Genomic DNA, 72089 nt, shown 5'->3' with positions numbered 1-72089 from the left:
CATAAAACATTTTTTATGGGTAAATTGTTTTATTGTTTGGAAGAATATGTCGAAATAGACTGCCTATATTTTTATGTTTTTATTTTTTGTGACTGGTCTGTTCAAATATCATTAATATAGCTGATTATCAGATTTGAGTTCGAATATCGAGAATACACTTGTAAGTTCAGTTGACGGCAATAGTTTCGCCCGATTACAAATGCTACTGAGAATAGACTCAATTATAAATTACAAACATATTTTTTAACTATATTCTAAACTACAGTATCTTTACTAAACATTCGATTCTTGCTGAAGATTATCTTCAATTTACCAAACAAAGTCACTTGGGAAAATGTCTATTACGCCTCCTCATCAATTCACAAAAGGCACTAATATAAAATATTACGTATAAAAAAAAAGATAAATATCTGGAAAATAGATACAAAAAATACATTTCCTTAGCTGTAAAGCCACGGTATAGAAAGGCGACATAAGAGGCATAGAGAAAAAAGTTCCCACTCTAAGCCTAAAATAATGCCGTGAAAGTAGAAACATTCCCTCGGGAAGCGAATCCAACCCTGTTTATACACAAAAAACGAACTCGCATTTGTTGCTGTATCTTCTTTCAAACGTAACGAAAATGTATCCGTAATGGGTACGTAGTAAGAAGGTATAATAATAAATATAACTATGTATGGTATAACATAGATAAGTATAGTTTACGGAGGTACATAAAGAAGCAACAACTTTGCTTTTGCGCACTTCAATCTTTACGCGTCTTTAATTTAGGAAATACTACATCAAATTCACGAGTTTTATAACATGGCCACAACCATTGTATCATATATTTATCAATATTTAAATTTTTGATTGTATAAGTATAACAGTGTTCTAATGTTCTAAAAAACGTATTTAAAAAAAAAAAACGTTGTTAATGGAGTAAACAATTTTTAACATTGCACGTGAATGATATTTCCGACAACGTGTTGTCAGTAAACCTTATCTAAGTACATTATTACGTCAACCCTAATCAACACAAAAAAGAGGACTCATTTAAATCCTTTCATATTTTTAAATACCCAGAAACCAGTATAAATGATCCTGATAAGATACTTAATAAAATTGCTTCACAAAAAAAATATAATTATGTTTTCAAAGGTTAGATACGTCAGTGATTAATTCGAACGCCAAATATTATTATAGATGCGTATATAGGTAATAAGGTAGGTAGGTATGTAGATGATAATTACTGGAACGTCAAAAATAACACATTTTAAATTAAATATTTTTATCCATCTAGGTGTCTGTAAACAGTTATAAAGTGTAACAAGTACTTTTAGCATATGTGTTTATTTATTTTGAGGTTTGGGATAAAGACAAACCATACAAGAATCAACAATACTTTTGCAGCTTGTTTTCCGAAAATAGAATCCTCTTATTATCCTTATTCATACTAGATGAAATGTAATAAACATGAAATGCGAAATAAGAAAACTTAGAGCGCGCGCACACTACAAACTTTTAGTCGACCGACTGTCGCCCCGTTGGTAGTTTTTTTTCGAAAATCGTGTATTCGATCAAAGTTTTTAGCCAGTCTGATACCGACCAAATACCGGTTCGTTGTTAGGTGTGTACTTCCATTTACCTTCATACGCATTTATGAGCCCAAATCAACTATCGGCCGACTAAAAGTTTGTAGCGTGCACGCGTTTAATAAGGAAAGTGAGAAAACTAAAGTGATTGATTTAGAAAAGTTTGTGAACGATCGCAGTTACAAGCTGTCAGGGAACAGTGATACAGAACGCTTTATTACATCGTTAGTCAACCGGGTAAATCTCGAACAAGTTAACAAGACAGTAAACTCATTGTCGTACGTAAATACCTCATTTTTTGTGTCGGGAAAAAGGATAATGTTTGTTATTGATCATCGCTCAGTAGAAACATTATTCTATAACAACGAATTAAAAAGTTTTTTTAGATGAATACACTGAAGTGAAAATAAATTAATGTTTAACTAAATGTAAAAATCGTATGAATCTAACAACAGTCAATTTCAAGATATGTTCCACGTACACGAAATAGAGACAAAATTCGGGGCAAAAGCCTGTGTGAAATAATAAAAACACTTGTACCCAACAACAACACACACGCAAAACTCATTTTACGTATCTAACAATTATTTGTCCTAAACGTGATAACAACTAGCATCAACTAAAATTCTCAGTACTGACTGCTACTAACTCCTCATAAAGTAAGACGAAACAATCAAGTTGAAAACAATTTATATTAAACGAACTAAATTAAAGACAAACTTAAAGCTACTACACCGTGCAAACACTGTTCAGAGTTCATAAATAGCATAAGAACTTGTCGGAAATTAGATCGGCTAAAACTGCCTTAATACAAAGCGAACTTGCTTAAGTGGCGTCAAGATCTTCGCCTTTAGAAAGGAGTTAAGGTACGTTTTCGAAGCGAGCCGGCGACTGCAACTGCTGAACACACATGCCGCTGCTGCACCACTGGTGGTTTTAAGCTATTGCATAGCTTCTATCGCAGGCCTTGAGCGCGGGGACCAAATCCAGAAATTCCGTAACAAAAAAACCTCACGCTCCCCACTCCGACGGGCACGGAGGTGTGGCTTGAAGGCCGTGCATCGTCTAACGTCGTGTTAGTTCGGCAGTCTTCGACACGGCGCTGTGTGTCGTGCGATTAGACGTATTGTACGACTTTACGGAACTCGCCCGAATCGAGACGAGCTGCTCCGAAATCGGACGAATACAATACAGAATGCTATGCAATAGCTTTACCGCGGCAGTCCCCGAGTGCCACACGTATTTTTTTTTATATATAAAATTGCTGATTGACTGACGTTTGACCTGGTACTCAGCTACATCCGGTTAGACTGGAAGCCGATCCCAACATAGTTGCGAAAAGGCTCGGAGGATGATGATGAATCGCGTTTGACCTATATCTCACCTGGCAGTAAACGACGATATAGTAGAAAATGGAGCACACTTGCCTAGAAAAATCCTATTCACTATTATTGTCACGAAGACTCCAGGTTTGTATGTATTTACATAAAATGTTTTTGGATCGAAGCAGCAGCAACACATACAATCGCCCTCAGTCACGACCAATATCATGACGTCGCGGTCGACACTTGCAGTTGGCAGCTCGTTTCCAAATCGTACCTTAAAACTGAATATTATACTCAGAACTCCTTTTAAGATTCTCTTGTCAGGCTGTGTTTGTAAAAAAAATCATTAAGATTTTTTTTAAAGAAGATTGAAATTGGGATTTATAGCTTATTAGCTTTATAGCTGTGCAGAATTCAGGGACAGACAGGAGCGCTGAGTGTCTCCATGGCACCTATGCTTATTGATATACTTAAACGAGCTGGTGATGATAATAGCAAAAGGATTGCATTATTATACAATGGAAAGTAAACTTTAATGGCCTAGTGCCCTTGTGCCTACCTCAAGTAAAATCTACCTAATATTATTTTAACTTTAAATTATCACTACATAATATGCTTATTAATGTACGGAATGATCCCTATTACGAACATATAACGCAATAGTATGTAGCTGTTTTTTTTAGCATATTCGATACTGCTTTAATTATCTTCAATCAAGCAGGCTAGACGCAATCTGTTACTCTCCAAAATAAAATAAAATTCAATTAATATTTCGTGGCCTTAACGACCTTTTTAGTGATAAATAATTTTAGAAAATGAATAAAAAATGTCCCCTATTAATCCCGCAAGCTGACGTTAATCGCTTACTTATGTTTATTTTGTAAAATATTTTAGAGATCAGTTTGAGTATCGATTCAAAAATAGACTATGTTTGTTTGGCGCTTTTCATTTATAAACCATCTCTCGTACCCTTTTAACGGTCTAATAAATAATTGTCATCCCAGATTTAGTCGCAGTAAAGCGAGTAAAACCTTGTAGTTATTTATTTTGTGGCAATATCTCTTTCTCCGGCCCGAATTCATTTTAGTGACTAATCCAATATTCTGGATAAAACCGCAGGATACGGCGTATCTATACGGATATTGTTTGTCGAAACTTCTCGTAATAAATAGTCTCAACGAAGTTTGTTAATCTACGGACTTTGTCAATTACCTTAAAACGTTGTCTTTGAAATTAAGTTGGCGAATATCGGCACTAAAAATAAATAACTAAGAATGGAATAGGTACGTACTGTACACCTTTAGTAAAAATTATCATGACGTTAGCTCATTGGCGTAAACGAGGTTTACGTAACCGCAACCATTTTCATACTTGTAATTTAAGAAACCGATTTATCACCAAAATTCAATTTAAAAAAAATTATCAGAAAAGTCGATTACATTAAAAAAACATTGGTAATGAGCTAGCTTATCTTGAGTCTTGGAGCTATAAAAATTGATGAAGCCTCCACAAGCGACCCTCTAACTTCCTTTAATGTGAACGAAAATTGAAAACTTCAGTTTAATCTGAGAGTCTTGCGTAAATTGAAACTTGGTGAAGCAGAAGAGAGATAATTACATGGAATTATGAGAAACCACTGATTTGTTAACTTCTTTGAGCACTGAAACTGATCATTGGATAAAACTAGAAGAGATAATGTAAGATTAAAAGTGTTTAAGCATCGAATAAGGTACTGCGCTCGATATAATAACAGGTATTACTTTAAAAATCGGTTCGCTGTGGCCTATACTTTAATCATTGTATTTTTTGAAACTGTGGATAATGCGGTAAATAGTTTAGTTGGTTTTAAAATACACTCTAATCGAGTTTTAACAAAATATGAAAGAAACTTATCAAAGGTATCCTTGAAAATTTATTAAGTAGAAAAACCACCTCCTCCTCTTCGTTGATTGTCTGAGATAGCTATTACTAAGAAACTTTTTCCATTATTCGAACAGACAACGATGTTAAAACGAACGCTTGTGGTCATTTGTACAAAACTCCTCTCTTAAATTTAAGATCCCGAATAATTTGATTAAAGATTCGAGTCTGGAAACCAGAATTTCTTATTTGGTCCCGTTCGTCAATCCGTCAGATTTACGAGCCGGATTCACGAAAATAAAACACCTTCACTAGATTGTTGAAACTTTCGTCGCAGGTTTTATGTAAATATTGGAATAAAATTCGCCATTCCTTTCTCTCACGACATTTGAGTTAAGATTATTTCTGTTAAAATATAACGAAGTGACGCTAACAAATGAAAAATTTTAAGTGACTTTTGATAAAGCAAGAGTGAACATTGACTACGTTTTTCTATAAAAATATGACATAATAGACCATAAATTCTCTCTACAGGTACATGGCAGCAGCTCTTAAAATGTCCTTGATTAATGTTCAGAAAGAGTAATGAATTGTTCAAGGAAAGCGCACTCGTGCTAGGAATAAAAAGAATTTGCCATCTATTGAATATAATATTCTAGGAACTTGTCGTGCACTGAAACTAAGCTTCTACATTGTCATTGTTGGTTTTTCTAGCCACAATAAATTCACAAAGTCTCAAGATTTCATTCATTGATATAATATCTATATAGAACTGAATCTCTCTGAACTAATTTAAGGTTCCGTGGTGAAATAGTAAAATAGTTTTTCTTTCATCGATTTAGCTAAATATGTTATGGTATCAGGATCGTAAATTAACTCAAGAGAAAACCGAAAATTATCTCTAGTAATCTAATAAAATCGTGTTATTAACCCGAACTCCTTGTCCGCTGAGAATGTCTAAGTATTTTAATTAAGCTTCACCCCAGGACAAATATTTCGTTTGGCCACACCATCAATATTAAATCTTGTTAGGATAGAAATAAAGTTTGCGCCATAAAATATACCAAAGAGGTCGATTATTTAACACTGTTTGTTTATTCTTCTTTTGTAACAAAGGAATGTCTTTGAATTTGTTCATAAATATTTGAATTAAAATTCTTTGTGTCTTTGCTTGAGTTGTTCGTTTTATTCTAATTACATTAAAACTTATCGTCCAGTTTAAATAATGTGTCTGTTATTAGAAAATGAACACAATAATCAGCAGATTTACGAGCTTGTAAAATATACGGTAGGTATATATGAAAAAAACTGAAGTGTAATAATTTAAGTACTTCCCTATTCTTAAGTTTTGGCGTGTAGCCTGGAAACAATTTTATCGATGGAATTACAGGTATAAAAAATAAAAAACGAAAACTTTCCACAAAAAGGTATTACTTCCATTTGGTTTCGACTACCTACATAACAACTCCAGTTAGAAACCTGAGGCCAAAATCCTTTCGGTGCTAAGGCGGTTGAACGTTTATTTAATGATATGAAAGAAAAACTTAGATCCGTAGAGATCCTACGAAATTTTGCGTAATTTTCTATCTGAAACGAGATAAAAGAATAGAACCCGTTTTATTTTACTTTTTCTTTCTTAGACTACGAATAATATTACATACATACCTACCAAAATTACCTATAGGAAGTATCAATATGTTACTATGGGAAGATTCAATTGAATAGCAATGATAAAGCCAATTTCGAATAAGCTGAAGCAAATAAAGAACATATTTCTAAAGAAATAATCATTCACGTGTAGGAAACAGTGAATGGCCTTAATCTCTTATCTTATTCAAAAACTAACTGCCTCGTGCGGTTTCTGGAAGATTCTACTTTATTTTTCTTACGTGTGTAAACTATATCCTTCCTTCTATGCTCCTTAGGGTTTTATCTATCTGCGTACTTATGAAGTTCATTTTGTAACAGAAATACAGAGTAACTTTTCTATTATGATGACTAGTAGATACTGCTCCTTACTTCATACATAACATCCAAGGACACAGTCTATATTGAAATTTGAATCAAAAAGTGGAAAGCCTACATTCCTATTGCAGTGATTAACTACGAACGATTAGACATTATGAGATCAAATTCAAAAGTTGTGATGCTTTCATTTTCTACGCATGTCTGAGAGAGCCTAGTCTACGTACCCCTTTTATATAACACTGTATTAGACACAAAAAGTAACTTGTCTATTATGACTAGTATAATGTCGGGACAATATATAATAATATAATGTCGGGACATCTTTTCACACACGGTCGGTTAGCCCCATGGTAAGTTATTAATTAACTTGTGTTATGGGTGCTAACACAACTGATAAACTACATATAGCTACATATATACATATTTATAAATACATATTGTAACACCCAGACCACGGTCAACAAGCATGCTCATCACACAAATGTCGACCGAGCCGGGAATCGAACCCGGGACCTCAGGTTCGGCAGTCCGGCATGGTGACCATTGCGCCATCGAGGTCGTCAAACGTAAACGTAACGACTAGTAGTAGTATTGCTTAGGATTTACCTCCATTCCTTACTTCATACAGAGCATCCAAATGTGTCTTTGCACTTATTGGAATTCAATTCAAAAATGGAACGCCTAGGTTCCTATAGCAGTGATTATCTACGCATGAATAGACACGGGATCAAATGCAAAAGATGTGAAGTTATGCTTTCATCAAGCATCAACGCATGTCTAAAGAGAGCCTAGTCTACCTACCCCTCCATATGACGCATGTATTAGAAGTTTCACGGGAGATACCAACAAACGTATTCAATTACGTGTTTTTGCTCTGTCTTTTTATGGCCTCGTTTTCCTGAACTCGGATGGCCTAATTAAAAAAGTTTGTTTTTTGTTCCTAAAGGATTAGATGCCATCGTTTATGGAACTCTTTTCAGTGCATTTTATAAGAACAAGTCAGGTAGACGTAATTGATTTAGGATGTTCCTGAATCAAACTTTTATGGTCGGTTTTTTGTTCATATCTAGGATAATTATTTCTGAGTACATACAACTATGTATATCAACAATATTATAAAAGTCTAAATTGCTTTTAAAAAAATCCTGGCACGTGACAAGAAAATATTATACTTTGTAGTTATTTCAACAAAAAGAGTCTGACCACACTTCTATCGACCTAGGCGCTGACCAGCACAATGGTTGACCCACAACAATGAAAATACTTGGAAGCTGCTCCTTAAAAAGTCAGACAAAAGTTCCAGCTCGACTGGTCAAGCGTGATGAGGTCAATCTTTTGAGGGGTATCGGTCATTTGTTATCGATTTTCATATTATATCGATATAAATACTTCAAATTGTAATTGTTGTGTTAACATCTCTCACACAAATATACACTCAACCGTCCCATAACCGCAAAATCTAAGATGTATATCTTACGGCTTGGTAAAATTAGTAATTCAAATGATAAGTACTGTTATATCATTTATAGCGCAGGTGTATTACTCATGAATACAAAATAAAGAAATCTTTGCTGTTTTATAGCGTCCACGTGGACGAAGTTGCGGGCAGCAGCTAGTATAATTATATGTGTCTGATCAATAACGTCATCCGAGTAATGTATCAAAAAGCCTGTAAGTATTAATGAATTTTTAAATATCTTATGGCACTATCCAGATTACGATGGCGCATATCTACTTAACTCTTAAAATACGGGTACTACCATGCTTAGACCACCTCGTGTTGCTATGCAGTACTGCATTGTGAATGACGTCGTTTATGCAACAAATGTGGTGACTGTCTTAGTCCTTAAACTCTTATATTACTCCGTCTTTTCTAACTTGGTCTTTAGTCTTTGAAATTATTATTACATGCTCCAGTATGTCTAAGTAGGTATGAATATGTCTCTATCTATAGAATAGAATAGAATCTATCTATAATAATGAACCCTGAGCGCGATTACCCTGATCTCTAAGAATAACATACCTACCGCTATCTCGAATCATTTTGCTCAGCCTGTTATTTCATCAATCAAAGATAATAGCTTAACGAGCAAGATAAGTATCGATATCTTGTCTAAACATCGGATACCAAACCGAGGATTCGATTACGATCAGATGGCAAGATGTATCGATACTTTATCAACGCTTCTACAGCTTCTTGCTTGTAGTTAATATCCTTCTATGTGCAACAAAACCCTCAGGATCGTTACCTCTCGTTTCTAGACGCCGTCTCCATGCGATGCAACATATCCTCCTTAATCAATGAGATAAGGCGGTGACAATTTCTCTCGGCAGTCTTGGGAGACAAAGGGGTGGATTAAATAGGAGAAGACATTTTTTAAATAAAGAATGTAGTTCTTTTTAAGGCAATGCGGTCACCCGGATTTATTATAAACTTTTCTGCAATATAAATCAAAATATCGCAAAGAAAGGTCCGGTATTTTGCAGTTATTTCACCCACCCAATCATCAGAAATCTTAACACCCTGTCGAGAATTCCGCATTCTGGCAAACAATAAACACAACACAAGAAAGACAGTTTTAAGGGTTCGATCTGCTTTTAGATAACCTCAACAATTCGAGCCGTACCTTCGTCAAACTAAGGACGCCGCAATAACGCTGACATCGGAATTTATGTCGACCCCAGGCACCCCCTTATCCTGCTGAAATGGTCACTTTGACTAAAGTATCTGTCATTCGGAATAATACTAAGGACTAGAAACAGCAAAGGCATACTAATTCAGATCAGCACGTCATACACATAATCCGTTTAGTGTACTGTAACTGACGGGGGTTCATTAAATCTATTCAGACAGCATCCTTGAATCATAATCTTAATTAGAAGTACCAATAGGTGGGTTTTAAGACAATAAAGTCTTTAGCTCACACATGGCGTGACGCGTGATCTTAACGTCTGAGTCAAGGTATGTACTCATGTCTAATGAGCCTCCATTTTGTCTTCTCTAAACACTAATATCACAAAGACAGGCTATGTCGTGTCGTGCTTCGGCTTCTATTTGAGGCGATAATTATCTAGAATGCGAGTAAATAATGTTCGTAGCCCACATTTCAGAACAGAGCAAAGCAAAACAAATGATGAATGATGTAGAAGTAAATGTCTCTTTTACCTTCGTGTACGCGAATGGTCCGTCAGTCAAAGTTAAAAGGCCATGTCGGAGGTTTCACCAGTAATCACTTATGCTCGTCTGATCTTGTCTGTTCGACCTTGACCTTGAGAAAAAGCAGAAATAAATAATGAGATTAGATTAAGTGTTAATTGAGTTAGTATAATTTATTTTCCTTTTTAGTGAAGGCGGCTTTTAATATTAATGGTGACTTAGAAGTAGGAAATTAGTTTCTGTTTTAGGTCCTTTTTAGGTATAAATTGTATAGGTACTCAGGTACCTATTCTTATAAAAAATGTGATCCATTCGCACTTAGCTTCGGTAATGGGGCAACTTGATTAGATCGTTTTTAAACGAACTTTTTACAAAGACTGAAGACACAAATAAGATTATTAGCATAAATAGGTATACTTTCAACATATGAAATGAAAGTTCCTTGTATGAGTAACATTACTAAGACAATTCGATTATTGTTTTTGGACTAACAGCAAGTACATTTAAACGGGGAGGGAATAGTATTCAATTTCGCAAAGTCATTTGGCATTAGACCAAATTGAGACTTACAGAGTCAGTTGGTTCCGTAAAGACCATAAGTGCTCTCTAACCCATTGAAGATACGTGAACATGGGGTGGAACAATGTTTCGATGTTTTTAGAGAATAAAACGTATTTGTATTTGTCTGATTTTCTCGTAGGTACGTTGAATAAAAAAGTTTGTTTTTATGCTTAAATGCTAATGAATCTTTTTAAATATGAGACGATTTTTAAAATATAATCAAAGTTTGAAATTGCCCATTAAGTGAAGAAGGAGGTCGTACACTAATCCTTTTCTGAAATATAGAAACTATTATTCCAATGTCGGTTACCTACTAAATGTTTGTAGCCTAATCGTTGAGTCTATATTTAAACAAAATCTCCCTACATATTTTAAGGATTAAGATTCCCTTAACCTATTTAGGTTATGTCGTATTTGATACAAACTGTCCCCGCATTAACGGCGGCGCGTGTGGTTTTCCAATTGCGTTGGAACTGGCTGTACAGTAAACTGAACGGTCTAGGCTCGCGGCCAAGCGACGGGGGTTGTTTCATAAAAGCCTGCTTTGTTTGAACGCTTGAGTGTGAATCTGTTCTACAGCGTGTGCACGTTCGGCCAATTAATCGATGTTGGTCGCACGGGGAAGATTTATTTTTGATTTGTTTTTTTTTTTATAAAATAATAATGTTTTTTTTTTATTTATTTGCAAATTCGAGGCCAAAGCTCCTGCCCGTGCAAATTGACTTTCAGATTAACAAAGATTACAAAGTATTTACACAAACACCCAATCACGTTATCACCCGGAAGCCATAAAGAAATAAAAAAGATAATTTATATATTTTTTCATAGATAACCAAATAATGTTAATAAAATTCCCTTACCGTCCAAAAGAGGCACTCACATTCGCAATAAACCAGATATTTCCACGATAACATTAACGAATAATACATTGAAAGGCTTCATAATCTCGACACGATTTAGTCGCGAACTTTTTGCCGGAATTCAGGATATATAGCCTGAGGCGAACCGCGATGTCAACACGAAGAAGGAAATAGAACAAACTCGGGAATGGTGAGAGAAACAATTGTATTGTGTAAACGCACATCTGCGCCCGAACCTTTCTCAAGTGATATTCTTAAAGGCGCACGCTACTCGAAACAGTTTCGGTATTAGTGGAAACACATTACGTATCCGTAGAGCGGGCTGACTCGCGTCACTAGTCTTCAATACAAAGCAGCTTTCTCGAACACAAGTCTAACAAATAAAATTTCCAGAATAGCTGAGTGGATAACTTCTTGGAGCTTCGAGATATTTTATCATATTACCATTGTCTGGTAATACGCTTCTGTATTTGTTTTCCATTCACATTTCTTGCTTGTATATGTAGCATTTTGTATTTAATTTATTTTCTTGGATTAAGTTCAATGAATGTTTTGATTATTCATCTATTTACATAATACGTATAGCGTATATACTCTTTTACTTTTTTGTCACAGACACAGGGCAGTCTACGGTGAGTAAACAAATATGTTTATTACGTTTATGCTGACTGTTACGTATCAGGCGTTCGTTGTATTTTTACTTAATAATGTTACAATTGGAGCACTTTGAGACTGACTGACCGACTGACTTTGACTTTTGAGCTTTGTAGCTTTGAGATGAGAAAGATGGAAATGAACAACTACTACTTAAAAGCAGAGGGGTATTTCAGCAAGCTACTTTAACGTATTAAACATTTTTGCATTTCATAATCCGGCTAACAGGTACAAAACCACAAAACAAGTTCCGCGTCATGAACATTCGGCTTCACCACTGCGTGTGGTCGCTTTTTACGGGATTGGCTTTTTAAACCACAACCGTAAGCGCATAAATGTACAGAAATATTATTATTTTTGGAAAAGACCAGGGGCCAGGGATATCATGTGCTTGGGCAAATCATTACAGGATTTTTAAATTAAGAACTATACCCAAATTAAAATCCTTTTTCTAGTTTTAAACTAATATATTTTCTGTCAGTCGCTTATCAAATTATTATACAAGGCTCTCATGGCACAGCCCCGAGGACACGGTGGACCACACAGTCCAGGTGTGCCCCGCATGGGAGGGGCACCGCCGGGTCCTCGTCGAGGCTTTGGGCGGCGGCGACCTCTCGCGTCCGGCCCTGGTTCAGGCCATAGTCCGGGGCGAGAGGGAATGGGATGCCGTCGCCTCCTTCTGCGAAGCGGTCATGCTCGAGAAGGAGGAGGCGGAACGCCAGAGAGTTCGCACCTCTCATCTCGGCCGCCGCGCTGGACCAGGTAGACACCATGGGCGCCGGGTGTCGCGAGATGACTCCCGGCCACCGTAGGCGTGGGTCTGTGGGCGGTGAGTTCGGGTGGCTCATCGTCCCTCTGTCTTTCTAGACGACAGACCCGTGTCGACGGCGCGCGTTGTTCCACGCGCTCCTCAAAGAGATGTCAGCAACCCCAGCGGGGCCCAGCAGGGCCAAGGCCTGCCGGGGCTGCGGGTTGTTCGAAAGAGATACCGCGGCCCTGGTACATAAAAGGCCTATGACGGAACACGACGATTTTAGTCAGTAAAAGTCTGACACTCCCTCACCGCTGCTAACCCACAGCGGGAGGGGTCATTTGATGATTTTACGTCGCTAAAAAAAAAAAAAAAAAAAAAAGGCTCTCATGGCACTGTCCCCAGTAACCGTACTGGGGTAACTGGTAACTGGGAATTCACGTTTCTCTACAGATTTTTCCTCTACATGTGTTTGTCACTAGCTTCCACCCGAGTCCCTTGGGAACTACTTCGCGCACCCAGATAAAAAACCTATAGCCTTCCTCAATAAATGAGCTCTCTAACACTAAAATATTCTAACAAATAGCCAGTAGTTTCTGAGATAATCTCGTTCAAACGTACAAACAAACCCCAGCTTTATAAAATTTGTACTGGTATAGATTTTTTGCCTCCATTAAGCTCACTTAAGTACATCAATCTCATAAGTTACGAATATATTCTATGTTCGAGAGCTCTTTTGTTAATAAGTACTCCTTTTCCTTAGACTGAAGTTTGAAACTTGCTAATGTAGGTTAGTACTGAAGGGATTGTATGCAAAGTTTACGGTCATTTAATTGTGCGTCTTTCATTGTTCAGTAGTGCTTGTTTTGAATTGTGTTGAATAGTTTGGTAGGTTGAACCTATTTAAACATAGCTATTTGAGCTGAGCTTTCTATTTCCTACACTGTAATAGCTAAATCAGTTTTGATTTCGTAGAATAACAATTAGATAATGTCTAGATGCTAAGGTCAGCAACGAAAAAATACTGCTGAAAATAATCTTCGATGAGAAAATCATTAATATCAAAAACAAACTCTAAGGACACATGGATACTGGAACTAAAGGGGCATTTATTTATTGAAATTGATTATATCGTTGAATATAGAATTTATTGGAATCTCTACTAGTAACTATTATAGTAATCTGTGTCTCTACTATCCATCGGACTCTATAAAATCTGGATATCTTTAGTTAAAAATTAAAGTCTGGATTTAAATAGTAAACCTTGGTTCGTTATTCCAATCCGGAATCGAAAACCAGAATAGTTACGAAAATTCAACATTTTCACTCCCCAGGTTACAGAATCAATCAAAACCTCGTACCCGTGTTGAAACTAGCTAACCCATTTCCACAGATAAACCACTAGTCGACAACTAACATTGGAATTTAAATAAAAAATGTAACAGACTCATATGGCTGTGCAGTTCCTGTACGATTGGCATCGGGCCTCTATATTGTTTCCGGAGGGAGGGTAGCCATGAATATGGAACTCGACACGGTTCTAGCATAAACTACTATTTCGTAGCCCGCCTTCTATGTAAAATGTAGGCTGCGCTTAGACGGATTACAGAGTTCCATTTTGGTAGATGTGTTGAAAGAGATGTGAACGTTTTGCAAAACATTTTGGATGTTTGTCGCGTGAGCGGGATTTGGTGCATTCTTCTGTGGTAATTATATTTTCACGAACGTTTAACGTGTAGAAAAAAACCTACTTCAGGTATGCTTAATATTTATCTGTCCAATAAACGTTGCGTTTAATACGTCGATCAAAAATAAACTTTTGGCCGACGACTAATGTATTTTTGGAATTTATATTAACGTATATGCACATTGATCAATGATTCAGATAATCCTACGTTAAATAGATTATTCTGGGATTATCGTATCATAACAAATATAAAATTAAAATCTGGAATCAGTGAACCATAGTCCGATGGTAAATATACACTAGTGTGTTTACAAAATGAAATTCGGATATAAAAAATATATAGAATATATTTCATTACTTGACTCTTCTCACTACAGTCAATGACAACGAAATGTAAATAAATTCTGTCCATTACTTCAGTTTCAAAGTTCGTTTTTCTGAATTGAGCCCTCAACCCTTACGACCTAGGAGTCGTAGCTTAGAAACTTATTGTAATTTAATTCTATTTGCAGTATTCTTCTAATAATAGCAAATCTCCATATGAACCTACAGTCATCAGTTACTTAACATACCTTCTTTTCTGTAATAATTTTGAAAGTATGAACTTTCTAACTTCATTCCTTCAAAGAACTTTCTTGATAAAATAAATATTTCAACAAATGATGCAAGTATATTGTCTGTCTATGTAAATAAATTTTAATAGTATTAAAACGCTCAATAAACTGTCTCGCTGACCGATACAATATTTTTTACCATAATAGGTGCTACTATAGTTATGCTAAATCTTAACCGTCCAGTCCTGGCTACGTTATGTAATAGGGCGTCGCATCGTCTATCCGCTATTTATAGTCAGGGTTGCATCAGTCCCGTATTTATAGTGCAGACTAAGCTGCCTCTAATATATTTGTGCGTACTGCGGGACTTGCAGTGGATTATACGTACTAACATTATTTTAGCTGAGGTATATATATTTATTACTGGTTTTATCCCCAGGGTATGGCCATTTTGTGGAAACTACAGTTTTGAGATCAAAATCTATGGCAAAATTCGAGTATGAAGCCAATTGGTCCCTTAATATTACTATGATGTGCCTACCTACATGAATTAAACAGTATTCGAAACAATAAAGCCATGAATGAAAAACTATATGAAAAACGAAATCACCGCAAAACACGCTTAGTGTCCAACAAAACTCAATATTTATTCAACAAGTTTAATACAATCATTCAAAACAAAATAAATATTTTCACTCACCACTCACATTTCGAATTATCCAATAATACTTATTTCCAGGTCACAAAAATCTAGAACCATACATTCTGGCTCAAATGCTTGAATTTTATCGTTCACTTAAAAGAAACCAACCTCAGGTGGACTATTAAGCAAATTGAAAGGGACTGAGGATTCTTTAGGGCTGCGAATGAAATATAGGCCACACGGTACCTAGGAATGTAAGGTAAGGTAATAGCGCCAATTTCAACAAGCCAAACGCTCATATGTTGACCCTAGGATGAAAGGCTTTTAGTATGCGCAACGAATTACTACTGAGTGATAGCAGTTCTGTTATATAGCTAATCTAACGATCTATTAACAAACAGGGGAGACAGGGATATTTTTTTCTTTAAATTAAGGTTAAGATTGTTCAGATGTACCTACTTACATATTATCAAAAAATAATCATAACAACGTGTTTTGCGTAACAGCCCCATTTTACGTATTTCAGACGCATGGCAATCGTTGAGACATTCAAAAGAGTTATTGCCTTCATTCAGTATTTTTTATTGAATTTCTGTAACGATATTTTGGAGACTATTCTGAGTAATATAAATTCAGTGGGCACCTACGACGTATCGTTACAGCAATATGTTTCCCTTTTTCCGACGATGGAGCAAAATCAAGGGATGCTTAGTATCAGGAACGATCCACATAAAACATTTTACTCCCCAAACATTTCACCATCAACGTGAAATAAATCAAAGTTGTTTTTCAAACTTGACACTTCCGAAACTTTGTAATAGATTAACATAATTTATCTACTCATTTGAATCACAAAATTTTAAGACAATTGGTAACAAAGTTCCGCTCATGAATTGTTCATAGTGTCCTTCCTTTGTCCGTTCCGAACCTTCATTCGATCAAATATTTTGTTCGTAGTTTATAATCAAAGCAGAAATGTGAACATGAATCATTCAGATTTTCATTGTTATTTTGCTTTTTAAAGTAGACCGATTTTATGCGTTTTTTATTGTACTTCCAAAAAATGGATCAAAAAATCCAAACTGATATGCTTTATCCATTTAAAGCTCAATTTCGACGAATTTTGTACATGGTATATTTTATAACATATCCAAATACTCACTTTGTTATTACATAGAACCACTTCGATATTAACTATAAAACTGAAACATGAAACGCTTCATCCAACTTATTGACAAAGTAAGTTATCAACTAGTATTAAAACAATTTTCAGTGACCGCATTTCAAATGGTCTCTCTCATAAATCTTCAAGGCCGGACACCTTACACCTAGCTGGATCTATTTCAGTCTTCGGTCCGTTTTCCTGATTTTACGCCTTGACATTGTCTTGAACAAGATTAACGTCTAGCTTAGTTAAGTTACCACTAGTTGCTCGAAATTGAGAAGTAAAAATCTATGATCGATAAGCGTATGCTAGCATTCACAACAATTCTTTGCATTTTTTTGCAAATTTGTATTGCATTCTCCAAAAAAATGTGGATGTATACGTAGATACGCAAAACGGTTTACAAAAGTGCTCCCAATTTCAATACTCTTGTTGATTACTTTCTTATCAAAAAAGACATTAGACCAGACTGCAAGAAAAAAAGTTTTTCTAAAGACTACAAAATAACTTTGGTCAATATTTTCGATAAGCAATCTGGCAACAACACCTCTCGAACGTGTACCGTGCTTTGCTTGTATTTGGTCGCTTGTGAAACGCAACGGGCAAACGGGTGCCAACTCTTAGGAATATACCTATACAAACTTTATTTATGAAAGCAAAGGCATGACACAGTACGATGCGTGTTAATGGCTTTAGATGTAAAATTGTTGCATTTTGTATTGTTGTTGCTAAGCCTTTCATTGAACAGGATACTGCATTAGCATTTTCGCTAACAATGTATTTTTTTCTAATCTTATAGAGATTAGCCGGAATTTATGTTTTTTGCATTTTTTTGTATTATGTGAGTGTTTGAATTGATGTTGTGATATCAAGACATTCATCTTTATAGGCCGTATGTTTCACTCATATATCGTAGAAAGCAGACGTAACTCCCATTTAACTCAATTTCCAAGCAATAAAAGAAAACATCGCAGAGGCTGTACTGATGTCGACACAAAGAATATCTTATTCAAATTCTATTTACAATGTATTTTACAAAAAAGCTGTCGTTTGTCATCTGAACAGCAATTTTACGAATACACGCTCTTTATGTTGTTTTCTTTGAATTATTGTCTGAAATAAAACAAAAAACGGTTGCTGCGAGCGTGTATCGTCCTTTCAGAATTACTATCGAGTACATTGAGGGCATACCTACGTTGCTATCAGACTTGCCTAAATAGAATAGATTTTTTAATGCACTAACTTAACATATTTTTTGACTTTCTTTACTATCGATTGATTGATCCTGGCCGATTTCGGCCACAGCGACTTGGATCTGCACTTAATTTTGAGAGCTTCGCTGGTGTGCTCTCCAGTGACTGACAAAGCCAATTTTTGCAGTGAATGTTCGTCCACATTCACTGCAAGTCAGCACTCCTCCGATATAGGTGTATTGGATGGCCGCGGGTGGTCGGGCCTTTAGCTCATCTCGCTTAGCGTCGAGCTGTTCTCTTCGCCGGCTCTCAAACTCGCACACCTTGTCCTTAATAGTCCGCCTCCATTTGGTCCTATCTGCCGCCATAGCCTCCCAGTGTGACGGATCTAAGTCACATCTCTTCATGTGGCGTTTCGGCACATCTTTGTACCGCAGACGTTGACCACCCTGCTTACGCTTGCCAGTCTCCAGTTCTGAGTAGAAGACGCGCTTTGCTACTCTGGCATCTGACATCCGGGAGACATGACCAGCCCAGCGCAGCTGTCGACGCATTAGATAGGCCTCAATACTGCTGACATTAGCGCGTCTAAGTACTTCCGTGTTACGAACACGGTCCAACCACTGGATGCACATAATGTCACGTAGGCATTTTAGATGGAATCTATCTAATGTCCGAATATGCTCGCGGTATAGACACCAAGTCTCAGAGGCATATAGGAGATTTGGCAGAACTATTGCCATGTACACAGCTACTTTTGTAGAGAGCTTTATGTCATGTGAGCGGAACACCTTGGCACGAAGTCTACCAAAAGCTGCAGCAGCTGCTCCTATTCGGCTGTTGACTTCGTTATCAAGGAGACACCTGGATGTTATGGTGCTGCCAAGATATTTGAATTGGTTTACTTGCTTAAGCGAGACATCTCCGAGTCTAATGTCAACTGGGGCACTGTTCACAGTATCAAGTGCCATGACTTCGGTTTTCTTGACATTTATCTTCAGGCCAAATCTGCTGCATGCCTGCAGTAGTGTCGACATAAGCCTCTGCAGCCCATCTGGGGAATCCGCCACAAAACATAAGTCATCTCCATACATCATCTCAGTGATAGTCGCGTGAGACACTCTTGTGCGAGCCTTGAGTCTATTTAGGTTGAAGACACCACCGCCATCGGTACGAAAACAAATACGGATACCTTCGGACAGAGTCTGCAAGGCTTCCCGAACGACAACTGCAAAGTACAGGGCAAAGAGAGTTGGAGCGAGCACGCAGCCCTGTTTCACACCGCAGCTCACTTTAAAGAACTCCGAGTCTTCGCCCTGCACACTGACACAACAGCGCATGTCATCATGCAGAAGTCGTATCATTCTTATAAACTTGTCCGTGCATCCAAGTTTCGCTAGTACCACCCATAAGGCTTTGCGCGGCACCGAGTCGAAAGCTTTCTCCAAGTCAACAAAGCAAAGAAACAATGGTTGACTCTGCTCACGACTCTTCTCTAGAAGTTGACGGATAGAGAAGATGGCTTCACACGTACCTCGATTCGGCCGGAAGCCAAATTGGGTTTCAGGCAGTATGTCTTCAGACAAGGGCATCAAGCGGTTCAGTAAAATTCGTGCAAAGGTTTTGCCTGGAGAGGTAAGGAGAGAGATACCTCTATAGGAGTTGCAGTCAGATTTGTCGCCTTTGTTCTTGTACAAGGAGCACACCCGAGAGACTCGAAACTCATCAGGTACTCGCTCCTCGTTCCACATATTTCAGCAACTCTCCAGGAACATTATCAATGCCGACCGCTTTTTTGTTCTGTTGTTGTTGAACGGCGACGATGACCTCACGCAGGGTCAGTGGATCGTCTAGCTGCTTGACAGTGGGCAGTGATGCCATCGAGCAGATGAACGACATGTCCACAGCTCTATCGACATTGAGCAAGTCGTTGAAATGCTCTGCCCATCTCTTCAGTACGTCCTGCTTGTTGGTCAGTAGCTGTGTGCCGTCATGAGATCTCAAGGGCACTCTTGTACGACTGGTTTTACCGACCAGTTTGCGAACCTCATCATAAAACGCACCTAGCTGTTTCGTGTCAGAGAGCCACTGCATACGTTCGGCCTTTTGACGCCACCACTTGTCTTTTATTTCCCGTACATATCTCCGCAACTCGGCTCCACTTTGCTTAACACGCTCCGCTTGTTGATCATCCCTAAATTGACGTAGTATGGAGCGGTGATTCTGGATAGCTTTTGTTAGTATTTTATCATTTTCATCAAACCAGTTTTCGTGTCTACCAGGTTTGACACCCAGTGTCTGCGAAGCACTAGCGATTAATCCGGTCGAGAGAGAGGGTATGCCAGTTAGCTACAGAATCACCATGCTCAACGTCTATTAGCTGGATCGCATCACTAATTGCCTGTATATAGTTGTCGCGTACCTCCAAACTTTGAAATTTTTCCAAATCTAGGCACTTAGGCTTCACTCCATGAGATCTGCGAGGAGGATATAAACGAAGCTTCATCTTGGTGACGACAAGACGGTGGTCCGTGGAGCACATTGCATTAGCATCACGCATAACACGTGTAATCTGTACTTGGGAAATGTCTCTTTGCCGAACGATTATGAAATCAATCAGGTGACAATGTTTCGATCTCGGATGCATCCAGGTAGTTTTATATTTAGCCGGGAGTCTGAACATGGTGTTGGTGATGGCCAGTTCGAATTCAGCACAGAGAGATAGCAGGAGTTGTCCATTACTATTTATGTTACCGACACCATGTCTTCCCAAGACCTTTGGCCAAGCTTCAAAGTCACGTCCGACTCGCGAATTAAAGTCGCCCATCAGAAGTATCTGTTCCCTTAGGGGAATTTTTGATAGGGTTTGCGTAACTTCTTCGTAAAACTTGGCCTTGGTTTCATCATCCTTGTCGAGCGTTGGTGCATAAACACTGATGATATTAAGATGATTGCCATTATCGAGGTGTAGGCGCAGCGTGGTGACGTGGTCCGAGATGTGGATAGGATACTCCTCTAATTTAGCTGCTATATGGTTGCTGATCGCGAATCCAACCCCGGATCTTCTAGGCTCTGAAGACGGAGTACCTTTCCAAAAGAAAGTATATCCGCCCAAGCGCTCCAATCTCTCCCACTCGTCTGCCAAGTGAGTCTCACTAAGAGCAGCGATGTGCACACCGTATCGTTGGAGTTCTCTCGATACGAGAGCGGTTTTACGAGGAGGACACAGGCTACTTTCGCGATCAAGGAGGGTTCGCACATTCCACGCTGCAAAGGTCATGTTATTAATTTTAACAGCTTTTCGTCTGAGATTATTATGTATCTTTCGACCACGAATTATTGATGCAGAGACAGCCGCGGTTACTCTCTCTCTTTATACAGGGTTAAGCCTTTTTTGGGACACCTTTTCTAGTCCCCTCCCCGGATTGGGGGAAGCAGGGCCTCTCTAAATAGAGCTGCTTCGTCACCCAGGAGCTGCCGAATTGCACTGTTAACCCAATGCAGTGCAAAGCGACCATCTACCCTAGGTCGCCTTTTTTTTTTTTTTTTTTTAGCGACGTAAAATCATCAAATGACCCCTCCCGCTGTGGGTTAGCAGCGGTGAGGGAGTGTCAGACTCTTACTGACTAAAATCGTCGTGTTCCGTCATAGGCCTTTTATGTACCGGGGCCGCGGTATCTCTTTCGAACAACCCGCAGCCCCGGCAGGCCTTGGCCCTGCTGGGCCCCGCTGGGGTTGCTGACATCTCTTTGAGGAGCGCGTGGAACAACGCGCGCCGTCGACACGGGTCTGTCGTCTAGAAAGACAGAGGGACGATGAGCCACCCGAACTCACCGCCCACAGACCCACGCCTACGGTGGCCGGGAGTCATCTCGCGACACCCGGCGCCCATGGTGTCTACCTGGTCCAGCGCGGCGGCCGGGATGAGAGGTGCGAACTCTCTGGCGTTCCGCCTCCTCCTTCTCGAGCATGACCGCTTCGCAGAAGGAGGCGACGGCATCCCATTCCCTCTCGCCCTGGACCATGGCCTGAACCAGGGCCGGACGCGAGAGGTCGCCGCCGCCCAAAGCCTCGACGAGGACCCGGCGGTGCCCTTCCCATGCGGGGCACACCTGGACTGTGTGGTCCACCGTGTCCTCGGGGTTGTCCGCACAATGGTGACACCCGGGCGCCTTCTCACGACCGATGCGGTGCAGGTACCTCCCGAAACAACCGTGTCCGGTGAGGACCTGCGTCATGCGGTACGTGAGGGCGCCGTGACTCCTCCCGAGCCACTCCTCAAAGAGGGGACTTACCGCCACGATGGTGGCGTGCCCTGCACTGGGTTGCGACAGTCGCTCCCTCCAGGCCACCATGAGATCGCGCCGGAGCTCCGCCCGCTGCGCGACAACTTGCCGCGGCAACGGGGTTTCTCCCCGGCGCTGAGCCTCCTCGCGCCAGTCGTACAGGCGCAAGAAGACCCTCGCCTCCAGATCCCACGGTGGCAGTCCAGCAAATAGGCCAGCTGCTTCGCGGGAAATCGTGCGGTACCCCCGGATTAGCCTAATGGCTATCACCCTTTGGGGCACGTTCAGGTAGTGTACAGCCCGCGGCCGTACCGAACGTGCCCATACCGGGGCCCCGTAAAGGGCCATGGACCGCATGACCCCCGCGTAGAGTTTACGGCAGGGGGCGTTTGGGCCTCCCAGGTTGGGCAGGAGCCGCTTGAATGCAGCACCTGCCTTCTCCAGTTTGGGGCCCAAACGTCGGAAATGCTCGACGAAGTTCCACCGGCCGTCGAGGACGAGTCCCAGGTACTTCATCGCCCTCCCGACGCCGATGGTAACCCCCCCCACCGTGACTTGGGGGCCTGAAGGTGGCGCGTTCCGAAGCCCATGAAAGCACATGGCCTCGGATTTGTGCAAGGCCACCTCCAGGCCCAGCAGCTGGATCCTCTCGATGACTGTCGCAACCCCGCGCGTCATTATGTCGGCCGCCTCCTGGTGCGACCTCCCTTGTGCCAGAACCAGCGCGTCGTCAGCGTAGCAGACCACGCTGACGCCGTTAGGGAACCCTAGGTCGCCTGCGTGTAGACATCAGACAAAGCCAAGTTGGCATCACAACCGGACCTCTCTACCTCTGCCCATCGCCGCAGGGCTAAATCGGAGTCCATTTGGCATACCAAGTCAATTGCGCAGGAGATATTAAAGTGCATAAAACGTAGCAACGACAGTGTTTGCGCATACACAGGTGCACTCTTATCTCTACCTCCCTCTATCCAATGGAACGGTAAACCGCTACAATTGGAGAAAGGTAGAGACGTCCCTAGGCATTAGCATGGCCTCTAACGCGAACCATGAGCCATGAGAAGGGCTGTGCCTGGCCGGGATCGCCAGTGGATCTTAGCAGGAGGCATCTGCTTGGGATTTGAGATTGAGGGAGAGGAGGGTAGGATACTGCTGCCACGGAACGGAGAGGAGTGTGACAACAGAAGCTCGAGTAGTCCGGGGTCGCGTACCAGTAGCGATTCAGAAACTGAGAATAGTTAGGTATTTCAACGATCACAATGAAAATGTAATAGGATCTAAGCGAAACCTATTAGAAGAATTCACACTGTGAACTAAAAGTGCTTTCTTTTTGTCCAGAAATTTTCCGTACTAATGTTTCGGAACAAAATGTTCGGGTTCTCAAACAAGCAGCGACGTTGTACACATTCATTATTGAATTTAGTGGGAATAAAACAATAGCAACACCACCTACATTGTACAGTTTCGTAGCTAAATATGAACGAAATTACTAATTTTAATTACAGCTATGAAGCTTGAATTACTACGGCTTTTATGTTTATTCTAGAACTTGATGCCGTTTTTTTCTGGGTTGAGGAAATAGGGATATGCTTACTTTAATCGTTAAATCTAAATTATTCTTGTTTTTATCAAAATTGGTTCTACCGTTCAGTGAAAGAATGAATAACTGTTTTTTTTTTGTAAATAAATAATGATATGTATAGGTATAAAATATTTTAAACCATCATAATTGCCTCTTTTCAAAAGATGGCTGGTGGCTGATCTAATTGTTTCACTTTCCAAACTTGTAGACAAAGCCGCATGACATATTGTACGTACAGTTTTAATGCATACATAAGCAAAACCGTGTCGAGTCAATGTCAAACAAGAACGTCCTTTTAAAATCCCAAAATATAAATCACATATTTTGTGATCCAAAATGCTTTGTTCTAGAATCACCGTACCAATACCTGCGTGGTTTTACGTACCATTTATTTTTGTTAAAACCTGGATTTTATCGTTTACGGCAAAAATGAAAGGTGTGTTTTAAACACGATTGATTGGAAAACAAGATAAAAACTTGTAAATCAGCTGTGAAAACTGAAGATTTTTTTCATATTTCTAGCCAGAAAGTTTCTGCTCAAACTATTTTGCTATCGACCGGTTTTTTTCCGACATCAAAAAAATAGACCGTCCGGGACTATAATATGAATTTCAATTTAATCCTTTTTACATATGCGCAAAATCGGAAACCCGGAACAGTTTTAGTTATACCGTCCGGGAATTGAGCAATGGAGCAATTGAGCCTCGATTGCTCAACTTCAAAAGTGCCTTCAAATTTAAAATTCTGGCTACGTTTGCAGTGTCATGTCCTCTTGGGATATTACTCTGGTAAAAAAACTGAAGTCCCCAATCACACCATCAATCAATCCCTTGAACAAGCGTGATCGACCTTGCTTCTCCTTGCTTCCTTTGTATAGATTTGCCCAGTTCTGTACTATAAAAAGGACAATGATTATGATAAAGCAGTCAGAAATGATTTCGCTTTCTTTTATCAAAACATTATTTTTGTTTAATCTACGAACTTATTTTTGTTGTTTCAGCTCTGATTTAATTTGAGTGCAGTAAATAAGAACACACGATATATCACGAAAGTAACCTCTAAGTCAAGCATTTAAATAAAGTCACTCAAATGTAACCAAATGACTCCAAAAATTCTCAATACAAAAATGTTTGCCGAACAAATAAAATGAGAGCTTGTTCAACAATGTAAATTTTAAATGCATGAAATTCAGCGGTGACCTTTACTTCGGTCGCTTGTCGTATAAACGAGTCAAAGCGGCAGTGGTCTGGGACTTTTTTCATTACATTTGCTATCGGATTGGATGCTCCGTACAGATTTCCTCTGAACATTGTCACAATGGCCGTGTGCCTAAGTGTTCAATAGAATATTGAACAAGTAGCCCTCGTTTTGGCTCCGATATAGAACTTAGGTAGAAAAAGTCGCATTCTGTACCTATTAGCACACTTTTAGAAAGTATCACAAAACGCAATATACCTAGCTTGTAATGAATCAAACAGGCAGTATCTGTTTCACATTCTCAATTCGTTCGAATAAAGTAAGTCAGAATGTATTACGTTTTTGGCAATTTAAATCCAAACGCTTTCTGTAATTTAACTCCAAACGTATTTTAGATGCTATTTTTCACCAAACGTTCCATTAATCACTTAAGTTATTCGTTTCAATTTGAATTCCATAGAAGCAACCCCATTTCGAATCCAAAAATGTCGTAGGTACAGACCTATATTTTATTTACAAATACATTATTGGAAACCATTTTATTAAAATTGAAAGTATTTAAGTAAACATTTACACAACAAGTCCACCACGAGCTACAACTAATGAAATGAGATTTTAATACATTTGTTAATCTGTTTTTTTTTTTTTTTTCATAAAACAATATTTAACCGTCAACAGTTTCCCCCAACATCCTACTGAAGTTTAACGTTTAACGCTGATGGCCTGGGGCTGTATCATAAAAATTTCCTCTTATAGGCGTCGGCTCGACGACCTATTAACTATAATGTGGTGAAGCCGATACAAGCCCTCTATATACCAACTCATTTACCGTGTCTCTGCTTGCATGCATACCTTGTTGTAAATTGAGAAATAGACTCACGTTCCCATCTGCTCGCTATGTATTGTAATAAGCAAAGTTAATTATGTAATGTAAGATATTGGAACATGAATGTAGTTTCGACATGAGACAATTTTTTCAGAACCAACTAATAAAATATAAAAGAATGGTTCACGTGCTCAGATGATGAAAGTTCTGTTTTACATTGAGGCAATCTTTGCCATTTCTTTATGAAGTTTTATTATTACAAATACGTTGCGAAAAATTTGAAAAAAAAACTACACCATATTTGTACAACGCAGGATTTGTCCGGTTGCTAATGCGCTTGAGTGTATGAAATATTCATGCTTTTCGTTAACAGGGCCGGGAGAGCATTGAATTCGTTAAGCGAAAACGTTTGGTTGACATTACGAGTGGCCAAAGCCAAACTTTTCCTATGTCTAATTTGTGCAACCAATTGACTAACGAATAAGCTGTGTGTATGTTTTTTATGATTCAGTAATAATCAGCTTTCACAGGGCAATGGATTTTTTTATTGTTTCCTATATATCACCAAAATCAATTCAAATACAGGTTTATATTTTGTTTAATCGCTTTATTTTATTTTTAGTTCAAAGCGTCAGTATTAAATTGATATTTGTGTACAGCAAAATAGTCGAACCATTTCATGGAATTGCAAATCTGATTATTAAACACTTGAAAGCTTTGGCAATCTCTTTCTCTTTCAATTACCCTAACCTAAAAAAAGGGGTTTACCGATCCTAATGTTTTGGTATACAAACCTTTTTGCTAACACCTATTTAGGCTATATATTCGATCGTTCACGTAACGAGTTAAAAGGCTTCCTTTTTGCGGTTCACTAAGATCCCACATAACGAGCCTTTGCCAGTGGAAGTACATAATAAACATTATTCACCGTGTTATCTTGATATCCACATGCATGTAATATTTACCAAGCTTCGGCTTCAACGTACGTTAGAATTATAATCTTGGTTATACTTCCGCTAACCATTAATTCACGGTTCATAGTATGTGCAGAAAACGGTTTGCAGAGCTATTAAAATTTATCTACTCGTTGTTATGATCAGAAATGCTATCAGTGCAACGGCATCTGAATGAACGTAAATATTATTATGTAATTCCGTCATCTAAATAGCAAAGCGGAAATAATGATTTAATATTGATGATCCTTAGGAGATTTCGAGCCGACATTTTTTACCTGACTGATTGATCACCATATTAAGAAAGATGAATGTCATAAAAAAGCATATTTATCAAACGCAATATCCGTCTCTTAAAACACCTGAAAACAGGAAAAGTGTGCGAATGTTCATTTAAAAAGTTCCTGAAGGTAATTTTGTTGTCTCTTTTCAAAGTTAAATGGCTTTTACCGGACTTAGTGGAATGATTGGAATTCACGCCAACTCGTGAGCCCAGCGCCCTCTAGTTAGGAACTTCGATATTTGTTTAGACACGTCGGCAGTGTGTGTTTGAGTTTATCCAAATTATATCCCTCCCACATTAATTAAGCAGGTGAGCCTTTTTGTAGGCAGCTTTGTAATTAGGACAAAAAGGTGCTGTGAGACAGGAAAAAAGAATTTTGAGGGTTCATGTAATGCAGATTATATTTGGTCCACTCACAAGACAAAATTTTGTCGACATCTTTAAAAGTAGGTAATTGGTATCGAAAGTTTCACTTAATAATGCAATGCTTCAGTCAATTCTATTTTACAATATGCATTTTTCTATCGTGTAAAAGCTAATATTGTTCTTTCTACCCTGCTGGCATGTGTGACCTACTTAATCCACAACTATCCTCTCTCGGTCGCATAGATCGATCCTTAAGTTCAAATGTCTTATAAACCCTTTCAATAGCTTCATTTTTCATGAGGATGGCAACCGGAGTGAAACATTAATTCTTATTTTTCGAACATGTCATCCCACTTTTTTCCGGCAGAAAATGTATGAATATCCTAGAGGCAAGTTGATTGTCTTTTACATACTCCCAAGGTGGTTATTAATTCATGCAGGTATAAAATGTACGTTTTCCTGGAGCGCATTTTTGACAAGAGAGAAATAACAGAGAAGCCAAATTATTACTTTATAAAAAAGGTGTTCAATCTAAATTATTGACCACAGAATTCAAATCGCAAACAGGCCACATCAACATTCTCCTTCAAACAGTAAAACAGTATTACAACTTGTTTCGGTGTCACAGTCGATAAATGGATCCAATACGTTCCAAATATGGGGATAACAGATGACGTCATTTCAACAGTGTCCACAAACGGTCGTTTACAGCTAACATTATGGGCCAATATCATCGGAGTGTTAACACGGATGGTCGTACGTCACGCTTACACGATCTCTGATAACACGCCGTTCATGTGAAGGGCTACGCGAAAAATATGCAAAAGCCAGTACAGTTATTTTTGTCCCCTTTTTTAGGGAATTTTATGAAGATGATCAAATATTGCGTGCTGTTTTAACTCGCGTGGCTAAGTCTAGAAATTCGATACGTAGGTATGTCTTTACGATTCAATTAGTAGAGTAACAAGTCATGTTTAAAAAATCTATTTATATCCATAAATAAACTGAAACCTTAGACAACTTAAAATTGAGTTTTCCTGAAAACCAAATAATACCAAAAATAAAATCCAAACTACTGTTTTTGTCAGCGCATTTCCAAAACCAGCGTTACTTCGTGTTCGGAATGACAAGTGGAGGTGTTTCCTCTTTTATTGTGACTTACCTTTAGTTCCGAAATGTCAGAACAAGATTAAACGCAAGTTGGGTCACACACAAATCGATTTGTTTGACTAAACAAGTGCCACACGTTTACCGTAGAGGCCAGAGATTGGCACTCGATTAAGTTTATGTTTGCTTTACCTTACTAGGAATGTTTAGCTACGTAAATAGGTAGGTAGGTACTTATAGCTATTTGGTGAAATCTCTAGAGCGAAAGGTAAAAAGTTATTTAAAGACGCTGGGAAAAAATAAACGTAAAAAAACCATACAGCAAAATTGACCTCTTGAGTCATCTAAAATTAAGATTCTCTGAATACAATAAGCTGAACATAAAGAACTATTTTCAATCAGATCTATGTCACTTTTGTAAAAACTTGAATAAGAAGCAAACTTGCCAGTCAATGTATATCAAAGCTGTCTCAAAACGATTTACCAAGGCACTCCCTCGTATGCTATTCCATTTGGCAGCAATCCTACACGTTATCGATTTGAGAAACAATGTTCACCATGTGAAAACGTATTGCTCACACTTAGATGCGGATCAGCCACCGCCGACCGAGAGCAGTAATACATCCAAGCCATTGAGCTGATCTCCAACAATGTTTCAACGCCGATAAACTTTAATCAATGATACAACCACTACGACCGGCATGAAATTACATAAATGCTTTAGAACGTATTTATAACAATAGTAGTTTATAATCAGCATTCTAAAATGTGTGAATATTAGTAAGTAACTAGAATTTAACACAAAATGTAATTAGATTTAACACAAAACACTAAATCCATTCCGTGGATGTTCGCTTCACCATAAGCGGACTATGTGCGAATTGTATACGAAAACTGTTTTGTTTATGCCCACCACCAGATTGCAGCGTTTGCAGCGCTTGAATCAGCGAGCGCGTTAGCTGACATCGCTGACAACTGCTGAATAATGTCATTTTAATGACAATGCATCATGTTTTGTTAACGCAAATTAGTTTGTGGATGCACTGATTAAGCGAATGTGCTTTTAGCGGAATGGAAATATGGTTTGGTTGTGACAGAGTATGGAAATTGATGTTCGTTTGTTGTTTAGACTCTTGTCGGGTTGATGCGTGTGGCTTTTGATGACTTATTCAACCCAATTTTATGCCTGAAAATATACAAAATAAACATGAAACTATTAAACATAACGATAAAAATCTAGTCGTTGATATTTTTTAGTAAGTAAGCAGACATATACGACCATACATAGCAAACACAAAAAAATAAATCGTAAACCCTTAAACGTTTGCCATAAAGTGGCTGACACAGATAAATAAAGTTATAAAACTTTTACACCAAGCAAAACGAATTCGTGCAAGTAAACATAATGTATGTATCTTGGTAAAGTTACATTATTTTTTTCTGTAACTCATAAATTGCTGTATATACAAGGTTTTATTTCTTGTAATGGTCTCTCAGAGTGCATCCGCTTTGAGTGAACGTTGTGCTAAAAGCTCAATCCTTTTCTGTGTGAGAGGAAGCCTGTGCCCAGCAGTGGGAAGAAAAAAGGCTGATTATGATGCTTATATCTGAGAGCAATCACATACCTATGTGCCAATCAATCAAAGTTCTATATTTAATACTTAACTACTTTGAAGATATACATAAGATATACTTACAATATTTTAAGACTCCAATAAAACTAATTTTCTAACATCTAAAAGTCAAGTTATTTCTCTCTTATTCAAGATTAATACAATCAAGTATCGAGATTAGGGAAAGACTTTTCCTTTTACGAAATCTTTGGATAAATGTTCATTAAATAAGATTTATAAGGCATTGGTATTTGTTTGAAAAATTGGTCGATTAAGGTAATTTAGATTTGCCTTTTCAGATAAGTATACAATAATCAATCATCCAAACTTAGAAAGTTCTAGACAACAATTTGTTTATTTAGTCTAATCGTCTTTGTGTTATAAATGGCTGTCTTTAATCTAGCTACACTAATGATCGTATTTAAAATTTTGATAAGTTCAGCAGTTGGTTAATTTAAATGTTCAGTCACATAAAAGTAATAAGCTCTTAAATAGACTCAAAGACAGGATCAACTGAACTGTACAGCTCGCTATACAAATAAATTATATTTCCTGCCTCCAGGCAACATTGCCTCAGGCACAAATAATAATCTCAGAACTCCAAAATTATCAAGATTTCCTTAATTTCTATGTGCTCAGCGTTTCCGTCATATTGTCATTAATAATTTGTTTGAACCATTGTCTTGAACAAAATTCAAAATCACTTTCGAGCTGAATTTAATAATTCTTGAATTAAAGACTTAGGCATACCTTGGCTTCTCAATTGAATCACCGACTTTGAAACAAATGCCTGCTGTTCATGTCATATCGATTCTTTATTATGGCACCATAGTCCTCGTAAAAAAGGCAATAAACGAGCACCATGATAAATGTTTGGCTGGGGGTATTTCGAACATTTCTGGAATGGCACCTAGGTGTAATACGCACATACGGATCACCTGATCACGCGGAAAAATACCACAGTCCCTGCCTCCCGTTCATAAACGGATGAAACAGGGATTCGCCAACTGTGCCACGAAGCATTGGCGGAATGCCATAATCAATTCTGCTCGAGAAACATTTATTTTGCATGTGGATAGCGCACTAAAACTCAAATCATTTTGAGAGAAAGCTGTAGCAAAATACTACGTCTACGCTCGGTAAATTACTTCGCACTTTTAGTTTTCTGTGTGATTTACCACAAAACATGTCTATATAGCAACATATTGGGCACACACTTCGGATCCTATCAAGGGCATATTACGTTCTGTGGTTGCGACCCATTAGACGAATGAACCCACCTACCCAACACCAGACTGTTTAAATAAATTATGAACAAAATCCAAACGCGCCAGATTAAAAGAATTGGAACGGAATTAATGTGGAATAAATTTTGTTTCTCAACAAATTTTGAGGGGATTTTCGACAGAAATTGAGTACCGATAAGGAAAAATTTTGAAGATATTGTTATACGATATAATTGTGCTAACCAATATTGCGATTGTGGTTGCGTCTACTGGCTAGGCGGTTGAAATTGCTTGCGAAATTAATTCCTCGCTCTTAGGTGGCTGTGGTTAAGTTACTACTATGCCTTCTAAGCTTAGGTTATGCATGCGTAGATGCTACGCGACATGCTACTAGATATGGATTCCTTCATTAATTACATATTATCAACTCTATAAGCAAATCTATTTATACACATTTTCTGTGAAGAAGCATTTAAGACTATAAACTAATACAAATTAATCTTCACCAAAGTTAAGCATTATACAAAAAATACAAGGTTCCTGCAAAAAGGAATTATGTTTTAATCCTAATAGGTTCAGGCGGGCTTGTCTCTTGACGGACTCCGGTACCATCATAAAAAGTTAATGCAAATACCCGAAAAAGTCCTGTAGAAGCATTTTAGACACGATTAAGCAATCAGTTTAGTCGTTTAATTAAAACACTTTGTTTACGCTGCCGGCCTTACGGCGACTTTGATAAATTGCCAAGAATTAAAAGAGATTCCACTTTCCTATCGCCTCATCTTCATCTAAAATGTCTGCTGTTTGATTATATCTGATTTTGTTTCATAGCTGTAGGTATCAAAAGTATATTGATGATGCTCCGAAGCATTCTTCTGAATATGAAATATGCGAATTTATGACAAAAGGATTTATTCTTAGGTACTAAGTACCTACCTACACATATATACAAGCATCATCATAAGATTTTTTTGTAATTTCAAATAAATATTCTCATCGTCCACAATAAGACCTTTATTTCTATAATAAATAATGCACATACATTATCGGAACCTCTATCATACAAAGTTTATGACTCGTGAAAATACTATTCTCACTCCGAGCCAAGATAATGATCAAAAATCTCACTCGAGGGAGTCGTTTCTATTTCCCTATTAACAGTTCTATATATACGAGGATAGATAAAACGTTATGGAATCAACTCTTTGAAATTGTGAAAAATAGTACAATAGTCACTTTTAACAGCGCAATAAACTGAGTTAACTGTTCAAACATTTGTTGTTTTCGAACGAAGAATTTTTGTTGGAGAGTTTGAAGTCGAAGCACAGAATTTCCCCAGCTTACACAATGAAAGCAGTAATTCTCAGTTTTAAGCCTTAAGCCTAACCTATTCCAAGACTACCTAAGCTATGACATCTGGAGAGCTAATGAGAAAATGAATATTACTTATATCTTCAGAAAATAATGCTTTTAAAATATGCCACAGATTTTAAGAAAAAGCCAAACTTAATCTGCAAAAATTGGCTGAAAATGGATCGGCATAATCCTACGTGCGAGCGCCAAGTTCCCTACGCCAAATGAAGCAGAATTTTGCGGTCCAAAGATCATCAGTAACACTAAATGTGTCAACACAGACTCCGATTTTACAATCCAATGAGTACACGGTAAAACCAAAATGAATGGCCTTTTGTCCGGACCCGTATAGAGGAAAGGTTCGATTAACAAGGCATCATTGGCCTTTGGCAAAATTGGTTACTGGCAGACTCAGCACATGTAGCCGATTTTACGAACAAGATACTATAAAAATTGTATCTATTCCTACATCCTATAAATGAAATATCAGTACCTATATAAAAGTATCAAATGAACAGTCAAATGAAAGCTAAATACTTTTTCAATCAAAATACCGAGTCCTTTGTTTTCTTTGTTCTACAAAGCGTTGTTATTTAAATCAGAACAAGTCAATTCGAATTCTGTTCTACAACGTTACTAATTAATCGAAGAGCGAAGTTTTCATACTTGCCCTCAATTTTCTTTTCCATCATTTTGAAATCTCTGTAGGTACAATACTAACTAGGTACACTGACAGAGGCGGCAAAAAAGCACTCAGTGTGATTATCAATAGATCTTTTCCCCAAACATTTTTCAATAAAACTGTCGTACAATTCATTTCACGGCATACAGAATATATATTCAGTATTCCTATACGAGAGTAAAAGGTAGTGTTTTGTGAAAAAGTTTATAGCCTATTATTAGCAAACACGATAATTTCGTGAACAATAGCACTTACCGTAAAGATTGTTGGTACCTACCTACCCAAGTAGTTATCAGAACAAGGGTGCATAATAAACACTTTGAACTTTTCCTTCCAAATTAGTTTCAGTTATTGTAAAACTAGGTACCTACCTATATAGGTACTACTCGGCCACTAAGATCTTGTTTGTTAGTCATCTTAAAATCGAATCGTAGAATGCTGTTTAATCGTTTGACTTACCACTTAAATCTCTGTAGATTCGTGTTTCAAATATGTATTTCGAATACAGGTGCTAAACGTCTGCTTAACTTTTTTGTAATAACACAGCATATATTTAGCTATATGTAGTTTTCTAAATTATTCTTCGAGTAAATAGTCATGAGTTCACCAATCAAGGCATTCCACTACCCATGTTGACGTTCACACAACTAGCTCAAACCAGGACTTTTAAGCAATTACAATCTAATCTGGTAGTTGAAGGTGTTCCAATTGCGGTACCTGACATCAATTTAAAGGGAGAACAATACGACTTTGCCCCTGTAATTCCCTTTAACACCTAAGCGTTTTTCGATCGCACATTATACGGGGCTATTCGGAAGATAAATAAACGATCCTGCCGTTAAATCGTACACATTGTTCGGCCTTTATGACCTTTTGCAAACACCAGTAGACGTTACCGCGATCTTAATTTTAAGCATCGCCATTTAGAATTTATATTGCAGCGAGGAAAGCAATAAAAAACTTCGTTAAGCTATTGCGAAGATTGCCCAAATTAACTTCAACACTCCCTTTTATTGTTTCGACTCTTTGAGATTTTATTATTTATCCGACTTTATAAATAGATCACGCCGGATGATTGTTCCAATTTGGCCCATTGTAATTTGTTGCAGTTGTACTTAATGGGATCCAAACATTGCAATGCATTGCAACATGAAGTTTTGCGGTGAGGCGCACTACAGCATGTATTTTCACGGCTTTGCACAGGATTCGTACCTACTCGGCGCCAAAGCATGAGTTAATTATAAGTTGCAGAACCGTTTGTCGTGTCTCCTCGAACTTCTGGCATAATACTACTTAGCATACGCAGCCCGATATGCACGAAGATGGAATAATTTTGGGTAATGCAATACCCAACTAGCTAAACGATCATGTTGCTAAAGTTTCACGATCTTATTTATGAAAGTTGAGTTAGACACTGCATTGTTTCTATTCTGTATGAAATAAATAGATACCTAATAAGAAGAATTATGCAAAACAAACTCTAACTCAGATTTTTCAACTCTACTTTTTTTATTCCATCATTACCACCCGCGCGTACCTAACTGCGCATTCATTCATTGTCACACATGAAATGTCGCTACTAACAACACCTGTTACGAATTTCTCTACAGCTTTTTTTTCAAACTGGCCGTATGCTCCTGTACGAATAACACATACGTCGGTGTCATTCGTGCCTGCGATACGACATAGGAGTTGATAAATGACATCATTTATTCCACCCTGTACACCCTTCCACAGTCCCCGTACACTGCTGTGTCCACACTTGATATATTAATCCAATCCAGTGTGCCGAAACGATCTGTATCGGAATATCATGCTGTAATCTAAACGTCTTTGTTTACTCATATAATTTTACCAATTACTTTCAAAATTGAAAATGACAGCCTTTGTTGGGTATTTACCTACTTAAGTAGTAAGTATATCTACTTATTGCATAAGTATTATGACCATGATATGTAGATACATGTAGATAACTAATACCTATTATGTACAAATTTCAAAACCTAGAAAAGGAGGAAGGGCCTAGAAGGTACCAAGCCCAGTTTACAAGTATGTTGGACTCGTGGAGGACCAAATTCATAAGTTCTTTCTGTGTAACTTAAGTAGGTGTTTTCATATTTATGTTTGGAGAAACAGACGCGGGTGAAACCGCGACGCGGGCAAAAGTTAGTAATTAAGTATTTTTTAATATTGCAGTGTAAAAATTACTAACATTGCAATGTTAAAAAATACAAAATTACAGCAGCGCAGCAGCACGAACATAACGTAGCTGACTGATGCTCTTCGCTGTCAATGTCATATTTGAGACATCCAACCAAAGAGTAAAGTAATATATAGGGAAAAGAGAGCCCACTCACGTGTTATTCTTGCAACCCAATTTGACAATGCGCCATCTTTCTCTAAATTGGCCCCGAACTACCTACATAGCTATAGCTATAAAAATATTATAATTATGCATCATATTCATAACATTTTCTATTAGGGTAAGTAGCACCATATAACTATAACATTGGTTATCGTTATAGTTACATGGTGCTACTTACCCTAATAGAAAATGTCATCGTTATATAATATAGTAAAAGGTCGAAGGAAAACAAATAATTATTATATATTACTTTTTATTTACGCGTGTATGCGGAATGCGAAAAACCGCCATATTGATATTATTATGATCGATTTTGTTAAGTTACTTGGAATACTGACACCAGGTCTTTTTAGATGAAATTTGATATTTGTGCTTTTTTAAACCGTATTTAATTTATTCGCCTATTATATCTTTTTTTAAAGTGTCTAATATTTTCCTCATACTTTTCTCTAATTAATATTGCATAAATAATTTTATATTAACAAACAAAATCGATTATAGTGTAGTGCCATCTGTTGGTAATTTAATGTATCTTTTAGATAGTAAATAGTTTCCGGGCCAAATAAAAGGTGGCGACTCTTCGTTTACTTAGCTGTCAAAATGTACGGAGTGTCCTCCCCCTGCATCCAACGGGAAAATAAACTAATCGATAAATTGAACAAAATTATTGTTGTTGTGTACAAAATAATACCGAAATAAACAAGAATTACTTGTGGAAACAATGTGGAAACGAATTAAAGACACAACATATTTTCTTTCATTTTCAAATGATCGTGAATACGAGATATGCGTAACAGATTACGTTGGTGTTTGGACTTCATTTTACTCCGAAAAGGCATTCGTTGCTCAACTGAAAGTAAGTTTTATTTATATCTTTTCTATTAAATTAACTGTTATTAATCACTTAATGAAAAATAATCTCCATAAATACGGAGTCGAGACGACCCACTGACCCGAACTTTGCAGCTAACAAGTAGGTGTAGTTCGCCACATTGTTTTTGGAAGAGTCCAACTGCCTGAAACAGAGAAGGCATCCTAGATGTTCTATTTACTACATTATAATAACTTTTAATCACCGGAGTCTCATGGGAACTTTGTGCGCCCAGATAAATAGTAGTCTAGGATGTAGTTCCTGAAATCAGCATGTTCAAACAGACTAATTTAAACTCTTGCACTCTATTTTATTTATAAAAAGAAAATCGAATTTTAAATGTTACCTATAATTTTGTACTTATTGCATGTTACAGGAAAGTAATGACGGCCTGGAAATGGAAGACAGTGAGTTTGTACAAAAAGGTGTATATTTGCTCACCAATCTCGATAACTTGAAGAAGTTTGGTATAGAAAGCAAAGAAAATGGTAAAAGTTTATTTATTACCTTGACAATATCATTGGGATTCCTTTTTAACTTTGAATGTAAACTATTAAAGGGCTCGGAAGAATTAGTAAGTATCAATAAGAGTAGGTAATGTTGAGTGTTAATGCTAATATTTTCCTGCACTTTTTGGTTGAAATTTATTTATAGCCTTTTGCTATTTTTTTTTTATTCTTTATGCCCTTTGTTTAATTATCTTCTCTATTGTTATCCAGTTTTGTCTAAACTCGCTTAGGAATAAATTTTCCATTAAAATTTAATATATCTTCTAATATAATAAAATAATTAGTTTGTTATATACTTATGGGAAACATTGTACTTTCCAGTATTTCCAGGAAGTTACCCGGCCACTGTTGAATGTTATTTGTGACATACGAGAAAGTGAGACTGAACTGAGACGCCTGTTAGTGCGAAAAGACAAACAAATAGAAGAATACAAAAGCGAGGGTGGTGAGATTGTATTAAGTAAGTAAAATGGTTAATTAATCTGAGTTCTGCTTATTCTTAACGTTTATCCTGTCTTGTGACGGGGCAGCTTTCCGTATCTTCTTCTTCCACTTCGCTCTATCCTCTTCCTCTTGGAGTTCGCAGATTAATTGATAAATAATTAATCTGAATTGTACATAAATATATATAGCTGATACACTTCTTTTTTTGAGAAATTAGAAAGAGAAACTCATATTATAAACTTGGTGCCCTCATCATGGAATATTTATACTGATTTTAAAAACTTTTTAGGAAATCTCAAAACAGTGCCATTTAATGATGAGGAACATGTGCAGAAATACAGGGAGTATGAAAAACAGTTTGGAGCATGCAATAAGTCCCCGACTTTCATTAAAGAAGTTATTGAGCTTTTGGAGAAAAATGTTCTGTAAGTATTTTTTACAAACTTCATGAGGATTAAGATACCTTCCTTGCTGACTGTTTTTTTATTATTTTTAGCCCATACTGTCCCACTGCTGGGCAAAGGCCTCCCCATCTTGCTTCCACACTTCTCGATCTTTCGACCGAGCCCACCAGTCTCGACAATAGGCGTCAAGGTCGTCACGCCATCTCTTCCGGGGCCTACCCCGCCTGCGGTGTCCATCCTGAGGTGTCCACTGAGCGACGATAGTGGCCCATCTTTCCGGATGCATTCGGCTGACGTGTCCGGCCCAGTTCCACTTTAATATTGCCGACTTTCGGCCCACATCAGCGACTCCCGTTTTGGAACGTATGTCGGTATTTCGTACACGATCAGTTCGTCTAATACCTAAAAGGCTACGTTCCATCGCTCTTTGGCAAACCTTGAGCCTGGACTTCTGACACTCGGTGAGGGACCAGGTTTGCGCACCATAGGTTAGGACGGGCAAGATACACATGTCGACTAACTTTCGTTTGAGTGAAAGGGGTAGGTCCCCTTTCATGTAGTGTTTCATGGACCAGTAGCTCTTCCAGGCGTTCTCGATGCGGCGATCGATTTCTTTCTCTTGCCTGTTATCGAAGGAAACTAACTGGCCCAAGTAGATGTACTCGTCGACATAGTGTAGAGCTTGCCCATCTACCTCAACATTACCTTTCGTGCTGTTGGTCATCGTATGTGTCTTGCTCATGTTCATTTGAAGTCCAACCTCTCGGCTTGCCCTGCTCAGGTCTTGGAGCATTTCTTGGAGCTCTGCTGATGTAGACGCAAAAAGAACGATATCGTCAGCAAACCGCAAATTTGTCAGCCTTTTGTTACCGATGACGATGCCTTTAGATGTCCAGGGCACGGTGAGCTTCCTGAAGACTTCTTCTAGTGTACAGGTGAATAGATTAGGGGAGAGCGGATCACCCTGTTTTACGCCCTTCTCTATTAAAAATGATGGACCAGAGGAAAGTACTTTAATCGATGCAGTGCTGGCCCTGTAGACTTCTTCCAGAAGCTTTATATATGTCTCATTTATTTCTTGTGCGCGTAAGGATGTAAAAATCGCCGTGTGTTTGAGACTGTCAAAAGCCTTGGAATAATCCACGAAAGCCAGGTACAACGGTTTGTGGTACTCATTATATTTTTCTATTATCTGGTTTAGTGTAAAGAGATGGTCGGTCGTGGAGAAGGAAGGGCGAAATCCAGCCTGTTCAACTGGTTGATGCTTGTTTAGTTGGCCTCTTATGCGGTTATGTATAACTTTAATGAACAATTTATATAGGTGGGAGATTAGGCTTATAGGTCTATAGTTATTAATTTCGGATTTGTCGCCTTTTTTGTGGAGGAGAATGATATTGGAGTGGGCAAATTGTTTTGGTATCTGACCGGAATACAAAATAGAGTTGAAAAATTTTATGATGTGGGGTGTTAAAGTGCTTTTGAATAGTTTCAGTATCTCGGTGCTGATACCGTCGTCTCCAGGACTTTTGCTATATTTGAGGCTTTTTAAAGCTATATCGATTTCGCCCCTAGTGATGGGTGGGATAGTGTCAGGGCAGAGGTATTCAATAGGGTCTGAGGGTCGTGAAGAATCTGTATATAAAGTTTTGTAAAATTCAGTACATATTTGGGTTATTTTATCTCTGCTATGTTGTTTAACACCATCTTTGTCGCGCAGACATGTCAGCCATGTTTTGTTCCTAGAAATGCCATTTTTTGCCGATCTAAGTGATCCACCTCGCTCTAAAGCAGTTTTGATTAATTTTGTGCTATAATTTCTTATATCTTTGCGGATATTTCTTTTTACTTGCTTGTCCAAATTCCTGTATTCATCTGTTTGCCAAACTGTGTCTGTCCTTTTATTAATCAATGATATTGTGTCCTTACTCAATTTATTTGTTTTTTGCCTATTTGTTTTTATTTTGTTTGTTGCTGTTTTTATGCATTCTTTAATGGTATCATATTGTGCTTGTGGGTCATGTGTTCTATTGTCCAGTATATCGAAACTATTTTTAAGATCTAATTCAAAGTTTTCCCAGTTGCCAAGTAGGATTTGTTTACTTAAAGATTTTATTTGCTTGCAAAATAGTTGTTGTCTATGAATTTTAAAGTCAAATATTGACGACGTCATATAATGACGACCTCGATGACGCAATGGTCACCATGCCGGACTGCCAAACCTGAGGTCCCGGGTTCGATTCCCGGTTCGGTCGACATTTGTGTGATGAGCATGCTTGTTGGCCGTGGTCTGGGTGTTACAATATGTATTCATAAATATGTATATATGTAGCTATATGTAGTTTATCAGTTGTGTTAGCACCCATAACACAAGTTAATAAATAACTTACCATGGGGCTAACCGACCGTGTGTGAAAAGGTGTCCAGACATTATTTAAAAAAAAAAAAAAAAAAAAAAAAAAAAATATTAGTCTTGCTCGAAGAGGTCGGTGGTCGGAAGAAAATTTTATTTTATTTATAATCCCAACATCTTTTATTGGGTGCTTGCAGGAAGATAATATAAAATCAATTTCGTTTTTTGTTCTACCGTCTGGAGACATCCATGTCCATCGACGCTGTGGCTTTTTTGTAAAGAAGGTGTTGCTGATGCTCAACATTTGGCCGAAGGCGAACTGAAGAAGACGATTGCCCCTCTCATTGCGAGTTCCTAAGCCATGTGGGCCGATTATTTGGTCGTTATCCTGTTCTTGTCGAAAACCGATCTTGGCATTGAAGTCGCCTAGGACAATATTAAACGTGCCCCTGTTGTCATCGCAAGCCTTGTTAAGCAGGTCGTAATAGTCTTCAACGTCGTCGTCAGAGTAGGCAGATGTTGGTGCATACGTCTGGACTAGTGTTAAAGTTTTGGTTTGTGTTAACCTGAACTTAAGAACTGCAATCCTCTCTGAATAGCCCCTGAATTCTAAGATGTTATTTTTCCACTTTTTGGCAACCAAAAAACCTACTCCATGGAGACCGCCCCCAGTGCCAATGTGAAAAAATATACTATCATCCCTCTCTTCGGTTATTTCTCCCTCCCTTCTCACTTCTGAAAGACCTACAATGTCCCAACGGATGTTTTTAAGAGAGTTTTCCAGTTCTATTAAGCGCTCGTCTTTTAGTAGTGTTCGGACATTATAGGTTAAGACGTCAAGCTTATCGGTATCCAGTAAAACGTTAGCCGTGGTTGTTTGACGGGGTGTCGATCTCGCCCGGAGATTGTATACGCCCCGGGTCCCAGCGCCGGGCTGGCTTCCGTCAGAGGCAGCCCGGCCACTGGGGCCGCCGGGCACTTGGGGCCGAACTGTGGGTGTGTTACTCATGGGGGTTTGGACCGTGTCCCACCATGCTGGTCCAGTGCACGGTTGGTGGGTTGGTCGCCAGAGCCTCGTCTGTTGTTTAGCAGGGTGCACCACGAGCAGGAGAGGTTGACTTGGATCCCGGAAGATGTTGTTTGGGACCCCATACACCCCTTTGGGACCCCATACACCCCTTTGGGACCCCATACACCCCTTGGGACCCCATACACCCCTTTGGGACCCCATACACCCCATGCTGACTGTTGTTAGAGTAAAATAGGAGACTTTAAGGGAGGTGTTTGCCCAGCTGAGGGTGAGGCTAAAAAAGTAAAATGCAAATAACGCTGTCACATAATATTAATTTGAAAAACTAAGTAAAGCTCTGAATGGTAACTTGTGTTTGGTAATTTATGTGTGTCATATACAAGAATACATACAATAAATACATATCTTAAATTCAAAATAAGTATGTGTATAAGTATGTATCTTGCATATTTAATTTTATCAGCAAAAAATCTTTCCTTTTCTACAGCCTGTTTTAACTCTAACTCATTTAAATTATAGGAAGCAAAAACCTGCTGTACGTCCAGAACCAGTCCCCAAAATTAAGATAGAAGCTGGTCCTTCTACTAAAATCGTGCCGGGCCCCTCTATCAAGATGGAGCCTGACACAACAGTTCTGACTGAGCCCGATCCTCCTGTCAAACAAGAAACTACTGAAGAAACTAATGCTCAAGTTGTTACAGCATCAGTAAGTTTCAAACAAGAGATTAAACGAGAAACGTTACGAGCTCACGTTCCACGTAAACGGTCAAGATTCAACTTCTAAATATTTTTAACGTAGTGGAATCCATCCTTTAATATTAAAATGGCTAAGTTATTATGCTGTATATATGCTACAGCCTTGCCAATCGAGGCATGGTGATATTAAGACTGTTTATTTACCTAAATGTTTATTTTTTATGAACTAGTTTTAATATATTTTACAAATTAATATATTGTGTTCATAATGTAAATTAGGTATATATGGAATTTATTATGTGTTTATTTTATTAACTGATGATAATATTTTTGCTGACTTATTTTTTTATGAAGTGCATATCCATGCATAAACGTTATTTTCACAAACATAATATCTAAAATGTAGTAAGTAATCAAGGATTCTATTATATGTACAATGAAATATCAAAGTAATTAAATGTAATAGACATAAATCTTACCATTAAATCTTTTTCGAAAATAATAATAATAGAATTTGAAGCATATCTGTGTAGATTGAAATGAAATAAACACTTTAATTTTATATTAAAACTTTTATTATACATTGAACTGTTAAAATCTAATGTTAGTTCAGTTGTGCTAGTGTAAAAAATGTTACGACTAGTGCGTTCTATTGGAGCTGCGAGCGATAACTAAACGTAATATAACAATGGCTAAGCTTAACAATACAATATTATTATAATTGTAACTTATTTTAATATTAATACAGCGTTAAGTATACGACAGTATCATAAAGTAGATATTTTTTTATTTTTCTGAAGTTATTTGGATTTAACAATATTTCAAAGATGATTATTTATTATTAAAATTTAATTCGTTGTACAAAGCATTATAATTTAGCGCAAATTCACAAACATTAGTTTCTCACAAATTATTCTGAGTCTAAGGTCTTTGTGAATAATATCGAACGGAAGTTACTGCACAACAGTGATAGGGTATTCATTTGTAAATACACTCAGCAAGGGAAATATACCTCTGTAATAATCAGACTATAATTTACAGTACACCACAAATAACTTTGCGTGCCTGAAGTTAGCCATTTGCCACCTCACGCATGTGCATTAGCTCTGTTCATAATTTTGTTGACGGTTGCGAAAACAATAGAAGCCAACTTCGAACTTGCAAGATTGCTCACTGATTTTTGTTTTAACAAACAATCAAATACCCTATTAAAAATGCTGATATAATTTGATCTGGGAGAAGTTTTAGTGCATTTATGTTTTACTGTCCAGCAGTATATAGGGACCAGCCCTATCAGATTTTTGCTGTAACTACAGTTTACTGTTTTTTATCCATATAAAAAAAAATATATCGACTAAAAGCTACCATTTGCTGAAGCGTTGAACTCAACTTTTCTTTACAATGTTTTGACACTTAATGATGAGTATTTAATTATGCTCCTGACTAGTTTTGTTGTTACTTGGATCATCATCATCATCATCATCCTCCTGCCCTTATCCCAATTTTATTTGGGGTCGGCGCAGCATGTTTTCTTCTTCCATACTCTTCTATCTGCCGTCATCTCACAAGTAACATTCTTTCTTACCATATCTACTTTCACACAATCCATCCATCGTTTCTTTGGTCTTCCTCTTCCACTATATCCGTCCACGTTCATACTCATCACCTTCCTCACAACATGACTCTCATTCCTCCGCATCACATGCCCATACCACGACAGCCGGTTTCCACGCAGTTTTTCTGATACCGGCGCTACTTTCAAACTTCCTCTTATATACTCATTCCTCACTCTATCTCACTTTGTTGTTACTTGGATGAAAGTTTTTAATTGAAAAAAGCAGTAGGTAGATAGGTACTTATATTCCATTCATTTTTTTACTATTATGTGCTCTGGTAGATAAAAGGCGGCTATTGGTCTAGTTAGTGGCAACATTCGGAAAATTGATTATGTAAATTTTTTCCACACTCTTTTCCTCTTCCACGTTCTGACTTATATTTATTTAGCAGATGAATAGGAAATTTTCAGGTATTTTAAGTTTCAAACATGAGTATAGTTTTAAGCATAAATTAGAGGTACGCTTATTAACAATTTAACATTAAAAGCTTATAAATAAGTCTCCAATGACCGCATTAGTTGTAACCCTTCGCCAAATTTTAATGGAAATGCAATTATCAACAAACGCATCTAATACAAAACGACTCCTATATATTTTTTAAATTCGTTAGATATATAATAATGTGCTTTTTATTATTGAGTCTATAATATTTGCTGAGCAAGTCTGATAGTCGCGTAGGCTTTATTAATACTTTTTAAACCGACAACATTAAAGGCCTTCTCAGTGTCAGTAGGTTGAAATTTAGTTAATAATTAAAACAAGATAAATGCGACCAGCATGAATTTATTGGTTGGTAATTGGTGTTATTTAAAGAGCTTTCGGCCACCCTGACGAATTCAATTTGATGCGCGTCTGTGTACCTAGATGCATCTTTTCGAAACATCTGCGCTCTGCCTCAATTTAAAAATATTATTGACTGCACCGAGATGGAAACTATTTTCTTTATCATGATGGTCAGTCATAATGACATAGTTTTTCACTTATTGTCGCTTTCTTATTTATAGCATTTCATTATCAATTTTATTTGTGAAACTTGATCATACAACTTCTTAAAATTGACTTTACACCGTATAGATTAAGTATAGGTTTATGAAATTCAAATATTTCTAGTTAGTAGTCTCTATGATAGAATTAGGTAATGAAATCTACAACTATTTTTAAATCTAACTTATTTCACATATCATTAAATTAGGTATTTCAAATTTCACGAATAACAACCGATATAAATACACCGAAAATCCATATAACCGCTGGCCTATTTATCTTTTTTGATATATACTTCTATTGCACTTTCAGGAAAAGAAAATATGGATTGAGATGATTAGTAACACTTCAGTATACTTAGGTGCATTTGGAAATCGCGATAGGTCTTATACGCAGGCGACTCAGCACGCACTACCGAGTCTTAGGTCCCTTAAGTCTCATCATTTTCTCTCATTTCCTAATAAGAGGGGCAAAAATAATGATCTTGACAGTTGTGATAGTGCGCCCTATGTCGCCAAATTAGCACACAGATTGCATAAAGCGACCACTCCCACCCTCTTACCAAACTACATTTTTTAAATAATTATCATAATAATTTAAATTAACTAAATCCTAAACGTTATTTTTAGTGGTAAGAGGGTTTTAAAACAAGACTTGTCAGCCGTTTTCTGATTAGTCAGCGAACTTGTAAATACTTTGCCAATGAGAAAACGACTTTGATTCCCCTGACGCATGATTTGGGCGCTCGCCAATGTTTACATCTGAGATATCAGACTAGACTATCTGTATCTATCATTCTGTGTTTGTATTCTACAACGCTTACAATTTATTTTACAGGAGACTGATTTTGTTCATTCATCTTTATCTGAGGTCGCGTACCTACTTGCTATTTCTTTTCAAACAGCAATACTACACAGTTCTCGATTATTATAAGTCTTAAACTGACATTGTAGTCGATAAAATTCATAAAATATCAATCAGTAAATCAGTCAAACCCCATCGTATCTCAGATGAAAACTTGGCCCACATCATTCATCGTTGCGGTCTACGAACGCAGGAATGCTACAATAATTAGGCTAACAGCTACACTTTGACACGTCCGTCTCGGATTCAGAAGGCTTTATTACGTTGTCCCTTTCCTTCAGCTCGAAGGCATCCGCCTGAAAAATACATTTTACAACATTAAAAAGAAATGGGATCCAAAGGGTTTTAATAGGTTTTTTCTCTTGGTCCAAATTATGTCTCAACTTCGAAGGAAGAAGGGTGTTACTTACTTTGGTCTCTCGGTATTCTCTAATTTTCCTGGCTAATGTCAAAAAGGCTTCCTCTATGTTTATGTTGCTTTTACACGACACCTCGAAAAACGGCATATCGAAGTCGTCCGCTATCTGAAATCATTGTATTGTGTTTCATTTAATACAACTATATTTTGGTACTTACGATATAATAAGCTCTAAAAGAATTCAGCGCATTTATGTGGTAGATACTATGTTTAAAAAATATATATCTTTCATGTGATCTAGTCGTTGGTTTAATATATTCTCCTGCCTATCCAGCCATATTTGATTTCTGAATAACCTGGCCTATGGCTTATTTTGTTACTGATATGGGTTTTGACGAAACCTTCGTTTAACATTGGACCTCATCAATTTGATGAACCGGCGGCGTTTAGGCGCCTTTGATAATGATGATTGCACCGTAACCGATCAAAATCGTGATATTTTGAATACCGTTTTGGTTTTATTTCTGTGGGAATAAACCTCACTTTGATGTAAACAAGGTCATTTAGTAGGTATGATTCACAATTTGATACGAGTAAGTCAAATTCATTATCATCAACCTTTTTCTAAATGTTCTACTGGAAATCCTTGCAAATGTGCCGTGGCTTCAATTATAGAAAAATATTACCTTTTGGCCCCTCTCTTTTGGTACAGCTCTGTGGTTCTCGTGAACATCACACTTGTTGCCGACTAAGACCTTGATCACGTCAGGAGACGCGTACTGAAAACAGAAAACCAGATTTTTACCCGAGACGTAATTTGGGTCTTAAAAAAATTGTCTATAGAGACATCTAAGGATGAACAATACAAGCTAGATCGAGTACAAAATAACGAATTCTATAAGAAATCACCAATCATTCTAAGGTCAAAAGTTTTTTATAATATCATGGTTATCGAATCTTTGGCAATGACTTACAGACCAATTGATTATAACCTACAAAATATTTGTTTCAGTTCTAGACACAATTCGACACGACCATGAACTTCATAGAAGTACCTATTAACACCTTGCTACCGCATTATCAATCAAAGGCATGTATAATTATTGACGTTATCGCGGTGAGTTATTATTTGTCGTTAAATCAAAGTAAATTACCCACTATCCCTTGAGGTTACAATACAGGCACCGTAATCGCTCTTGCCTTGAACACCGACAATGGATGACTATCAGCTAATTGAACATTTATAATGGTCTTTCTACGAGTCCTGCTCGAATATCAAAGAAATATTTCCCGAACTAACGGTAGGAGGTTAATCTAGTAGATTGATAATTTTCGATAGTTCTCGTGAATTTATCTCTCACCTCTTGAATATTCCTGAGCCAGTACGACAGATGATTGAATGACTCCAGATTAGTGATGTCGTACATAAGTATAATGCCCATAGCACCGCGATAGTACGCCGTGGTGAGTGTTCGAAACCTCTCCTGACCAGCCGTGTCCCATATTTGGAGTTTGATAGGCACGCCGTCTAAGTTTATTATCTTCTGTTTGAAATCTATGCCTGGAAATGTTATATAATTGTGGTTAGATACAATGAAGCTTATTGTGTGGCCAATTTCGTAATGTTAACGGATCTTGCTTGGACAGTCAGTTAGAAGGATCTATTGACTTCGAGATGTTAAGTCTAGCTTACACTCTTGATATAGAACTTCCTCTATTTATATTATTTTATTGAATTGAGCTATTCTTAACTTCTCGCCAGGTTTGAGTGTTAAGTGTGTGGGTGAAAAGATTTAAAAATTGTGGTAGGTAATCGTTTTATGTATTTTCCTATGGTAAATGAATCAAATTATGAAAACAATTTCGTTAACAAGTAAAACAGATGCTTTAACATAAAACTTCAGGCTGTTATTTAAAAACCCTTATGGGGAAAAATCACCACTTTCTTGAAAATTATGATTGAAGTTGATTGTTTATTGATGACCTGCACGGTCATCGAATGAAGGTGCTATAAACTAATGATTAGATAATTATCATACGGTTTGTCTCAGTTTGGTAGGAAGGTGCTTAGTCATACAACTTCTTACAGACATCTAAAGTAATGCTAAAACTTCGCCGTAAGTCATAAAATCTCATATTATACTAATGTAGCTACGAGTAATACCACGACGAAACGCTTTTTGTTATAGTACGTTCTTAAACACAAAAACCTTCTCGTAAAATCTCAAAGTTCGTACAGCACTTGCAAGCAGCCAACTTCGTCGTGACTCTAAGCAAAAAATATACGAATTACATGTTGTAAAACAAGTTGTTTCTATTTCTTTGACTACATAGCTCACTGACGTTGGTCGGCCACTAACATTTAACTGTATAATGGTCTGCAAAGGGAAGTCCTGGGCATATAAATATTCAAAAGGCTATTTCACGTCACATGTTCCATTGTTTCCCGCTTTACATCCGCAATATAAAATATAATCGCAGATCCGTATGTTACAAAACGGCACTAAAAAACAGCATCACCTGTCTCACAAAGGCTCGTAAAACTAAAAATAAATACATTTGCTTACCTATAGTGGATATGTATATATCGTAATATCTCTCATCACAATATCTGTGCACTATACACGTTTTGCCTACATTAGAATCACCTAAAACTAGTAATTTATACGTTGCAGAAAAATCTAAAGCCATTTTTTGTTTACTTTGTTGTTGGTACGCGAGCGATGGCCCAAAACATAGGTGGAACTGTCAAAGTGAGAAAAATCAATGAGGGTAACTGCGCATGTGCGGGATCGCCCGTTGTCTTACCTTGCAACAAGTAACTATAACTATTTTACTAACACAGGCTACGGCTAGGGGTTACCCTGCACCGGTCACTGACTTGTAATAAACCTACCTAGGTAGGTACAGCGTATCCTGTAATTTTAATCAGATTACAAAATCCCTATGCACTTTCTGAGCCACTTATTTGAGTAAAATTATACTTGTAACGATTTTCTATTTTCCAAAATGCATAGGATGTATTCCTTTATAATTGTATTATTGGTAGATTCTTCAATTATCGTTTATTGAACTATAAGTACCTGTGATATATTGATTTAATTATAGCGGGCAACATCTGTTATGCCAGCAGCGATTTAATAAAATTGAGCTAGACAGAACAAATTAGGTCGAATGAATTGACCTCGTAAACAATGTATTCGAACGAGAAACCTCAGGTGCGACCGTAATCGAACATTGTATTTCTGTTCATGGCTTTGTTTTATGTATTTTTCAAAACAATATTTCAACTGATTTATGTGGATTTTGTATGATGTCGGTAGTTCTGTTTTCTCCACTGTACCTACTTACCTACTAAGCTGACGATGATGCTTCCTTTAAATCTTGCTCATGGTTTTTTATTCATTAGGTGATCCATTTAATTTGTTCTTCTATCTCTATCTTTGCGTTTTACACTTATCTGCTTTTCCAGTATTTTATTTTATGCAAATCAAGATGGAAGCCATTTAATTGCGGTTGAATTAAAAAAAAATATTTCGATTCATGAAGGTTGTTTGAAATGTACCTAAGTACCTCAATAACTGACATTTACCTAACCTAATTAAGAAGCCGATGAAAAGTTTCTTATCGACCTGTAATGAGATTATCTTCTTATCCGCCTGTTCTATGCATAATTTCATTTAATCCTAGTAGTATTTTATTATTGCACTTGTTTTTCTTGTCGTTTATTTTCATAATGTTATTTCGATCTTCCTTTATTTGGCTTTATGTACCTAACTTATTAGCTACTTAGTTTGAACATTATGATAAGAATCTTCAAAAGCATATAAAATACCTAATTAACTATACCTCAACCTCAATAATGAAATACAAGTATCGATGGCTAAAAATCGAGATCCATACATTATTATTATTAGAATTATACATTAGAATAACTCCATTAAGGTTTTAGAACGTGTTTCCTGCGAATATGTGGGAGTTCAAGTTCAATATTCAGGGTACCATTAAAGTAAGTTAAATCCAGTAGTATTCCTACAATCAGTTCGATACATCTCGTGGCCCTGTGTATGTAAATGCCTTATGTATTAAATGGCCAGGACTCTGTAGATTTCTTATCTCGCCCTTTGTTTCGCTACGTCTGTATTTTCGTCTGCCATCCAAGGTATTCCTCAAGGTTAAATTTTATTGGGTATTCATGTTAATCCGTGAATATTTTCACTTTTATTGCTAGGAGCCTATTGAAATTCGTAGAGCCTTTAAGAATCTTCAATTCAATTCACTGTACCTATATTTTTTTAGGGCAAGCACATTTTCCAAAAGTTATCCTTAATTACCCACTATGTATTCTGAATCATACACATTTTCTAGTACGGAGATCGGGAAAAACGGAGTCAAACTAATTTAACGTTTATTTCTTAAAACGCCTCCACAAGTACTTCTACTTCACCGGTAATAGTAATGTAAACACGAACAGCCAATAAAGCTTGCTCAAACTGTAATACGTTACGTATACTGACATCTTATTGGAAACGATAAAACATCAAGGCTGTTGACCTTGAACGGAGACGCAATGTTTACCGTAGGTCAGTGACGCCAATTATGTATAATGCTGCCACGCGGTGCCACTCGCTACTGTTCCGCTACTTAGCACTTAGCACTATATACGATCGCTCCAATGTTAAAGGAGCTCCATACATGGAAATAATGACTAATCAATACGAGAACCGTTAGCCGTTAACCTAGTTTACAAAAGTGACAACTTTGAAATCGGATATTGCGGTATAATTTTACCAACTGGCTACTTTGAGTATTGAGGCTACGAATGTTATGATTGTACCACTTATTGACAAACCTCGTAGTATCTTAACCGAGCATCAATCAATGTCTTTGTTGTAAACCGCGTTCCAATTGAGCAATATCTCATCAGTGTCACCAGTGTGCGCGGGGTCAGAGTGAGCCGTGAACGCATGAAGGTGTATGGCACACACACATTCCGGGTCGTAAGATGCGGTGGCGCCGGCCAGGAAGAACAACAACTTCATTTGTCAAACAACCGCAAGCCGGGGAGCGACGCGCAGCCGCCGGCGCAGCTTGATGTATTGCAAATGGCGGTAATTTTGAAGTTCGCGTTCCGTTTGCTATTCAAAACAGCATAAACTGCCACCGTTCTACGTTTCCCTATAATTTCACTGCAAATGACGAATGATCTGTTGTTTAACTGCCACTCAGGTGTTTCTGAATGGATTTGTTATAACACCCCACCTTTCTTAAGTAATAAGCTATAATTTTGATAATTTTCTCAAAGAGAAAGCAAAATTCGTGTTGCCAAGGTTTGTTTATTGAAATTTAGACACCTGCAAAGTCCTGGAGCGGTTGAAATGTCCATATCGTGCTATTATCTGAGTAAAACCTCGGATTACAGGCTATCGGTGGTTGTATAAATTTAATATTTGTATGGAAGAAGGAAATGGTGTTTAATCTTATTGTCTAGATCTAAGTATTGTATCAGCTATACAAAGGAACCAATTAGTTATTAGGAAAACCGCGAGTATTCCGTAATGAGTAATGACTGTCCAGTTCACTGGTCACTATCGTCATCGTCTCACTATAATATCTATTAGACTATCACTTTCGGTCGCCGAGTGCTCTATTGTCTGCGATATGATCTTTTTTCTTTTAATGAGCCTGTAGATCCGGCTGATCGTTACCTAATCGGGTACACTGACGCACTTGTGGGAACTACGGGTTAAGCAATTTGTTTCACACTAATCTCGGATCGCGACATGCATGGCTGCAGTTTCGTAACCTGAGAGGATAATGTTTAATTTCTGACAAATTCTAGGTACCGTTTATTCAATATCTCAAGGGTGATATTATCTTTGACATGATGCAATGCAAGACCAATCATCCAATCATCGTATCAGCCATCCGATGAATACTAATTTGTTGGCCGGCGTAAAGTAACGGTGAAGTATTCTGACTTAAGATGTATGGAATCGTGTTCAGAGTCTGGCACCAATTTTCCGAAAATATTCGATGTGACTCAGATTCTTTCACGCAATTTTCTACTTACCAGAAATACATGATAGTAGCAATATGTTTTACAGATTTCGTTTCCTTGAAATCATCATTTGTTATTAACACAATAAACAGATGTTATACAATGACTAAATAACAAATTCGTTTTTTTACCGGGTTTTTCATGACATAGAACAGGCGACCATCCATTTGTAGGTAGTGGTCACCGCTTTCAATAGATTATGAATTACCAGTGATAATATATCATCATCATCCTCCTGCCCTTATCCCAATTTTATTTGGGGTCGGCGCAGCATGTTTTCTCCTTCCATACTCTTCTGTCTGCCGTTATCTCACAAGTAACATTCTTTCTTACCATATCTACTTTCAGACAATCAGAGATAATGTAGTATTTTCATATTATATTAGTATATAAGACCCGTTAACAAAATTAAACTCTCATACGGAAGTATTTCACAGATTGAATGTATCGTGTGACAAGTTGTTCAAGTGATTGCACTTACACAATGTTATAGTTTTACGCTTTTCGAACAATAGCTTCTAAAGTTCAGGCTTTACAACAGAAATAAAGGTCTATAGACTATGGTTTGATTATGTTTACCACTATTACTTTCAGCTTAGGCTTGTTACTATAACTTGAACAGAACCTTCATCGCGATTGAGATTGATCGGCTAATCAAGACAGGTCAATATTTTCGAATAGATGGAACTGACATACCTACGTAATGTCAATGTATTTCTGGGACCAATGAAATTTGCGTGATAATAAATACTTTCACAAACATATCAATTGTAGGAGCTCCTATGCACATCGTACACCATTGCACATATTTTCCTTCGTACATGGATCTTTTGTGTAACTCGGCACGTTTGCAAGTGTAGAGGTCGGTGCCTGAGGTCACCCCTTCGCTACGGGTTCCGGGAACATATGACAGGTCTCTCATTGTTCGCAAATTGTTCCGCGCAAGGTCCCCGTGTAAATGTCAATCTGGCGCCGGCGCCGACGCGGTCACCGCCAGTTGGTTAACAGAACTGTTTACTATCGCTAAATATAGAATGTGGACGAGTTTGCGTGCTTTTTATGAGGAAAATAAATTATGGATGTGAATTTGCTTGTATCGTTAAAGGAATGAAATGTTGATAATGCCATGTAAATTAAAGAAAAAAGCTTGGCTGATGATGAATTTGTCTGATATTTTAGTAAGCATAGAAGAAATAAAGTGGAAAAGCAAAAAAAGTAGATTTATAACTGCTTTGGCTAAAAGTGAATCAACAGCACCTGCTGTTAGACAAGACTTCGAAGAATAGGTACATTAATATATTCTCGATACTGGTTGAATGATACCGATCTAAGTATATCTGTTGAGCTAGGTGCACAATATTATAGAATAGAAAAAACAAACACGTCTACTAATACTGTAATAAGCAGAAACAATAACAATATACTAAGAAAATAGCAACAGACACATCCATATTTTTTACCAGAATAACAAGTAAACGTCCATAAACAAATCTTCACGTGTTACGCATATAAAATACTGGGTAATCGAAGTTGTATTTATTTGTTTAATGACTCGCTTGGTACGAAAGAACTAGTCTTGCACGTAGGGCTGCCATCCGTCCGGGTTTCCCCGGATTTGTCCTCGTTTGGAGGCCGTCCGGGGGCCGTCCGGGCGGGGTTTCAAGAAGTGTCCGGGGAAAACCCGGACACTTTTCATGTAAGGAAGCACCTCATTGAATTTAAGTATATGTTAATAGTAAATGGATTACAAATTAAGTATTATTTTGTTTAAAAAAAATCGTACTCGTTCGGGGAAAAAATGCGAATTACGCCAAATGTCCGGGTTTTTCAAATGTTTGTCCGGGTTTGGCGAAATTCGAGATGGCAGCCCTACTTGCACGGGCCAAGAAACGACTTCTATTTGTGTACAAGATTGATACCAGTTGGACTCAAGTACCATCGAGGAACACTCGTAGCTGAATGCAGTGAATACGTTGAAGCCTGTTAATCATACGTTAGTCAATGTAGATATCTATGATCTAAAGTTACTGCCTATGTAATTTAATAGTGTCCGTCCTTTTAGCACTTAAATAGATAATATATCAAAGTCAAAGATCGTCTCTTCAATAGGATGTAATGAATACTATATGGTGTGCGTTAAGGAAGTCGTGGTACATTGAATTATTAATTGCTGGATGTTCTTTGTCCTGTTCCTTTTTAATTGCAGTCCCAGTTAATTTATGTTTCATTGTTGTTGCTTTTTCCATTGTGAGTGAGCTTTTCAGTTTATCATCGTACTTTTTCACGGCTCTCAATGTTTTGTCTCAAAAATAACAACGATATTTTTTTAAGAGATATTTTACAGCGTTTTGTCATAGTGCTTACTTAATAGGACAAAATTACTTTTATATTTCGTCATTGATGGAGTATTTGAATTTCACGTCATTAGATAATTTACCACCATTTGCATAACATCCAAACTTTTTCATAACATTATTATATATTTCTCAGTCCACATTACCTGCTAGGCCGTTTCAAATGCAAATGATTTCTATGAAACTGTCTCCATTGATAGTGCACAATGGGCGAATCATGCGCACCATCTGAGGGACTGCGGAATCACGACACGACAATGACATCGCGCTTTTCTTTGCCGCCAATATGGTGTTATGAAATATCTATAGAAAATAACTTCTGATTATTTCCGTAAATGGGCATTCGAATGATTGACAACTCGATAAGTGGCAGTTATAAGAGAGCTTTAATGAAATGGCTTCCGCTACTGATTAGATTTGCATGGAGATTTTTTAAAGGTCATCAAAATCAACCGCTTTTAAGAGTTCCACTTTAACAGTGTTATTGATGGACTGATGTCATTATAAAATTATGATTTACTTGAAAATGTTACGCCATAATATTTTCTTCTTGTGATTTCACATAACCAGTTGCTTATGGGTAATCTATTCTTGTTGCACTTAGCTCTGGGGCTAAGTACCTAATAATATCTAAGGATTGGTGGCCCTTAAATAAATTTCAAAAAACTTTTATAGCTCCATTAACTTATGCCGTAATATCGTCTAGAAATGTTTCGACTAAAAGCTGCTATTTAAAATAATGCCGAGACTTAAAGAACATGTCGTCGGTGAAAAAGTTTAAAATAAAAACAAATGAATCCATGACCATAAAACTATTTACGACGATGCGTGTACAATATTTTAAACAACGCCTTCTACCATTAAATTAATGCGAAATAGCCCGTGGTGAGTGTATACAAGCATGTCAACTTGACTAATTTGTGAGCCAAGAGTTTTAGTGCTGGACTTATTTCCAATTTTATAGTCCGCGACCTGACGCTTGAATTTTTTTTATGTTAGAAAATTTACAACTCATTCCCCTGTCCCTTTGAGTTACTGATGTTTCTGCCGTCACTTCTCGGTATGACTGTAAAGTCCCTTTTATAGGCACAGCTATTTTTTGCACATTCTGTCTGCAGTTAACATGCACAGTAAAGTATTGTGATGTATGACTTGCAAATATAGGATTAATTAAGCACAGGGAATGCATACGAACGCAGCGCTACACTTGCGACACAGCCAGGGTAAACATTAGTGTTGGCTAATAAAAAACACTTAAAAGGTCATTACGAAACAAATTTCTTAAGTTAAACACATTATTATCTATTCGATCACGTAATAAAACAAACACGGTTACCGCTATAGCCTGATTAATAGCCATAAATCTTCTCGTATTTGCAATAAGGAGACAAACGTTTGTCGCAATGGCTAACGTAACTCGAATAATTAGTAAAATCACGATTTATCCCACTTTCTAGGTCTCTTCCGATCTGCACTATCGATCATCGGAAGATATCGATCTTATCTCACGATCAATTACTTACCGGGTAGTGGGAAACGGTACTTTATGAACATCTACTTATATCTGATTATCTGCAGCGATTTCTACTTTAATTACTTAATTGTACTATAGAATGTCGATTTATTTACTGAAGTAATTTGGTCTCAGAGTTATATAACTAACGAGGAATTATCTATGCAATACATAGTTATGTTACATGTGTTAAACGTTCAAAAATGCGAATATGAGCAAATCTCTGCTGAATGTGACTAACGCTCAATTCATTAGCTTTTGAAATTATATCAACATCATAGGTGCACATTTCATTACATTTATAAAGTTGTTGTTATTGTATAATGTTCAGTTTTTATAAACCTTATATCCCTTACAAGGCTTCAAACTATCTCCACATCACTCGATTCAAGGAACCGTGAAATCATAACAAAAACACAAACAGACAGGCAGACATTTGCACACAAACTTTGGCATTTCTAACACTAAGTAAAGATATCTATCAACCGCACCCATCGTATGAGGAAGTTGGACTTCAGTAGGATATTAGTCAAGTATTCGGGGCAATGAATCGATTATATCATTCGCGTTATATTATAATTATAAAAATGCACCTCCTTACGGGTCATTGGTCACTTCAGAATCGTTCATCACTGAATGAAGCGCTGTCAACAATCAATTTACAACTGAGATCATTAATTTTTTACCTAGCTTCGTAGTTATTTAATGAAGAGGAATATTTAATCAAAGATCCGTTTACCTTCTATCATTATGTGGACTGGGGATTTTCGATCGAAGTGTAGAAGAGGTTTAACGTGATCGTTACTAGCCAGCGTAACTTTCATATTTTTGTAAGCTTCTTCAGGCTTATCAACATACTGGAAGCAATTTAAATACCTACCTAAATAATATTTGAAGTACTGAAATCATGGGCTTCTTCAGAGATAAAGACCACTTTTGCTGGAGACTTCTATGTCACCTTTTAAGTTAAATTGCATTGATACTCTCATTATTTTGCTACTAAGAATCTGTTTTGATATAAATTATATCAGATCCGCAAATAGTCTCTCTCTTACAAAATTAGGCTACTAGCATCGACTTCAGAACCTATGAGTCAACGTATTATTTCGATGGCTCGATCTTCATCTGTAGATAAATATTGAAAACGAAAGTAGGTACTTAATACTACAACTAGTTAATATATTTGTATGTTTGTTATGTTTTTTTTTTAAGTGCAAAGGAAAGGATAAAGTGAGAATATCTTTCACAAATACTGTACCTTTTTCACTTTTATGTGAACAATTCGTGTAAACGCAATTATTTACTCGATGACCAATACCAACCTCATTAGGAATCTTTTATTTACAATCATGATCATGCGAATTATTGGAAGCTCTTCTTAATATTTTCGACAAATGTGAAAAGTTTCAAGTTAAATACCTAATTGTATTACTCATCCTCGGTGAAATTGAAGTATCATAATATATCAGTATCATAATATATAGGCTGGCCTGTCAAACAGTTGTCAGAAGCACATACTCTGCCCAATTAATTTCGCATTAGTGATAAATACTGTGAAGTTGTGACCCAAAATGTGTTTAAAGTGTTGTGGAAGTGACTTTAAAATAGTGCAAATGTTATCTAGCACTCTCTTAGCTTAAATTCGATAAAAAACTCGAATAAATAACATCAATTTCGAGCCGCAAAATTTTTTTTCTACCCACATCTTAATAATAATTTTCTGACAGTTGTCAAAGTTAAATCATCAATGTCAATGAGGGTTGCCAGCCTCTAATCAGTGTTGTCACATGTTAGAACAAATTACCCTGGAAATTACGGACCAAGTTACCGAAGGCCGTAGAGGATTAGTAGACCAGGCTCCCGTATCGGCGAATAACTGTACGTTATCTCAAAAAAATCTAAAGAAACATACCTACGAGCAAAATGGACCTGGATAATAATAACATTACCTTCCGTAATAAACCCTGTAGAACAAGCTCGTTGACAGACTTGTCTAAATTAACAACAAACAGCGACAAAACTATATTGGATACGACAATGATGAGTATACCGGATAGTTTCCATGACACAACTGACGAAATCCGTGAATTAAATAACGAGATTAGAAAACTTAAGCAACAATTACAAGGCGCACATCAAGAGATCGACAATTTAAATATAGAAAACCTACGCCTAAAAACAGATCTACAAAATATGATAACAACGGTTAACACCTACAAGAAAATATGCTCAACCCCGGAGAAAAAGAGATCAACACCAACACGCATATACAAGACACCACGCCAAGCTACTTCACCAATTGAACAAGCCAATAAGTGTTTATATTCTATGACTCTGCCTAACCATGCGAACAAGAAACACAATAAAGAAACTCAGACTGAGGAAAACTGTAATCAGTCAACTAATCATGACTCAAAATTGCCTGACCGAGCACCAATCAATCCCGTGACACCACCAAGCAATCCGGTTGTACCCATAACAAAAGAACAGGTAGCTAAACGAAAGAACAAACTTTGCATTTTAAGTAGTTATAAATACAATGGATCTTTGTCCTGTATGGAAGATGTTTTCTCAGAATTCCTTGACTTCTGCCACTATACGATTTCTAACAGCACAATAACACAATTATTAAGTGGCATTGAAGATAGATTAAAGGGATTTACCCTAAACGACTATTGCCTAATTTTTATTGGAGAAAATCATATTAATGACATTGAAAATAACTACATTAAGTTAATAAACATTCTTAATGAATCCCTACGAAAAATTACACACACCAACGTAGTAATCTGTCTTCCTACTTATAAAACGGGATCACTTATATACAATTTTAAAGTCGAAATGTTTAATAACCTCCTACAACTAGATAACCAAAACCACAAGTACGCATACATCTTCGACAGCAACTACCATCTTACACATGAAATGTTTTCTTATACCACGGGTAGAATCAATAAATACGGAATAAAAAATATATACCAAAATATTATGAGTAACATCCAGATTGATCTAAAATTATATTCTCATACAAATAGGCAGGAATTTGACGAAATTTTAACAACTCCCACTAATGGGAAAAAACACAATCTAAGCTCGAAGGAAAATCCCGATTTTTTTCGTTTATAAGAATATACAGATTCTTCATCAAAATATTGCTGGACTTATGAATAAAAGCGATATACTTACTGTGTACTTGGATGAATTAGAAAACAGTAAAAAAAGCCGGATAGATTGTATATGCATAACCGAGCACTTTATGACACCTCAACAAGAAGGGCTTCTAAATATACCAAATTACAACCTAACAACGAGTTTCTCCAGAGAAAATAGAAGAGGTGGCGCATGCATCTTAACCAGGGTCGGCCACAAATGCAAAGTGATAAATATAGGAAAATACTGTGTAACCAATGTAATTGAATGTTGCGCGATAGAATTTACAGAACACAAGATTGTCATAGTATGTGTTTATAGAATTCCTCAATCTAATCTAGATATTTTTTTTGAAAACTTAAATAATATTTTACATCTATTGTGTATAAAATTGAACAACAAAATGGTTATTCTCTGTGGAGACTTTAATATTAACATATTAAAAAGAAATAAGCAAGCTTTAGACTTTGAATATACATTGTTGAATTATAATTTAAAGTTACAATTTTCTCAACCCACTAGGTTAAGTAGTGGGACTTGCTTAGACAATATAGCACACAATGTGAAAGGCTGTAAGGGAGAAATTATAGAATTGGGCCTTTCAGACCATACAGCACAGCTTTTGGAATGTCCTGTTAAAAAGACGTGTGTCATAAAGCGTTGGAAAATCAAAAGACGAAATTACTCTCAGGAGAACATAGATAAATTTAGAAATTGCATTAAGAGTCTCGCTTTTTCGGATGTGTATAAAACAAACGACGTCAATGAGGCCTACTCTTATTTTCTTGATCTATTCAGATGTTTTTACGATCTTTGCTTTCCTTACGAAATAATAACAAAATCGTTGTCCCAAAAATCTAAATGGATTACTAACGGGATAAGAAAATGCAGCAAAAAGAAACGGCAACTAATATGGCAATACAGAATAAATCCTACCCAAAATAACAAAACATCTTTTAAAACATACTCTGCTAGGTTTAAAAGAGTTATAACATTAACACAAAGAGCGCGAAATAACTACTTCATTATGACATCAGCAAATAAATCTAAAGCGGCATGGAAAATAATTAATAATTCTAAAACGAACGTCCCCAAAGAACCAATAGTGCAAATTCAAACTGAGACACAGAAAATAACAAACCCTTTAAAAATTGCTCAGGTTTTTAACGAATTTTACGTCAACCAAGTTACAACACCAAAAAAACATTCTATACCTGAAATAAATGTACGCTCACATACCTCAAACTCTCTGTTCATGGAACCAACTACACCTCAAGATATAAATAATCATATAAATTCCCTTCGAAATACAAATAGTGTTGGCTATGATGGAATATGCACTAAAGTGATCAAAGGAGTATCTCAATACATAGCTCCACATCTCAGCCACATAATTAATATGAGTATATCTACCGGAATCTTCCCTGAAAAATTAAAAACGTCAATAATTATACCCTTGCACAAGAAAAATGATAAACAAACCATGACTAACTACAGGCCCATAGCGTTAATACCAGTTTTCTCAAAAATATTTGAAAAAGCAATCTATAAGCCCCTATATAACTACCTTGAAAAATCAAGCATATTGGTGAAGGAACAAAAGGGATTTCGCAAGAAAAAGACGATTAATATGGCCATTTATGATCTTCTTCTTCCTATTCTGTCAAATGTAGAAAAAAGAATTCCAGTATGTGCTATCTATATGGATTTATCAAAAGCTTTCGACTATGTAGATTTCCCTATATTATTACGTAAACTTGAAAAATATGGCGTAAGGGGGAATATACTTGATCTTATTAGATCCTACTTGACAAATAGAAAGCAATTTGTAGAAATTACGCAAATTGATTTAAATACCAGACGTGAGAAAAAATACCGCTCTAAAAACGAAATAATTAAATACGGCGTTCCTCAAGGTAGCGTGTTAGGACCCCTGCTTTTCATACTTTATATAAATGACCTTCCTGAGCAAATAGAACATCCCATGGTCCTATTCGCAGATGACAGCACCGTAGTAATTAAATGTACTGACCCTAATACCTATGAAAATGAAATAAATGTGACATTAAATAAAATTATATCATGGTTTAACAACAATAATCTTATCATAAACTTAAAAAAGACTAAAATTATGCATTTTTATCAAAGGACCCCACAGAAAGTGCTAGACATTAACTATTTAGATACTAAAATAGAGCAAACCAACGTGACCAAATTTCTTGGTATTAATATAGACAATAATTTGAATTGGAAATATCAGACAGACGAAATATGTAAAAAACTCAATAAATTTACCTATGTTCTCTATAAACTGTCAAAAATTGTGAACCTAGAATCTGTACTAACAGCTTATCATGGTTATGTTGCATCAACACTCAGATATGGCATAATGTACTGGGGTAATTCGGTAGATAGAGAACTCGTCTTTAGAGCGCAAAAAAGATGTATCAGGGCTATGTGTGATTTACATAGCACAGACAGTTGCCAACCGTTCTTCCGGCGTCTAAAGATTCTGACCTTGCCATCGTTGTATATATACGAAACAAACGTATTCGTTAAGTCCAATATATCGCTTTACAAAATCGCTACCAAAAGCTACTACAGAAAATTACGGGATAAAAATAAATCAGAACTCGAAGTGACCTACGGCAAAACAGCACTAATGAATAAAAGTACATTCGTAATGGCCGTCAAAATATTTAATAAACTACCTGAACAAATGAAAACGCTAAACATGGACAATTTCAAAAAAGTGCTTTTCAAATTGTTGATAACAAAATGCTACTATTCAGTTAAGGACTATTTAGATGACAATTCTATAATTACTTCCCCTGACAATCTTATTATACATCCTAAACTGTTTTGACGATTCCGAATAAGGCTAAACAATTAACTGTTTTTATGTTACTGACACTAAATGACATCTATCTATTTTTTTTCTTTTTGTATTCTATGGAATTTATATTGTTATGATGCGCTTGTGACAAACGTGAATGTTTTGGGGGTAATAATTTATGATATTATGTTATGTAGACTGGGATAAGAGCAGGGGAATGACAATTATGTTAAATAAATATATTTGTACACCTTTGGGTAAAACATAGAGACACTAAATCGTACTTGTAACATCTCACATTGCTGTAATTTGACCTATGTTTACAAATAAAGCATTCTGATTCTGATTCTGATTCTGATTCATCAGCTTCATTAATACAATGTATGTGTACATTGGCTCAATTAAAAAGATCAAACAGTTAATATCGATCTACTTACTAATAAAACTACAATTAATCATCGATACCACTTGAGAGAAAGTACTGACTCACTACTCGGAATGTGATCTTCATTTGCTTGCTCGTAATAAGAAAAAAAATCGAATGCGTCAGTTGCGCCTGCGTCAGTGTTACATCACTAAGAAATGTCCCGTCACTGTTCCGGAGATCCGCAATTTGCAGTTCTTACTTGCGATTACATTTGAATTATTTGCACACCGAATCACGCTACAGAAATTGCTACATACTCTTGTCTTGCAAATTAACGCTGAGGATTGTGTTTATGGGTTACAGTTCGTAGAAATGGACGTAGATAAATAGTTTGTAGAATTTAACTGGCAAATAGAGTCCCAAAAATAGTGAAGTCAAAGAATCTCATAAACCAATAAAAAAGATGAAGTTGTTCTGCTATTGAAAAGTATAATTCAATATCAGCTCCTTAAAAAAATAATAGTGCGACATTCAATCAAAATATACCCTCATACATTCACTCTTACTCGTGTAGCTTATTACGAACATCTAGTTTGAAACGCTGAAAATATCACCTAATCTCCGGGGAAATTATACTGTACATGTGGACAAGAATCAGTTTCATTGCCAAACGACTTGTCCTTACCACGTTATGTCATGGGAAATAGCACTCGTAAATGTAATAGAGATGGAATTAGAACTATCACTTTTGTTCGATGTAAGTGCGTAATAAAAATCGTAGTTAAAATAATTGAAATGAAAACAAAGAGGCCTTAAGCAATGTGTTAACGATAATTGCTTAATTTTGAACACAACAAACATTAATCTTCCAACTAAAATAATTAGTTTTCAGATGAGAAAATTTAGAAATAGCCACAAATCAAAGCATAAGAAAACACATACTATAATTCTTTTTAACGCCTTAACAAGCATGTCCGCCACTTACCGAGTCCGACGCATTTATTTGAATTATAAATGACCCCACTGCAGCGATGCCATGAAGACGCTGTTATGACTTTATGAGCTAACCTGTGTACTGTGGGCAAAAAAGATTGTTTACGTAATTTTTCTTAGTTTATACCTCGTTATTTATGGTGTCTTCAAAATCGTGCGAAATTGACCCTGATGTTTGAGCTGTTTAGTAGGGAATAATTTGCATAGTAAGACATAAACTTGGTAAGAATTATGAAATTAGGAGTCTTCCGATATTTTTCCTAAAAAAGTTATGTGATTTAAAAAAAAAATTGGATTACCCACCTCTAGAATAGCCACGTTGTGATTTTAGATTTAATCATAACAGTGTTCACACTTATTTCCTTTGCCATGTGTACCCTGAGTAGAGCCTAATGGTGCAGTGGAAACTCACGTCCTGTTTTATAGTCTCGTACCAACATTTTATAGTGTCTGCAGCCGGAAGTTATGAGCGCACTTTACACACCATAACGACCCCATTTGAAAGGACTTGGCAGATGTTACACCAAAGCGAAACCAATGTTATTAAATGCTCGTTATATTTGAAAATAAAACCTGGAATGCTTTTCATCATAGAAACATTACCTGTATTGTTTCTAAAGAGCGCTGTTTTTAATGATCTGTTAAGTACAATTTTGCGAATAGTGTTCCGATGGTGAGCAGTCCTGTATTGTTTGAGACGAGTGTTTTATGAAATTTCGTAGTCGTCGAATGTAACTCAACTTTCTTCCTAAAAACAGCCCACTGTAAGTTTAAAATATGCACATTAAGGCTTGTTATTATGTTAAAACTAATAAGTACCGAAGGATGCAGAAACACCCATAAAGCATTTGCTGAAAGAGTAATATGCAATGCGTTGCCAAAAATTACTCTAAAGCTTGTGGCACATTATAGCAGCACCGCAACAGCACGGCTCCACACCAGCATTTAAGTTGTCATTCAATTTAGAGCATTAAATCGTGTATATTATAATATATTTCGTAATGTCAATATGAAAAAGCCAACGGCGAGCAGTCAGCGTGCTTGCCGCTTCCACACAACTCGACTCGCCGCCAGCGTGCTGACCTCATGCGTACAGCGCGCCAACGGCGTGCTAATTGCGCGCTGACTCCGAGCCGGCAGCGAAACAACGTCATTACGTCGTGTTCAATCATAACATCAATCATAATCGTCTTAAAATAATATTGAGTTTGCTGTGACAGCAAGCTTACACCTCGCGGCCGGCGCGCGGCCGGCGCGCCGACGGCGCGCCGACGGCGAGCGGACAGCGCGTGGTTGGCGCGCTGTCCGCTCGCCGTAGTCTTAATTCGAGGCGACGCCGTGCTGCAGCCGTGCTGTTGCGGTGCTGCTATAATGTGCCACAAGCTTAAGTGTTAATTGGACAATCCCGTGTTTGCCATCTGTTGCTGACTAATGCAATAGGTATGAACCTTGTACAAAGGTCACCTTCAGACGGCGTAACTAATCAGTGTTTACGGAACAAATAGGTATACACTGGTGGTATTCAGGCCGAGGTGTAGAGGCGCCGCCGGATAATCCCCGAGACCAAACGCTTTGCTGTGACCAAAGTAACTAGGGCAAAACGTAATGACGCTCTAAACTGACTCACTGACCATTACTCTGTTACGCAAACACAAATATTTGGATATCATAAAAAGAACAGATTACGTATGATTTAAACGATGCTACTTGATACGATACCTCCCACGTTACACCCACGTAGAAAGTCTTAGCTTTGCTCCCTTTGACATATTGTTCCGATCGTTACTTTCTTTCTGGTTTAAGAAAAATTATAGAGATACAAAGTAGGTACGTCTTGTTCCCGTATGAATATTAAGTAGAATGAACCGTAAGGTCACCCGACAGTTCATGGGAATGGAGACCGCAATTAGTGCAACTAATGAACTCATGTTTTCAATAAATTTACATCTAATCGAATGCAAACTGCTGCTTCTCTGTGGCAGTCGTGGCGCCTAAGGGCTAGACTACAACTGTGTCAACGAAATTCTCATTTCGTCTGAAATGTTCCTTTGTCTTTACAGATCCTGAAATGTAATGAATGCAGCCACCCAAGCTTGTAGGTACTCGCAGTTCAAAATGATGAACAGCAAACTACCTCGTTTTGTCAAAGAATCCGATTTCTTGTAAATAACTGTTTGCCTTTTTCAGCAAAAACGTACATAATGTACAGTAAACATAACATCTTGATTTGTAGATATGTTGGGAACGTAACAAAGGAACATAAAAGTGTAAATGGAAATTCTTTTACAAATAAAAGGTCACGTTGAGACCGTGATATTTAAGGTTACTTTTACAACGTGGTATTCGTATAAATCAAAGCGACATTTGGATGCATTCACGGAATATTATTGCGTTGTAAACAGACACTGGCTGGGCTTTGACTGTACTGATGAAGTTGTTAGTATCAGGCATGAGGAAATCCTGCAGCGCAAATAAGGAAAATTTTACAGGATGACTGTCACCAGTTTATCAGATAAACAAACTGTTGAGTTTGAGAGTGTCGTAAAAATATTTAAAGAGAAGAAATATTACAATACAACCTTAAAACAGATTTTTCAGTACCATCTCCATAGTTCGAAAATTAATTCATCTATCTTAGAGAATACCCAAAGCTTTGACACTACACCACTTCAACCTCCAATTTTCTCGAAATGGACACTTGCTATCAATCACTCGGTACTCTTACAAGTAAGTATATATGTTTAGTATAGACTTACTACTTGAAGTTGTGAATGAATATGATAGTGATTTTACATAACAACAATAGCGCGTGGGTTGTATCAAATGATTCAATTGTAGGTAGGTATGTTAAATTCTGTAGTGCTGTTACTTTCTTTGGTCGTAAAGAAAAGTGCTTGCGTAACATTTCGATGATTTATTTGATAAGTTTTATAATTAATTTAAGACGTGGGTCTATGAGTTGGAAAGGCCAACAACACTTATTTTTATGTGCAAATCTCATCCCACCAACAAAATATCTAATCTCTTTGTGGTAAGTGATACGTATGGAATACATACAATAATGGCATTCTCCTTCTTCTGTTCTCAAAAGGCACGTCTTTAGAAAATCTTCCCTTTAAAAGATTAACTTTAAGAGTATTCCTAAGTTTTCTTTTCTTTTTTCTCAGATCATCTAACGATATTAAAGAACAAGTATATTTTTTTGCATTAATGTTAGCAGGTAGATATATAGGTATAACAGCAAATATGTTACGTAGTACAGGTGTGCGTTTATGGAATAATCTTGCAGGACCCCTTCGCGTATAACTCACTTTGATAAGTATCTAAAATAACTGTTTATTAAAATTATTAACAGATCAAAATATTTACCTAAATCAAAGTGAAATCTAAAGCAATAAAGTACGATACTGTTGTGCAGCATTAGTATAGGCGATATTATGCTAATAACACGACCCAAGGCGACCGCGAGACTTGTCGATGTTGGCGCCACCTACCTGCGCCGGACGGAACCGTGTTCCCGGCCCTTTACATCATTTCATTAACATCTTACAAGAACTTTCATGTAGCCCACCACAGTTCTAATGGAGACAGATATCTGCTGCATACAAATGACGGAATTTCGATGACAGTTTATTCAAGAACTCAAAAAAAGATGAGTTTTGCATATTCATCAAAAGAACTGACAGGCTCGCAGTATTTGCAAGTAAAATGTTATGCCTTAGAGTAATGGGTTGCTCTGACGACTTTATTGCTGAAACCATTTGCTAGCTAAATTGGGATCGTGCAGATTCCTAACCTCAGGCGGATGGAGTTTAATAAGAAAAAACCTTATGTCTTTTAACCATAAAATTGCCAAGACCCTTAAAATATTTATGACGTAGTTATTTCTTTGAAACGTACAGGATCTGAAATTGTTGGCCTATGTAACAAGGCACTATACTTTAGTACAGCAGTTTTACCATATAAGACATAGGGACGACTCGAACCTACAGTGTATCGCGAGGCGGTGCTGGCCATTGGACCATTGTAGGTTCTATTTCCTTCGATACATGTAATGACATCGTGGGTAGTTTACAAACTTTATCGCCGGAGAGTAAAACGACCTGTTCCCCTTAGTTAACTCTTAAATACAAAGGCACAGGATCCAATAGGTGCTTTGCCGTCATTCCGGGATGAACATAGAAATAATCTTTGTGGTCTAGCAATTCCCTAACCTTTATGGCAATCTTCCAGGGTATCCAATTAAACCGTAAGATCTAACATGAGATAGTAAATGCAGTAATTTAATTTCATTGTCGAAATGCTGAATTAAGGCGACGAATTGGTCAACAATAGTTCCATAACCGGTACGCGCATCTAAGGCGCCAAAAGGGGTCGGAGCGTCTGAGCGGGGCGAGGATAACAATACGCGCGCTAGCTTATAACTAAAAGTCGTAAGCGACAAAATGGTTTTGTAATTTTATTATTTAGAAATGATAATTTGATAGAAATTCCTTCTACAATTTTAAAGAGTATGTATATACTCAACTACTAAAAAAGTTAAGAGGCTTAAATCGGTCCCGTTTGCCCATAATATGTGAATCTCTTTTTAAAAAGAGGTATGTTTGATATATTTTTCTCTGTTATAAAAGTTACCTAATCATGTTTCTATGTCTAACAAAATAAGGTTTATATCATGAACTTTCAGGTAACCAAGTTGTATTTTGATCCGTTTTGTATTTACTGAGAAAAATTGAGATCCTTGGCACCAAAAATTCCAATTCGTCCTCTTAACTACATTTGCAGATATTTCCCTTTCTTCTGTGCGTGGAATCTTAAAAGGGAAGAGGGATCTGACATAAAAAAATATATTACAAACTTTTTGGCCATATCGGAACTAAAAACTTTTAAGAAAAAACCTGTTCTGCTGGTTCTTAGACCTTAGGATACTATAACGTATACTTACGTAGAAGCACCATAAACTCCTAGATCCGGAATCCTGTTTGAAACCAAACATGAAATCTATGAAAACTGTTTCTAAAGCAATAAATCGTTTATGACGGTAGTAAAAACCAAATCTATTTCGTTTATAATATTTTCAATCATCGGAACAGATATGAGATCGAAGTTTGTGATAATAATCATAATACTGATGATAGTCCATTCATACGAATTACGTTTGCTTACTGAACAATAGTTTATTGTGCAATTATGCTATCACTTGCATTTCATCTCATCGAGAGCCTCTTCTATCGGCGACCTACGCGTTTGCTAGAACATTCTCATAAGCTTCCTATACATCGCTGTGTTTGTTTGGGTTCAGACGGTGCTTTACTGAATGAAAGATGCGTTGTATATCTAACATAAGTGTATCGTCGTGTAGGCGTTACGTCACAGCGATCGTCATCTCTATAACTGTCAAGGTGGTCGTTGTGTAAGCGCATCCGCGAGGTGTCATTGACATTACGGATGTTATGTGATTTGTGAATAAGGGATCTGTTAGTTTTGGCAGTGAGAGTCATTTTCGTAATCGTGCACTTGTCGGTATTGTGCTACTGTTTCTATGAAAGTTTGTTGTGGTCGTTCTGTGAATGTGTGAATTTATATACTTAGGTTTTCATCATATTACTATCGCGTGTTGAGATTTCCTGCGGAAAAACTTCCCGATCAAACCTAGGATTTAAGTCTGAACTTTGTCGTTTAAACATTTTTTGTTCTATTTTCGTTTCCGTTTAATTAATAATACATACTTAAAAACCATATCTTAAACTTAGGAAAGGATTATTCCGATTATTCGCTGTACTGCGGCGTTGGTATACAAGTGCAAGTCTGAAAATCCTGATGACTTCACACACAGAATTTCACGAAAACACAATCCAACAGTAACCCAGTCCCTAATTCGATCCAATTCAACTTAATTTCTCCACAGCAATATTTCCATTTTTAGTCATTATCTTGTCATTTCTCTTTTCCATAGTTACCGACATTATCTATAAAATAGATTAGTCACGCCTACTTAATGCCATTTCCTAATCGTACCTAGTATTGCCACGATTGCAGCAACACAGCTAATTAGTGAAGCCAGTAAGATTCCATTAAGAAATAGAACAAATTCTGTTACAGAACTAATCAAGAGTTAAATGAGCGACAATGGCCTAATTGCGTGGTCAACGATGATGGAAACTTGGCGACTAACCCTGCTTCAATTAATAAACTAATAGTTATTATAAATGGAGATTATGAACTTGTGTCTTTGCGGCCAACTGTTGCAGAGATTTTCATAATGTTTTGATGGATGAACCCTGAGCCTGGGCAAGAAGTAAAACGACTACAACACACAATAGGTACTCATGGGTAATCACATAAATTGTACCGTGTAAGACTCTTATTTCAAATACATATAATCATCGCAAATAATCGTATATTAGTCAGCAGAAAAACATCTCTCAAACATGCTTTTACTAATAACCATTAAGTTGAATTCATAAAACAGTATCTTTCAATCAAATTCAGCATCATAATATATGCAGATTTTACTCCAAAAACAACTCTCAATTTATTTGTTGTGCCTTATGAAAAAAATATAGCATCGACCACTTGTAATATTTGCACAATAAAAATATGTATATCTTCGCCATTTCTCAACCAAACCCCAAACTCTAGAAAAACAAAGATCAACAATTTTGTAACAGAAATTTCACGCGCTCATAACTCGACAACGTTAGCTTACGTTACGTAAACCGAGTGCAAATTCGAATCGAAGAACCAGATCGGTTGATTTATGGCATTGGCAAACTGTGTGTGGTGTCGTGACGTGTTCTAATCATATCGAGTTAAATGGCTAATGGACACTAATGGAAATAATCGCGGGAGAAGATCTGACGAGGACTGTCTGCGACCGGACGGAGAAAGTGACAAGTTTGCCGCTATTAAGGCGTAGTTTTAACACTGTTTGTTATTCGATAGATGGTATAAAATATTTTATGGCACGTTATACAAATAAAGGAACAATATAAATGCTTTTCTTATGGTAAGGAGACTGGTGAAATTGCTCCTCCAAGAAACAGCAGCTAACAAATCTTATTCCGTCAACTAACCTCTACATAGCAAAGTTTCGGTAAAAAAATTGAACAACGAATCCAAGAAAAACAGGGGAAGATGGTTTCCATTGAGTCACAATGAACGGGAAAATCCTATATAGTACAAGGTTACTCACTTATTAAAAAACAGATCCTAATACGTAAACATCCAGTACGTTAGTATCCATAGTAGATTTTCTATGGAAACAACCAGAAAGCACCTATCAGCAACTGTAAACTTTTATTCTCACAAATCGGATGAGTAATATGATCGTGATGGGTCATTCGGATGGTCGTGGGCGGTACCTGGCAACACTCAACGATGAATCTATAGCAGGTGCAACTACTCGATCGATTGTTTACGACAACGATAGAAACCGCATATAATAAATGTGTAAATAATGCTCTTAAGTGCTGCTTTCAAATTGATTTCTAATATTTTTTGGGTAATCGGTTTATGAGACATGACGTTTGTTATATATAAACTGTTTATGATAGGCTTCTGTTAAATAACTAAAAGTAATGTGCTAAAAGTAATCGACAAGAGCACTTTTGATAAAACGCCTCACCATTATCATATCAGGCAATTGCCGTCCGATGCTAATCGTAGGCATCCCCCAAGGAACGCAAACCATCCTGGTCGTGGGTAGACCGCATCCGTCCACTGCCCTCCATCTTCTTCAAATCGACATCTCATAAACTCTTTTACAAAAAGCTTGTAAAAAAGTAAATTATCATCTTACATATTAACTAAAGTACATTATATCAATCTATATATCTACAAAAACTTTGAAACAGATGGTAAAGACTTGGGTGGCAATTAGTTTAATTAAATTAAGATATTCTCTACCAACTGAAGAACTGTCCCTTAAGCTCATAATTTAATGTATAGATAAAACTGAGAGGCTAATTTGTAAACCGTTACAGTTGCGCAAATATCAATATACTCACATTAACTAGTTTTGGACACTGGTTTCGCATAGGCTTCGTAATGCAATAAACATGAACATAATGAACAGTGTATTGAAATTAAGAAATATGGAAAAAATACAGTAAGAGACCAATATTGTTAAACGTATTTTTTACCAAGGAAACGTCAATGCAAAGAGCTGTAGTTTACACCTATGTATAATGTGAAAAATTACTGGCTTTGACAGACAAACAATTTCCACTTAACGACATAGAACTATTCCTTCGCAATGTTCGAACTACTTTTACTGGGGTTTATTTTTTACTGTTATGTAAGACACAAGTCACATTTCGTGATCAATGTCTTAAGGATAAGTTTTCGGTAATTAGATGGCATTAGCGTATTGCGGGCGATATAATCTCTTTATTATTTAAGCTGTTAAACATTATGTTGCTAGTAAGTAAACACTTAACACGTCCCGTATACGGAACATCTGTCAAAACGTTGCTACATTCTTCTTAAAATATTATAAAATTCTTCATAGTTCGTTATATAAAAGTTCGGCGCGAACGTCTTACAAAATGCAACGATTTATGTTCAATTTTCCGCTGTTTATGTTTCGTCATGTTCCTGTCATCGCATTGATGCAATAAATTACGCATTATTAGTTGTTTATGTGCAGCGCTGAGACTGGAATTCTGATTTAATTAGTCTAACGTGAATTGAATGGACACAATAAATTACGACACCTAAATATTTGGTTAACAAATATGTAGTAGTTAATGCAATAAATAAATGTGTGAAATAATAATTCCTGTCGAAATTTTAAGTGATATTTTTTAATAAATGCGTGGCAATCAAAAGTGATGTGTAGTTATTTGCGTATTACGCGATGCGATATCTGTCAAAATATTTTGACGGGCCGCCCGT

At 37.0% G+C, this 72089-nt stretch overlaps 2 protein-coding genes across 2 annotated transcripts; one reads left to right on the top strand and one right to left on the bottom strand.

Moving 5' to 3' along the window:
• Positions 1-36416: 36416 nt before the first annotated feature.
• On the top strand, positions 36417-42657 carry LOC124631930 (non-homologous end-joining factor 1-like). The gene is made up of 5 exons (XM_047166566.1): positions 36417-36647; positions 37039-37236; positions 37493-37631; positions 37905-38040; positions 41919-42657. The coding sequence occupies exons 1-5, from the start codon at positions 36513-36515 to the stop codon at positions 42181-42183; spliced, it is 873 nt and encodes a 290-aa protein (XP_047022522.1). The 5' UTR covers positions 36417-36512; the 3' UTR covers positions 42184-42657.
• Positions 42658-43910: 1253 nt separating this feature from the next.
• On the bottom strand, positions 43911-48654 carry LOC124631931 (ras-related protein Rab-8A). The gene is made up of 5 exons (XM_047166567.1): positions 48485-48654; positions 47279-47478; positions 46604-46696; positions 45970-46083; positions 43911-45855 (listed from the first exon to the last, which is right to left on the bottom strand). Exons 1-5 carry the CDS (start codon positions 48606-48608, stop codon positions 45772-45774), a joined length of 615 nt encoding a protein of 204 aa, XP_047022523.1. The 5' UTR covers positions 48609-48654; the 3' UTR covers positions 43911-45771.
• Positions 48655-72089: the final 23435 nt, after the last annotated feature.

The sequence above is a fragment of the Helicoverpa zea genome, chromosome 7, assembly GCF_022581195.2.
Source record: "Helicoverpa zea isolate HzStark_Cry1AcR chromosome 7, ilHelZeax1.1, whole genome shotgun sequence".
NCBI classification, from domain to species: domain Eukaryota; kingdom Metazoa; phylum Arthropoda; class Insecta; order Lepidoptera; family Noctuidae; genus Helicoverpa; species Helicoverpa zea.
The sequence above is the reverse complement of the archived record's forward strand: the minus strand, read 5'-3'. Positions and strand labels throughout refer to the sequence as shown.

What these genes read in the sequence shown, in the direction of transcription:
- LOC124631930 (XM_047166566.1), top strand. Translation starts at nt 36,513, where the DNA reads ATGTGGAAACGAATTAAAGACACAACATATTTTCTTTCATTTTCAAAT. An exon ending in TAAAGGGCTCGGAAGAATTA is followed by an intron (nt 37,237 to 37,492) that starts GTAAGTATCAAT and finishes TGTACTTTCCAG; the next exon opens with TATTTCCAGGAAGTTACCCG. An exon ending in CTTTTGGAGAAAAATGTTCT is followed by an intron (nt 38,041 to 41,918) that starts GTAAGTATTTTT and finishes TTTAAATTATAG; the next exon opens with GAAGCAAAAACCTGCTGTAC.
- LOC124631931 (XM_047166567.1), bottom strand. Translation starts at nt 48,608, where the DNA reads ATGGCTTTAGATTTTTCTGCAACGTATAAATTACTAGTTTTAGGTGAT. An exon ending in TATATACATATCCACTATAG is followed by an intron (nt 47,479 to 48,484) that starts GTAAGCAAATGT and finishes TAACATTTCCAG; the next exon opens with GCATAGATTTCAAACAGAAG. An exon ending in GGCTCAGGAATATTCAAGAG is followed by an intron (nt 46,697 to 47,278) that starts GTGAGAGATAAA and finishes TTCTGTTTTCAG; the next exon opens with TACGCGTCTCCTGACGTGAT.